General features: G+C 37.1%; 1 pseudogene; it reads right to left on the bottom strand.

Moving 5' to 3' along the window:
- Window positions 1-27,813: 27,813 nt before the first annotated feature.
- Window positions 27,814-48,005, bottom strand: LOC138172962 (snurportin-1-like; annotated as a pseudogene).
- Window positions 48,006-72,089: the final 24,084 nt, after the last annotated feature.

Consider the following 72,089-nt stretch of genomic DNA (forward strand, 5'->3'; position numbering starts at 1 on the left):
GAACTTCTCTCTAACCACTTTCCCCTCTCACTCTAGCACTGAGCATGGAAGATGCATGCACATTTTAAACACTTCATTACTTTTTGAATTGTAAAGAATTGGATGCCACTGGCTGTTTGACATGTCAATCTTCATTACTTTTAAGTAGTGATGACCTTAATTGGCAATGGTCTCTTCCCTTAATCAGATCCTTATTGTAACTTCTGGAAAGCAAAGTCATAGATTCAGGGAAACGTTGGTGCCAGAGCCTATGAATTCACAATTACCATGGACACTTAGATGATAGGTTTTCTTCTCTTTTTTTTGGAGGGTGGACGACAGGGCAATTGGGGTTAAATGATTTTCCCAAGGTCACAAAGCTAGTAAGTATTAAGTGTCTAAGGCTGGATTTGAACTCAGGTCCTCCCAACACCATGGCTGGTTCTATATTCACTGTGCCACCTAGCTGCTCCAATCAGTTATCTTATTTAATAAATTACCATATTGGTTTTTGTAATAAACAACCTTAAAAAAATCCCTGGATTGTGTAGTGAGAAGAGCTCTGGACTTGCAATTAGGAGACATGAATTCACCTTCTGCTAACGCTATTTATTGGGGAGTTTCCTTTTGGACAAGTAATCTTGACTCCCTGAACCTCAGCATTCTCCTCTACCAAATGAGTATAATGTTACTTAAATAACCTACTGTTTAGAATTGTGATGTCCCATAATCCTGTGTCAGAGTGGTGGAAGGAGCGATTCAGCAGCCACCAATGACATTGAACCTAAAGTCAGAAGCTTGAGTTTGAATCATGACTCTGCTACCAATCAGCCATGACCCAAATCTTAGAAAGAAGAAACCTTTCTGCTTTAGGCTTCCAAGATAGTTCAGATTGGATTTGTGCTTACTTACCTAAGACTAGAAAACATCTTTGAAGCCATTTAGTCTTATACCACTTTTCTTTGTTTTTTTACAGTTGAGGAAATTGAGGTAATAGAATTACAGCAACATGAAGAAGCTAAAATAGGAAACGGAGTGCCCAAAATGGAGTACTGGACCCTAGGCTACCTTTCTCCAGCTTCAGTGCTACACACAAACACTTAGTCGCTTTCAACTTGAAGTTCTCTGATTCTGCATCTGTGAGATCTACAGTATCAAGGTTCCCTCCAGCTCTCAATCTTAGAAAACAAGGAAATTGGTTTAAAATGCTATTAAATTGTAGGCTCTTAAGATAAGCTCTCAGGAACTTCAACATTCTCCTTACCCTGCTGACTGACCTCTTTGTAGTCTCCCAAATTCCAAACCATGGAATGCTAAAATTAGGCCACACATTTGCATACGTCTCAGATGAAATGTCAAAATGACTTTAAAAAGGCAACAGGTGAAGAGTCCTGCTAAGTGATGTGAGAGCAATTAAGCCCTTTTCAAATGTTTTGTCTATATATAGTGTGCACATCATTGCTCACAGCATGGCCCCTTTAAATGCACGTCCCCATTTTATGTGTTTGGAGGCACTGTTTAATTACAATGAATAATGAAGCCATTTTAAAGGCACACTGTCACAGTTAATAGTGTGAATAATTAAAAGCACAATAAAGTTGATTTCCTTCTTGCAGATGGCATTCTGTCCTCCAAGAGAATTGTTGAGACTTTATCTCCCTGTCCCTACCCACCAAAATGGTTCTGTTTATAAGAAATGATCATTGCCTGATTTAATTAAGGATATTGCATTCTCCACTGATTACAGAATATGAATATTAGCAAAATAAACCTTTGTGAACTTCCTTAGATAAAAAGTTCCCATGAACCAGTAGTGACAGATGTCCACAAACATTGTTGGAGAAAGTTGTTTTCATTTTTGTTCGGTTTGGTATTTTGCTTTGGAGTTGTAATGGCCCATGTACCACAGCTACGCCATTAACATTATATAGATGGGGAAACTGAGGTTCAGAGAGCTGAAATAATAACTGACTTCACAACCTAGTCCCTTACAATCTCTCCTTCTAGTTTATTCTTCACTCCTTACACTGTCTCTCCTTCAGGACTGCGGTATAGTCGACTTTCAGAATAGCTGGTTTCCTTCAAAGTTCAACTCTGAAGAGAAATTCTTCACAGAGTAAATTCCTCAGTCTGTCCAACTGCTGGTGTTAGTGTTACTCTCCAAAGCTCATGGGATTAATTTTGGGTGTATTCATATGCATATATGTGTGTATAAACCCACTCCCACCCATACACATATATCTAATGCAAAAAACATTTATGAAGCACTTAAAATATTGTACTTCATAGACTCTCTCAGCTGAAAGGTACCTAAATATATGCCCAGTCAATGTGTAGACCACTCTATATGAAACCCAACCTAATCAATAGTTATCCAGCTTTTGCTTAAATTCTTCCAATTGGGGTCTATGTGTATGAGTATGCCTTTGAGGCACCTGGTTCCACTTTAGGACAGCTTGTAATTTTAGAAAATATTTTACAGAAATCAACTGCAAATTGGTCTCTTTACACCTTGCACCCATCCCTCTTAATTTACCCTCATAGTCCAATGTAATCCCTCTTTCCCAAAAAAATAAAAGCCACTCAGATACTTGAAGAAGACAGCTACCATGACTCCTCTGAAAATCCTCTTTTTTGAACCATATGTTCCTAATTTCTTCAGGAGATTTTGGATATTTGCCAGCAGTCTGCTTTGGTGAGGTGTACTCTGGAACATGTATAAAGGGCCTATCATTTCCTTATTTCTGGAATCCACTTACAACTTAAGATCCAACAACTTTCTGAGCATGTTGCTGATTCATATTGAGCTCTGATAAAACTCCCAGATATATTCAGAGGCATTTCTGTCTAGCTATCATTGCCTAATTCATTCCCATGAAAGTCCTATTTGGCCCAAAGAATAAGTTGTATATCCTGAATTTACTTCATAGTGCCTGATTCAGCACAATATTCTTTTCTACCAAGAACTTTGTTCATTCTGATTTGGTCATCAAGTATATTAACCAATACAATCACTATCTAGATAAAACAGATTTGTTCTTTTTACTTTTATTGATTTTTAATGATAACTGGAGATTACTTCAGCACAAAAGCAGGAGATTTTTATTGTGGCCTTGATTTCCCCCTTCTTCCATTCTTTACACCCCATTCTCATACCCTGAGTAACCTTTGGTAAGAACCTTATTTTCCTTGGTACTTTATCTTCTCAAGTTTAAAATGAGAATTGTACCTGCCCCATACACTTCAGGGTTGGGATGAAGACTTTGTGAGAAAAACGAGATCATCAGAACGGAAGTATTTTATAAAGGTGTGAGATATACAAATGGAAAATATTCTTGTGTCTTACTCAGAACCATTGTAAGAATTCTGAGAAAGTAAAAATATAATATTTTAAAAGCTCATACATCATGTTTTATTTTTTTCTACCAAAGTCCACTTGCAATCCTCTTCATGACTCAGAATCTATGCTTGGTGTAGCAAGTAGTGGTCCAATTATCGCTTTGGACCATCTTGTCCTTGGCCCTGCAATTATCCTGCTTTCCTCTATTGAGGTCACCAGAATTTATACAGTAGTTTCCACAGATGCTATTTCCTCTCAACTTTGAATTTCTTATTCTGTGACTGAGATGCCTTGGCTGAGGATTCATGAGTACAACAAATTATTTGTTGTGTTTGTCCTTGGTTTTCTAAAAGGACCATGGCATCAGGGAAATGATGACATGACTTGCAGTTGATTTTGATTTGAGTGAGGGAGGGCTGTGCAAGGTCACCAGGCTCACTTTCTCCTCCAGAGCCATCTGGATCCAGTGACCACATATTCATAAGGATGACTCGAGATTACCCTCAACGTAATGGGAGACCCTGGCTCTTTTAGACTAGGACATTTTCAAGTACTCACTTAGAATGAAGTAACACCCATTCAATGAATAGGCTGAAAAGCCAAGCATGAGCAGCTTTCAAGAATAATGCAACTGTGAACAACTTTCAACATTCTGATTAGACAGTACAGTGAACACTCTATTTATTCAATAACAAACCAGAGGAAAACATTTATAGAAAATCAAAATACAGCACTTGCCATGCTACAATTTATCACAGATAATCAAAATAAAGCATTCACAGCAGCTTAACACTAAAAATGATCACATAGTTTTCACCACAATGGTCACAAAGTTTTGAACAAGATACATTCATTAAGTCATTCCATCACCTAAATCATTCAATCACCCTTAAGGAGGTTTGCCTTAAGGGACACAAAGTACAATAGGCAAAGTTCTCCACTCGTGGGGCACACTAAGTTAACACAATCAGTCACTTATTCAGTCACTTATACACTATTTAATCATCAGAAAATATACCAGCCCTCCACCCCTATGTTACTAGTAAATTACAATTTCTCAGTCAGTACACAGTATCCAAATAAAGTGTTATTTTAGCTTGACTCAGGGTGTTCTCTCAGATTCTCTGGATCCCCTTCCATGGTCTTAGGTCCTACTTGAATTCACCAAACTCTCAACTGAGTCAAAGGCAGACAGAACCCAGGGCCTTGTCCAGGTTTCCATGTACTTCCTGTTCCACACTGAAGCTCACAGTGTCCAGTCCACCTTAAGTCCTTCACAGTCTCTGTTCCCAGGAAGTCAAAGCTTAAAAAAACATGAACAGGTTCATACAAAATATCAACATCACAGTCATGCTTCTTCAGTCTTTGGCAACTCCAGTTGACCCTTGGACATCTTTGCCATCTCCCAAAAGCTCTGGCTGACCCTCAGACTCAGCAGCTCCTCAGCAGAAGCTGCAGCTGGTTCCTAGAATCAAAATCACTTTGCCCAGGTTCTCAAAATCAAAATCATCTCCAGCCTGGGAGGTGTTTCCCCTACATCCTCCCCAGTGTAAGCAATTTCTGCTTCCATGAAGCTTGCTCCAAGAAGATCTCTCTGACCCAACAGGAACTTCTCCTTACACACACAGACAAACACACATACACAGATACACACACAGACACAGAAACATACATGGCTTTATCTCCTTACTGTTTCAGCCAACCCCTTCCTGTTATGGCAGCAACAGAGGTTCATACCTTCTTTTTCTTTAACAGAGGCTTAATTAATTACTAAGTGCCAAGTACCTCTAAGATTAGTAATACAAAAGGAACTTCAAATTTTATCAATATTACATAGACCTCCTTAAGAAGTGAGTTAGGAAAAAGAAGAAAAAAAGGAATCAAACTGGGATGGGAAGACACTCAGGGTTGGAGTTTGGAAGAGAAACCATTGACATTCACTCTAAGCCAGGAGGGCTCAAAATGTAGACATTACAGTTTGGCAAAAGGTGGAAGGAAATGAAGGAAGGATGGAAGGAAAGGAAGGAAGTTTGGAAGGAAAGAAGGAAGGAAAGAAGGAAGGAAGGAGGGAAGGAGGTAAGAAGGTAAAGAAAGAAGGAAGGAAGGAAGGAAAGAAGGAAGGTAGGAAGGAAGGAAGGAAGGAGGGAAGGAAGGAAGGAAAGAAGAAATATAGTCAGTAAAGTCTAAGTTAACTGTACAGCTTCCAGCCATCAAAATTTAACTTCCTTTGGAGAGGATGAGAGGGAGAGCGTGAGGATGAACTGAGTTACTCAACTACCTGGGTCCCCATTCAGAGGGTTTGGTCTAGTCACACTTACTTATATCTCTTTCTAACTCTATATAGCCTCTAGGCAGTGTTTCCATCCTATTCAGTCATTTATCAGGGTCATATTCCCATTTAGTCTATTGTCCTAATATATTGCGTCTTTTGCTTTGCTACTCCTCTTCTCTCTCTCTCTCTCTCTCTCTCTCTCTCTCTCTCTCTCTCTCTCTTTCTCACACACACACACACACACAAACACACATACACTTACACACACAATGCACTTCTTTCTGTGGACTCAGTGATCAAATCAACAATGACATCTCTTTTAAGAGGACAAATATATTCATTATTCTGTGGATTTCTGGCAATCCGTGTAACTCTCTAGGTCAAAAATACCCATAGCCAACACTCTCCTATATGTATTACAGCCCTATAATCAAAGATATTCTATATATATATATATATATAAATATTTATTTATATATATATATATATATATATCCCCTTTCTCTTCACATCTTAGCACAGAACCTGACACATAGAAGTGATTTAATAAATGTCTTTTTATTCACCCATTTTCATTCCATTTCTTCATCTTTTTTTCCCCCAGGGATACCAAGGTTATCAGTTGTTACCAAGTTGGAAGGAATTGGTGTTAGAACCTGGGGCCAGAGGGTGCCTGGAGACTGAGGACAAACTGCATCAAAAACAAAGAGCATCAGTACTGGAAGTCGGGTCACAAGGGAATCAATTATTGCACCATCTAAGCCTTACATTCTAAGGCAGACAGAATTTGGGATCTTTGTTGTCAGGCGGAGGAATTCTGCACACGATCAAACCCAGAGAGAAATGAATGTGTTTCTACATGTTAAAAATCATACCTTTTCTATTATAAGCTTTGTGTTCCTCCCAAGGGATAAAGAGACTGATGTTTTCCATAAGAGAAAACATGAACTTAGATTTGTTCCCAGTTCCAAATGTCTAATATGTACTAGTTTTATATTTCTTACAAAAAATAGAAGCTTTTATGTGAAATAAATCATGTCTGTATCTGCTTCTTTGATCTCATCTGAACCTGACAACAATCTTTTCAAATGGTTACTTTGGTTAATATCACCATACCCATTTTATGTATGAGGAAACTGAGGATTAAATAAGATAAGTAAACTGACAACGGTCATGCAGTCCTTAATATATGAAAAGAATGATGTCAGAATTCAAATTTTCTTGATTCTACTTCTCATATTGTCAAATACTAGAGAACTTCATAATTCTCTACATAAGTCCCCAACCATTCAGCAAAAGGCGACGACCTTGAAAAAAGGATTTGTTGTTATCATTGAGTAATTTCAGTTATATCTGACTCTTGAAGATGCTATTTGGGGTTTTGTTGGAAAATATCCTGGAGTGCTTTCTATTTTCCTTATGAAGCTCATTTTAGAGATGAGGAACTTCAATGAACAGAGTTCAATGACTTGCCCAGGGTTACACAGCTAGAAAGTGTCTGAGGCCAGGTTTGAACTCAGGAAGGTGAGTCTTCTTGGATTCAGACCCAACGTTCTATTTACTGTAATTCTGAATTCTTAGAAAAATGTGGTCTAAGAAAATTCTAGAATTTTAATAATAATAAAAAAATCAATGGTCAATAGTATTAATTAAGCATCTGTTTTTTGGTTTTTGTTTTTATGCCAGTAATAGCACAAGTCACTGGTGATGACAACATGAGTGGAAATAATTCAAGCCTACAAAGAGATTATATTCTATCAGAAAAGACAATATGTATACACAATATGTACAATATTAATACAATTTTGTATTATTTATTTATTTCATTTATGTCTGACTCTCCATTACCCAATTTATGTTCATTTATTTTTCTTTGGCGAAGATACTGGAGTGGCTCACAATTTCCTTATCCAGATCATTTTACAGAAGAGGAAAGTGAGGCAAACATGGATAAATTATTTTCCCAGTGCCACACATCTCATAAAAGTTTCTGAAGATGGATTTGAACTCAGTTCCTCTTGACTCCAGGAAAAACACTCTATTCCCTGTGCCACCAACCTGCCCCATAAATACAATCCAAATTCCTTTTATAGTTCAGAAGAAAAAGAGAGACAATCTACTCATTGAGCTGAACTTAGAACAAATGGAAAAGATGAGCTTACTGGATTGTAATTCCCATCATTCTTTAGAAAAGAAAAAGCAGTAGAGGTTTCTGGGAAGATGGTGAAGCAGTTTAGAAAAGTCCAAGCTCTTAAGATTCTCCTGAACAAAAGAGATAAAACAGCATCTCAGGACAAATATAGGTTATTGAAAATGAATAAAATAAGCATATGGGCAGAACAGTGGCCCTCCTGAGAAAATTAGAGAAGATCTGGAGAAAAAATCCTAAGAAGAATTTTTGTCTCTGTGAAGAATAAGTACCTCCAGACTAGGGACTGCTACAGTTCAGTGGCAAGCTTTGGGATTAGATGGTTTGGGAAGCTGCCTCAGTCCCAGCTATAGAAATTCCCTATATCTCTGAGAGAGTGAAGTGAGTTGGGTGTCTTAACCTGGGAATATCAAGGCAATCTTTACTGACAAGGTTCACCAGACTGAGCTGTCTAGGAGAGACACTGTCAGTGTGAGAAGGAATCAGCACATACCCAGATAGTGCAGGAGCAGTGAGGAGGGGATACCATTGTCTGTGGGGTCTTACAGGAGGCTGAAGGATTGGTTTTGTTTCCAGACTATGGAGAAAAACTGAAGATCTGAGGCAAGAGGCACTATGCTTCATATCTCAGGACTAGAGGGATTTACAAAAAAAAAAAAAAGCTACTAAAATGGCAACAACAACAACAACAACAATGAAAACGAACAAAGGAGAAAGAATCCAATTTGCTATGGGAATAGTGAAAACTGAGATACATCTTCAGTAGAAGGTACAAAAGCAAAGAAACCCTCTTCTACCCTAAACAGTGATGTCAAAAGGTTGTGTGCCCAAAAATAATTCATAGAAGAAGTTTAAAAAGACTTTAAAAATGAAATGACAAAGATTGGAGAAACACAAAAAATAGGAACAATCTACAAAGAACAAGAAGATTATGAAAAGAAAGCCAACCAATTAGAATAGGAAATCCTTAAATCTTAAAGAGGAAAATGACTCCTTGAAAATTAGGATTTGGCAAGGGGAAGCAATTGAAGTTATAAGAGATCAGGAAATAATAAAAAAATATAAAGAATTAAAAATAGAAGAGAATGTGAAACATCCCATCAGGAAAAATAAAAACTTGATCTGGAAATCAGAGCAAGAAAAGAAAATGTAAGAATAATCAGAGTACCAGAAAACTGTGATAAAAAACATTTTGATAAAATAATACAAGAAATACTTAAATAAATTTCAGTGAAACATTAGAACAAGAGTGGAAAATAGAAATAGAAAAAAATCCACCTATCCCCACCTGAAATAAATCATTTGACTAAAACCAACAGGAATATTATAGTGAAAATTCAAAACCTTAAGATCAAGAATAAAATATTATGATCAACAAGAGAAAAAAAAAACACAATTTAAATGTGGTGATGTCACCATTAGAATTACATAAGAATTAGAAGTGGCAACACTAAAAGACTGCTGGTCTTGTGATACTATGTATCCGAGAACAAAAACTCGTACCTCTGGCCAAAACTATGATGCCCAGCAAAGCTAAGCATGATTCTGGTGTCTTTTTAAGGTTCTTTAATGAATTGTTGGGTTTTCAGGACTTTGTTAAAAAAAATAACCCCTGATTTTCATACACATAAGAGCCAAGAGAAACATAAAGTACATACAAAAGCCCATGCAGAAGAGACTCAAAAAGAACAGGCTGTTTACTTTTTATGTGTGAAAAATATGAAAGATATGTCTAAGATTGTTATTAGTAATTGGGTAGTTCATAAGTAAAATTGGGTTATACCTGAGCATTATATGACTTCAAAAAGTAAAATTATTCACAAACAGCTAAAAAGAGTAATTATTTATCCAAATGAGATACAAGAGGAAGAAACAATTCAGAAGTACTAGATAGGAGATTACGGCTGTTAGTTCTAGAAACCTAATCTCATTGGGAATGGGTTCTAAGGAGAACAATAAATATACCTCTAGAAGAATATAAAAGTTTTCTAAATTAAGAAAGAAATTAAATGTTAAGGGTATAGGGAGGGAGGAAAGGATAAGGGAGGGATCTTTGAAGAGAAGGGTGAGGGAATAGGCTAAAGGGGGGCATAGAAGGGTGTTGATTTATGAGAGTGTTAGTATAATGGAAGAATCACTGGGGGCTAGCTTAAGTAATGAAAGGCAATGTAGAGGGTAGAAATAAAGTAAAGGGATGAAGAACTTTAGGAAATGAGTGATACACACAGACAAAACTAAAGATTAGAGTAAACTTTGTTAAGGAGAGTATATGTTTATAGATGTATGTAGGTAGGTATATATATATGTGTGTGTATGTATATGTGTGTGTGTATATATATATATGTGTGTGTTTGTGTATATATAAATATATATATATATGTGTGTGTGTGTATATAAATAGATTACACTTAGTTGTAGCATGGAAGAAGGGGAAAGGATAAACAAGAACAAAGTAAAAAATATACAGCAGAGAACAAAAGAAAAACTACAAGGGAACAAAGAAAATATAGAAAGCTTTCAATACAAGGTGTAAGATTATTATAAAGGTTTTCTTGAAAATGCATTTTTATTGCTATATATTTGAATCCTCTCATTCTTCTAAGCACATGTTTTTCTTACCATATTTTATATTCATTTTAATATTTGAATTCATAATTTTTTTCTTTTTGCATCGTGTATTTAAATTTTAGTATTTACATGTACAATTAAAAGAAAAGATAAAGTAAAATTTTTTTTTCTATTGTCAGCCCACCAACATAAAAAGTGCAGTGGAGTTCTGACTATTGCATTAGAAAAAAAAAATTAAACAAAATCTGAAAATCAAAAGAGAGATTAAGAAATTTGAGAACAAAGCAACAACAATAACAGCATTGAAAATGCAAATAAAATTAGGAGCTGGTTTCATTAAAAAAGAAAAAAAACAACTAGATAAGTCAGTAATTAATTTGATTTAAAAAATTACCGGCATCAAAAATGAAAAGGAAGAGTGCGCCACCAATTAAGATGAAATTAAAATAGCAATTGGGAACCATTTTACCCATTTCTTTGTCAAGAAATCTGACAATTTAAGTGAAATAAATGAATATTTACCAAAAAGAATTCCACAATAGCAGAAGAATATTTAGATGCTATGAAAAAGAAATTAAACAAGCCATTAATAATATACCTAAGAAAAAAATACACAGGACCAGATGGATGTACATGTAAATTGTCCTAAACATTTAGGGAACAATGAATACTAAAGCTATATAAACTATTTTGGAAAAAAAATGGCTAAAGATACTATAAATCAGATGCAAAATATGAAAAAACAGAAGGCAATATGAAATATCACCAGCAGCTGTGACAGTTTCCAGAATTATCAACCCATAGATGCCAAAGACAAAGTGAGAGGTCAGTGTAGACTTTCTGGGATCAGGGAGTTTGAGAGTGTGATCCAGCCTTTGCCCCTGGAGTGAGAAGCAGGTGAGGCTCTGTGGCCCTGCTTCTTCAGAACTCCTATCCTGCATATAGTAGGGGGACAATGCATCAAGCCTGAGGGGTAATCGCTCTTGCTCTAACCTGCTTGTATCTGGATCGTTGCCTAGGATGGAGGTCCTGTGTTACATGACCAGCTTTCCAGAGCATGCTGAGGCTTCAGAGAGGGCACCCAAGTAATAGCTGCAGCAGTTGCTAAAAACCACAGCATTTAGGATAATGCTCCCATTTCTGGTAGCAGAGTTATACTGTGGCAAAAGGCTAAAAAGTCACATGAGCAAGCAAAGGAAGCAAAACAAATAGAGAAATCTGATGTTAGACATTTTGAGGACAAAAGGGATCAAAGCATGGAACAGGAGGAGTGTGAAATAAGAACTCCTGCACCAAAAACTTCCAAGAAAAATACGAGGTGGTTACAGGCCATAGAGGACCTTAAGAAGAATTTTGAAAACCAAGTAAGAGGAGTGGAGGAAAATTTGGGAAGAGAAATCATAATGATTCAAGAAAATCAGGAAAAGAGAATCAACATCCTGACAGAAGAAAATAACACCTTAAAAATAGACTAACTCAAATGGCAAAAGAGGCACAAAAAGCCAATGGGGAGAAGAATGCCTTAAAAAGACAAATTTGACAGGCAGAAACAAGAATCTTAAAAGCTCACTGAAGAGAATCATTCCTTCAGAATTAGATTGGAGCAAATGGAAGCTAGTGACTTCATGAGAACTCAATATAATATTAAATAGATCCAAAGAAATGAAAAAAGAAAGGTAATGTGAAATATCTCATTGGGAAAACCACTAACCTGGAAAATAGATCCAGGAGAGATATGTAAAAAAATACTGGACTACCTGAAAGCCATGATCCAAAAAATAAATGAGAAATCATCCTTCCAGAAATTCTCAAGGAACATTACCCTGATGTTCAGAACCAGAGGGCAAAATATAGATTGACAGAATCCACCAAACACCTCCTCAAAAAGATCCCAAAAAGAAAACTCCTAGTAATATTATAACCATGTTCCAGAATTTCCAGATCAAGGAGAAAATATTAGAAGCACCCAGGAAGAAAAAAACTTTAATATTATGGAAACACAATGAGGATAACACAGCATCTGGCAGCTTCTACACAGCAATTGAAGGGTTTGTAACATGATATTTTGGAGGCCAAAGGACCTGGGATTAAAACCAAGAATCACCCACCCAGCAAAACTGAGTATCATCTTTCAGGGAAAAATATTGTCATTCAGTGGAATAGAAGACGTTCTAGCATTCTTGATGAAAAAACTAGAATTGAATAGAAAATTTGACATTCAGATACAAGAAGCAAGAGAAGCATGAGAAGAATGACAAGGTAAACAGAGGAAAGAAATCATAAGGAACTTATCCAAATTGAACTATTCACATTCCACGGAAAAGTGATAATTGTAAGCTATGAAACTTTTGTCAATATAAGAAGAGCTGAAGGGAATAGAAAAAAAATATATATAGTATATGTATACAAACACACATATGTATACATACATACATATATATGTATACACACATATATACCTACATACATACATACATATAGCTGTCTATATAGGAGAGTATATGGGCTTATGAATACATATATGAGTGTGTCTATATATGTGTACAGGTATACATAGATAGAGTGCATAGGACCAATTTAATAGGAAGGGATGATACTTTAAAGGTGATATTAAGATATTAAGAGGTGAGATGGGAATATAATGAGAAAGGAAGTGGAAAGACAGAATGGGGTAAACTATCTCATATGGAAGAGGCAAGGGAAAATTGTTACAATGGAGGGGAAGAAGAGGAAGGCAAAAGGGAATGAGACAACCTTATTCTCATTGAATTTGGCTTATAGAGGGAATGACATACATGGTAAATAGGGTATTTCACGCTACAGTAGAGTAGCAGTGAAGGAGATGAGAGAGAGGATGATGGAAGAGAGGGCTGTTTGGGAGGAAGGGAATTTGGAAGCACTCACTTTTGATAAGGGACAGGATCAAAGTAGAGAATAGAATAAGTGGAGGTGGGATAGGATGGAGGGAAATATAGTCAGTCTTTCACAATTTATCCACTAGGGAAATGTTTTAAATGGCTATACACATACAAGCTTAATGGAATTTCTTATCTTCCCAGTAAGGGCAGGTGATGAGGGAGTAAGGAAAATAATCTGGAATTCAAAGTTTTAAAATCAAATGTTTAAATATGTATTATTATTGTAATTATCATCATCATCATCATCATTATTTTACAAGTAAATGGAAAATTATATATATATGTATATATATATATATATATATATATATATATATATATATATATATATATATATATACACATATAGGCACAGGAGCATAGAGATCCACTCTGGCCGACTGGAAAGTTGGAGGGGGAATGGGGAAGATATGGGAAACAGCAGATTGGAAGAGGCGATATTCAGTGGGATCACTGTTTTGGGGTGGTGGCTAGGGGAAAAATGGTGAAAAAATTTGGAACTCAAAATCATTTGGAAATGAATGATGTAAACTAAAAAAAAGGTAAAAGGGAGAAATAAAGAAAAAAAAATATTGGACTACCTGCAAGCCATGATCAAAAAAAAAGACTAGACACCATGTTTCAAAAAATTATCAGGCAATATTGACCTGATATTCTAGAACCAGAGGGCAAAATAGAAAAAGATCCCAAAAAGAAAACTACTAGGAATATTATAGACAAATTCCAGACTTTCCAGATCAGGGAGAAAATACCAGAAGCAGTCACGAAGAAACAATTTATGTATTGTGGATAAAGAATCAGGACAACACAAGACCTAGCAGCTTCTACCTTAAGGGTTCATAGGGCATGGAATATGAAATTCCAGAGGTAAAAGAATCTAGGACTATTAAGGGTGACACATTCAGTTGGGTATCTTAACCTACAGGAAAATAGGGGGGTAGGGGATAAGAGGGGGATGAAAGAAGGAAGGGCACATTGGGGAGAGGGTAGTTAGAAGACAACATTTTTGAAAAGGGATAGGGTCAAAGGATAAAATAGAATAAGTGGGGGCGGGATAGGATGGAGGTTAATATAGTTAGTCTTTCACATTATAACTACTATGGAAATGATTAGGGTAACTACACATGTAGATCCTATATTGAATTGGTTATTGTCCCACTTGGGGTGGGTGAGGAGTGAAGAAAGGAAATAAAAATGTGGAACTCCAAGTTTTATATACAAATATTTTAAAAAATGAATATCCAAGGCATAAAAATATGAAGAGAGTTTATAGCTACCAGATTTCAGACTACATTACAAAACAAGAATCTAGTGCTTGCTAAGAAAACAGAGTGGTGCATTAGTGGATAAGATTAGGTACACAATACACTGTAGTAAATGAACCAAGTATTTGATAAACACAGAGATTCAAGGTTTTGGTACAAGAAAACAACACTCAACAAAATTTCCTGGGAAAACTGGAAAAAAAATGTTTGGCAGAATCTTGGTATAATTCAACATGTCACATTTTAACAAGATAAGTGCAAAATGGGTATTTGATTTAGACATGAATAGTGATATCATAAGTAAATTAGGGATGTTGGTAAATTTTCCCTCTCATATATATGGATAAGGGAAGAATTTATGATCAAACAAAAGCTGGAGTCACAGGAAGTAAAATGGAAAATTTTTAGTTAATTACTCAGTCATTTCCAACCCTTTGTGATCCCATTTGGGGATTTGTTACAAAGATAGTAGAGTAGCCTGCAATTTCCTTTTCCCGCTCACTGTATAATTAGGGAACTGATTGAAAGAGGGTTAAGGGACTTGTCCAGAGACACACCATTAGTGTCTGAGGTTTCATTTGAACTCAAGAAGAGGGGAGTTCTTGATTCTAAGCCCACTGTTCTATTACATGTGACATCTAGCTGCGGTGTGTAATTTTTATTATGTTAAGTTAAAAAAGGTTTCACACAAAAAAAATGCACAAGATTAGAAGGAAAGTTGGAGACATGAGGAAAACACTGCATTTTGAAACAAAGGCCTCATTTTTCAAATAGAGGACTGAATAAAATTTATAAGAATATGAGTCATTGCCCAACTGATAAGTGGCCACAGGATGTGAAGGCATTTGTGAGTGAAAAAAAATCTATCTGTATTAATGTAAAAATATCAATTACTGTTGATAAGAAAAATACTAATTTAAATACCTCTGAGTCATCTCTTTTTACCTATAAGATCAGGTAATATGACAAAAAGAAAATTAGAAATCTTGGAAATAAAGATCTAGAAAAAGTGGGACACTGATTCACTGTTGGCAGAGTTGTGAACTGATACAATTATTTTGGAAAGCAATTAGGAACCATGTCTACCAGGAATCCATAACTGTACATACATGGCCTTTGATCCACTAGTACCACTAATATGTCTGCACCCCAAAGAGAGAAAGGAAAAAAAGACCCATATATACCACAATATCTATAGCAGCTTTTTTGTACTAAATAATTGAAAATTGAGAGATTTCCTATCAATTGAAGAATGATTGAACAAATCATTGTATAAGATTGCAGTAGAATACTATGTGCTATAAGAAGTGATGAGTAAGATGATTTCAGAAAACCTAGTAAGATATATATGAACTGATGCAAAGTGAGATGAGAACATCCAGAACATTTTACACAGAAACAGCAATATCATAAAAATGATCAACTCTCAGTGACTTAATTATTCTGAATAATGCAGTGATCCAAGACAATTCGCAAAAAAACTTGGGATGGAAAATTCTATTGAACTCCAGAGAATGAACTGGTTCTTCCTGTGTACAGATGAAAGCATATTTCTTTTGACTTTATTTTTCTTTTCTTTTTTGGCAATATGACTAATATAGAAATGTGCTTTCATGATTTCCTATGTATAATTGATATAACAACTTTTGCATTCAAAGTGGGTTAGGGGATAGTCTGATGGAAGGACAAAATATAAAAGTTAAAAAAATAATTTTAAAATTGAATAGGCTTTTTTTCTTCTTTTTAATTGTGCTGTGGAAATTTGTTTATCATATATAATCTATTTCAGATTTCTTACTGTCTTGGAGAGGAGGGAGGAGAGGGAAGGAGAAAAATTTGGAACCCCAAATTCTACAAAAGTTACTATTGAAAACTCTGTTAACATGTAATTGGAAAAATAACATAGTATCAGGGGAAAAAAAACTTTAACAAATACAGTTAAGAAACTCTTAAAAATGAAAATTTTTTTTTCCTCACACAAAATCTTGGAGGTGAGTTCTGTTATTTTATCTTTTATACCATTGAAGAAATAAAAGCAGGCAGAGGTTATGTTTACCCAAAATCACGCAGGAAGTAAGTGACAGAGGCTGAATTTGAACTCAGGCCTTCCTGACTCTGGGCCTTCTACTCTATCCACTATTTTACCTGTGACCTCTTAATTGCCACAATTATCCCTCCCCATGTGGTGCAATTACTTTTACATTAAAGTTTTCTTGGTACTGCTTCTATGAAACTTCGACAAAAGAATATTAAATTCTGAAATGCCCTGTCCATACCAATACTTCATATATGTGGCCATCTGGGGATCCATATGGATTTGAGGGATCTGTGTATACTTTTAATATCAATAACTACAAATAAATAAAAATATTTTAAATTACTTTTCATGTTACAGCTCCAGAACTCATAATTTTCAAGCAGCTCGTGAAATACTTTTCCAAATATAAAGATTACAGTGAATAAACACACACTCCCATATTCACTTCTTCCAGGGCTTCACCTTTGTCTAGAAATTAAAGTTGCAATCAGTTAGTTACCCTTAGGTCAATTGATGTCTCCTTCTCTGGTTGTGCTCAGAAGATGGTTTACACACACACACACACACACACACACACACACACACACATTGCAATTCTTCAGTGTCAATATAAAAGATATCACACTTCATCAAATAAAGAAATGGACTAAATTTTAATGTACATCCTGAGGTAAAAAAAATTTGCCAATACAGCCCCCAAAATAAAAACAAGGCAGGGGAGGAGAGCTCAACTTTAAACTCTAGAGGTGAGTTAAGTTGGATAAAATCCTCACTCCTTCTATACACATAGAAAAGGGGAGAGATTAGGATTATGGTTAGGTCAAGAATTCATTACATTAATCACTGGAAACATTCAAAGTGTCCAGAATGGCCTTGCTATTCTTCAACAGGGCTTTGAAAGGTAGGATTTATAATGTCAAAATGACACAAAGGAATTGAAATATTTCTCCCTCTTTGTACTTTATTCCACTCTGAGAACTCACTGAAAAAATGGAATGGAATAGCATTGGGTATATGGGAAGAGAACATCACTTGCTGGGGCAGAAGGCTAAATCCCCAGGGATGACACATATCGATGAAGTTAAGCATTATATGTGCAAAATAATAAGCTATTGTGTAAAGGTGAAGAAAAAGGCTATGGCATCTTATAGGGCAAGAACTGATTTAATATGGTCTGGACAGGCCTCAAATGATCTGCAATTCATTCCCGTCAGAGCTGGAAGCTGAAGGAACTTAGATGAGAGAGAAATGAAGAATGCCTGGTCTTTCAGAGGTCTTGGAAGAATCATATTGAAAATTAGAAGTATTTTCACAAAAAAAATCATTATTTGGAAGCCAATAAGGAGTAAAACAAAATCAAGTAACATCAAAATTGACAGACTTCCCTCCAGAGAATAGAAACTGTACCCAGATTTAATATGAGTATAGGTATGATGCACATACACATAAGTACATGTCTGTATATCTCAGAGAGGAATAATTTGAGAGAAACAAAAATACAGAAGCAGATTCAGAGAGTGAGAGAGAAATAGAGACAGAAAAACTGAGAGAGACAGAGAGAGAGATGGAAAGAAAGACAGAGCGAGTGAAGAGAGCTAGAGAGACAGACAGAGACCGAGACAGAGATAGAGTCATACATACATATTTTCCAAGTGATCATTTCACTGGGATATGATCTAGGGAAGTCCTGGTGATGAAAAGCTATCAATTACTGCAGATGAACACCTAATTTACTTTTAATCTCAAGAGAGTTGCTTACAACACTAAAATGTTCAGTGATTTGCCTCAGATTTTAGAGACAATATGTGTCATAAGGAGGCTATCCAAATAGATATTCTTAACTGTGAGACCATTTCCCTAACCTTTAAGAAAAATATGCCTCAAATGCTTAGCAAATATTTATTCATTTGAATTCAGTTTAATTGAAATGTCAGCCCACTGTTTTTCTCTTTCCTGGTGCTGAAGAATCCTTCTTGTTTTTTTATTTTTTTTTTATTTTTAACATTTCATAATTTCCAACATGGTAGAACTTCTGTTGAAGTTTGTGGGTCTTCTTTGTGTCAGGTATGATGAAACAGCTACAATGGAAAGGCAAAGGAGAAATGGGGCATGGGCCTCTTTCCCAGATCTCCTGTTTGCTACTAGTGTGACAGGCAAACCATTTCTTTCTTGGGTCTTCTTTTCCTCATCTGCCCAATGAGGGTAACTATATCACCAGAATGAAGAATCTTGTGCTTATGTCATAATAAAATAAGATGCAGTAACTAAGGATGCAAATTCTGTATAAGAGAAGACTTACAGAGGGTAATGGGGAAAGACATCACAGTTGTCTTCATGTACTTGAGAGGATGTTGTGTAAGAAAGAAGTTCAATTTTTACTACTTATTTCCAGAGATCAGAAAAAGAAGGCCTAGGTAGACCTTGTCAAAAGCCAATTTAGGCTCAGGGATAAGGAGAAACTTACAAATAATCAATCTTTCTGATAATCTGAACTTTTTAAGGAGAAATGACAGGGAAGGAGGAGAGTGTTCTTTTCCTTTGGATGTCTTCAGCAAAAGGAAATTAGGTAAAGATGAAATGGTATCAATTGTTCAATCAGCCAACCTTTACAATACACTCTTTTCGGGACACTATGCCAAGGCTAACTATATAAAACATATCCTGCATCTTAAAATGTCTTATGGCAGCTATTAATACCATGATTGTTTTATAGTTAATTGCTACTTTTGGAATATTTTATCATCAACTAACTTCTTAATACATCTTGTTATTTTGACTGATGCCACCCCCACCCTCTGTTTTGTCCGTTGTCTTCTGTCAGACCTGTCTTTTAGCACAGACCTTGTCCTAGCCATGCCCTACTCCAAATTCTACAATAACTCCCTATTGTATATAGTATAACTTAAAGTACTTAACATAGCATTTAATATCTTTCTCAACACTAGATTCAATCTGCTTTTCTACCATTTCACACTATTCCCCACCTGTGTGTGATCTCTCTTTAAGGCAAATTGCATTACACACATATTTCCTCCCTCTTTACCTTTGCTCATAGTTTTATAAACATCTTTCCCACATTCCCTGAAACAGTCTTTCTATGACCATTTTATCTTTCTTTTCTTGTCAAATGCTTTATTAACTTCTCATTTGCATCATTCATTTTCTCCAGATTTTGAGTTACCAATTTTCTCCCCATTTTTCCCCTACCCACCACCCCGAAATAGCAGTCCCACAGGATATGCCCTCCTCGAAACTGCTCTGTGTGGATATCTATGCCTCAGTGCCTATATATCTTATTTTCCAATTACACCAAAAATAGTATTAATAATAGTATATATATATATATGTGTGTGTGTATGTGTGTATGTGTATATGTATGAATATTTGATATTAAAACTTTGAATTCCAGATTCATTCCCTTCCTCCCTTGTCACCCACCCTTACTGGGAAGATAAGCAGTTCAGTATAGGTTGTACATCTGTGGCTAATGCAAAACAATAACGTAGTAGATATATTGTAAAAGACTGACTATATTACCCTCCCTATTATCCCACCTCCCATTTATTCTATATTTTTTGATCCCATCCTTTTTTAAAAGTGGGTGCTTCCAACTTCTTTTCCCCCCAGCCGTCCCCCACTTCCATCATCCCACCAATCATCCCCTTCCCCCTCTTCTGTCCTCGAGAGTGAGATACCCTATTTAGTGTGTATTTCATTCCCTCCTCTAGCCAAATTCGATGGGAATAAGGTTGACCCATTCCCTTTTGCCTTCCTATTATTGCCCTCCATTGTAATAATTTTCCCTTGCCTCTTCTATATGAGATAGCTTACCCCATTCTGTCTCTCCCCATCTCGTCTCATATTCCTCTCTCACCTCTTAATTTCACCTTTTTAGTATCATCCCTTATTGTTAAATTGGTCCTGTGCCCTCTATCTATTCCCTTCAACTACTGATAAAAGTTTCTTAAGTTACAATTATTGTTTTTCCATGTAGGAATGTTAATAGTTCAACTTTGATAACTTCCTTATGATTTCTTTTCCTTGTTTAACTTCTCATGCTTCTCTTCCTTCTTGTATCTGAATGTCAAACTTTCTATTCAACTCTGGTTTTTTCAGCAAGAATGCTTGAAAGTCCTCTATTCCACTGAATGACCATATTTTCCCCTGAAACATGATACTCAGTTTTGCTGGGTAGGTGACTCTTGGTGTTAATCCCAGCTCCTTTGACCTCCAGAATATCATATTTCAAGCCCTTCAATCCCTCAGTGCAGAAGCTGCCAGATCCTGGGTTATCCTGATTGTGTTTCCACAATATTCAAATTGTTTCTTCCTGGCTGGTTGTAATATTCTCTCCTTAATCTGGGAATTCCAGAACCTGGCTATAATATTCCTAGGATTTTTCTTTTTGGGATCTTTTTTCAGGAGTTGATCGGCACAGTCTTTCAACTTCTCTTTTGCCCTCTGGTTCTAATACATCAGTGCAGTTTTCTTTGAGAAATTACCAGAGGACGATTTCTAGGTTTTTACTTTGATCGTAGCTTTCAGGTAGTCCAATAATTTTTAAATTATCTCTCCTGGATCTATTTTCCAAGTCAGTGGTTTTCCCATAAGATATTTCACATTGCCTTCTAGTCTTTCATTTGTTTGGATCTGTTTAACAGCATCTTGATTTCTCATAAAGTCATTAGCTTCCATTTGCTCCAATCTAATTCTGAAGCAATGATTCTCCTCAGTGAGCTTTTGAGATTCTTTTTCCATCTGGCAAATTCGACTTTTTAAGGCATTCTTCTCCTCATTGCCTTTTTGAGCCTCTTTTGTCATTTGAGTTAGTCTATTTTTTAAGGTATTATTTTCCTCAGTCAGACTATTAACACTCATTTCATAATTTCCTTGCATTGTTCTCATTTCTCTTCCCAATTTTTCCTCCACTTCTCTTATCTGCTTCTTAAGGTCCTCTATGGCCTATAAGCAGCACGTATTTTCCTTTGAAGCTTTTGGTGCAGAAGTTCTGACTTCACTGTCTTCCTCCTGTTCCATGCTCTGCTCCTTTTTGTCCCCAAAATAGGATTCCAATGTTGAAATATTCTGTCTGCTTTGTTTCCTTTGCCTGGTCATGTCACCCCTCAGTCACTTGATCCCTGGGCTTTGTGCCACAGTAGGATTCTGCCACCAGACACGGGAGCTTTCATCCCAAATGCTGGGGTTTTCTCAGATGCAGGAGATATTAAATGGATGTCCTCTCTGAGACCTCCACACACTCTGGCAAGCTGGACACACACCCCAGGACCTCCACCCTAGATTGCAATCTAGAAAAAAAAGAAGGTTAAAGCAAGAGCAATTATCCCTCAGACTGTTGCTTGGTCTGCCTACACTCTGCAGGCCAGGAGCTGAAGCTGCCACGTGGCACTGGCTGCCTGGCTATGCCAGCGTCTTAGTGGCTTCTCACCCCAGGTGCAAAAGCCACACACTTCCATTTACTAGGTCCCAAAATCTAGACTGCACTGACCTCTCACTTTGTTCTTTGCATTTATGTGTTGATAAATCTGGAAATGGCCACAGCTACTGATGACCTGGAGTACCTTGGGCCACGGGCTGGTCAGGCCTGCACTGAGGCCAAAGCCTTGGTGTGGGGCTGGGCTCAGCTCCCAGAGTGCTGTGCTGGGTGATTCCTCCCCACCTGCCAGGCTGTCCTTGGTGGAAAGTGTAGCAGCAAGCACCCCAAGCCTCCTCAGGGTTTGCTGCCACCACAGGTTCTTGGATCTGCTTTGATACAGGAAAGCAACTCAAAATGGGTTAACAAGCTTACTTTAATCAGTCAAACATATATTGTTTACCTCATTCAGGGGAAAAAGGTCAGCACCCCAAACTTCAAAATATACAGACAGAATTATCAAGACAGAAACAGATCAAGTAGACAGATTTCAAACTGTCCAACCATTACATCCATACCCAATCAACATCTGGGTTTCAACATCTGGGTTTCAAAGCTGGGGGGCTCTGGACAATGGCTTCCCATAATCCATATCAAATCACAGAACACTTCTAAAAGTGAGCCCCCAAAACAAAGCTACACATCAGGGCTTATATAGCCTTCTCCTGGCTCAGAGAATGTAACAACCTTATTGACTCACTGGCCAAGCAAGAAGTATCTACTGAAAAACAAGCCTCCCACCCCAGGCTCCAGGTGCACTTTAGCTTAGGGGCAGGGAAGATCTTCAATATTTACATTCCCATTACAGAAGGTTAAGTTCTCTTTGTTATTTTTTGGTTTCTGCAGCTCCAAAATTTGTTTAGAGTTCCCTTTTACACAGATTGGGGAAGGTGGAAGCTGGAGTTGGGGGAGGTCTTGCTTCTACTCAGTCATCACGACTCTTCCCCCGAACATTTTATCTTTCAATGCCTAATTAATACTACCTCTTTCACAAAACATCCCTTAATGGCTTCTATGGGAAATGTGGCTTTCTTCATGAAATATCTATGTTCGTAGATTGGGAATTTGAAAGGAACTTAAAGGCCATCTATCTTGGCCCTTGATTTTATACATAAAAATGTCAAACTCAAGGGTGGCTAAAACATTTGCCCATGGTCCCAAAGGTGATATTTGGAGTTTGTCTTGTCCCCCAATACCAGAAATTTTATCTTTCCATACTGCTTCCTTTTGCCTAACTTTCTTAAACATGCCTATTATCGATAATTTTGCGTTAGACATATTTATATAACTCTCTGTCACTGTCTTAGACTGAGGCATCCCATTAAAGTTATAATCATGTTATACACTTCTTACCTTTCATGATCAGCTCCAACACAGTTTAGATTGTGCGGGAAGGTTCAGCCATAGACCATAATGTCTGTTAGAACAAAGAAAACCATGGCATGAGAAAGATAGCCTTATATTGTTACGGATGTTCTCTGGCTCTCACAAAACATTAAAGCAGCACCTGAGAGCTGCAGGAACATCAGCTTCTCTTTGCCTGACACTAATAAGAGAAAGAAATGGAAGTTCCATTGGGGAGAGTAGATCAGTCTTAAGAGCTAAGAATACATATCAATGTAAATGGCACATTGAGAGCCTATTATTTGTCCAACTCTGGGTTAAGAGCTAGGGTATGTAGATACAAAGACAAAAACAGTATAGTCCTGCCTTCATTGAACTTCCAGTTTGCTAGCAGGATACAACATACACGTGACAGGAAAAAAAAAACAAAGAAGATGCAAAAGCAATACAACAGAACTTCAGGGATGGTATGAGGGCAGGAAGAACAATAACAGCAGCAGAAATGGCACATTTCTTAGGAAAGAAGAGAATAAAGGTGAAAGACAAGGCTGATGACCCTAAAAGGGTGTGCGTGCATGGGTGTGTTTATATGTATATGTTGGGGAGGGTAAGGTAGGAGGATGTGTTTGTGTGTGTGCATGTGTACTTGTGTGTGTGTATGTTCCATTCAAGCACTGGCTTTAGATGGAATAAGGGGGAGAAGATTTTTGACTTCTAGTTGAAAATCACTTATTTTTCCTCACTACTCACAGAAACTAAAATACACCAACATATGCAGAAAAAATGTGACCTGCTTTGGTAAAGAAATTATTCACACATGCAATTTTGAGTCCTTAGAATCTTTAAGTGGAAAAAGGGAGGTGAATTCAAATTTGTCAGTTCAGACATTTAGGATAAATGTATTTGGAGGCAGAGATATGAAGTTGAAATCTCAGGTCTTCTACTTTCTAGTTTTTAGATGTTTGGCTATTCAGATAACCTCTACGGAATTCGATTTTCTCATCTAAAAATGGAGGTACTATACAAGGTATCTAGGGTTCCTTTCAGATCGAAATGCCCAATTCTATGATTATAAGAATTCTCCCTTTACAGTACTGGAAATAAGAAGAGCTTCTTTGATTTCTTGGTTCTTCACTACTTTTGTTACCTTGCTCTCGTCATCCCTTAGACTTCCTGATCCTAATCATTGTCCATCTATCAATAACTAAGAGGGGGTAGGGAAGAAAATATCAAAGTACCCGTTCAGGTGTCCTGTTGGTTTTGGCTTCCAACTTGAGTGGAAGACATAAAGTCCTTCCTTCAACGTTCCATGATTATTTTTTAATGTATAACATGTCTGTGTTTGGGAGAGAGATCTGCAATAAATAATATGGTAAAGAGACAATCAACAGAGAAGGGCGATAGTGGGGGGAGTGTTTGCAGAGGCAAATAACAGCCTCCCACCTTTGTTCTTTCTGCCATGCATCTGTGTGAGGTGTAGGAGGGACTGTGACTGTCTCAGACTGCTAATGAACAGAGAAAGTACTCAGGGGTTTGCCTGGAGCTTAAATCTAATGTGCAAGACTCATGAAGGGGATAGCCAAACTTTTTTTTAATGCATCTCCCCCCCACCCAAAATATCTCAGCATGTGAACAATGCATATGCACAGAAAGGTCAAGACCTTTTCACTAGTCCAGAACTGTGTCCGATTAAATATACAGGTCCTTTATGGATTGTCCAGTAAGATGCAAAAAAAAGGAGTTTGATATACAGAAATTTTCTATGTATAAGGGGAAGTCTCATTCTATCACCATCACTTGGTCAATTGCTTTTATTTATGCTTTCCTCAATGTTTCATAATTTTGCAGAGGGGACTGGACCCTGATCTCTTCAGGGTATGCTAGTGGAGAATAATCTCTGTTAGGTCTTCAGAATTGGTGGCAGCGGCAGACAAAGGGTCTTAACTATATGTAACTAAAGAGGGAAAGCTTATATAAGACGTTTGGCTAGAATGGGATGATTTAACTTAAACATTTGCAATATAGCTCTATATTCTTGCAATTTATTTGCAAATAAATAAATCAATTTTCTAACAAGTTGAGCTACTTCAAGGAGGAATAGGCTTGTGGTAGTCTTCAAGTAGACCCTGGATAACTGCTTGTCGGAGGTGCCATAGGATTCCTGCTCCAGTATAGGTCAGACTGAATGGTCTCAGAGGACCCTTCCAACATGGAGATTCTGGAATACTGCAGTAGTTCTGCTCTACTCTGACACATCTGAAGTATCTTATTTGGTACTGGTTTCAGATTTGAGTTGGGGCATTCATTTTCTGTAGCTTAGTGGTTCTTAAAGCATGTATGCATGTGTGTGCAAACATATGTGTGTTTCTGTGTGATGAATCCCTTTGGTAATCTGGGAAGTGTAGAGAACACTTTCTCAGAGTAATGTGTCTTTAGATGCAAGTAGTAAAAAAATAAATAGGAATAAGAATAAAACAAATTATTTGAATACCAGTTATCTACCTCTATCTGTCACTACATAGATATTGAAATAGCTAGAGATAACATTAATATTTAGTAGCTCTATATTCTTATACACCTAAAGTTCTTTCTCCCTCTCTCTCTAATGTTAATTATATATAGAGAAAATAATTTTAGGTTATTCTTCTTCATTGATTTCATAGTGCTAAAAAGTAACAATAGTTCTTAGAAAGCTGTAGCAAATACAAGTCACCATCAATGACCAGACATATAATTAACCTTCTTGGAGATGTTCACTTATCTGACCACAAAGAACGAGCAGGATCCTGAAAGAAACATTTTCAGCCTGCCCACCATATTAGTTGATATATTTAAGAGCTGGAAGCCTCTTAGGAGATCATCTGAGTCCAGCCTCCTAATTTTACAGATGAGGAAACTGAGGCTTCAGCCGAAATAACTTTCCTAAAATCCTGCTGAAGTAAGTTATTGAAGCCACATCCAAAATAAGCAGACTTCTCTTTTGTGGCTTACAAAATTCTGCCTCGACCTTAGTCTTTTGGAAAGACAGGAGAATACTCAGAGTAATTTTGGCATGGGTGTTGCTTATCCACATGACTTGTATTTTTTTTTTTTAATTTTTAAATTACATCTATGTGGCTTTTCCAGGTCAAATATTAAATGCCACCAAGAAAAAGCATTAATGTCAGTTGAAGTGGTTTTTATGCTCAAAAGGGTCAATAACTCCCTTTTAACTCAAGGGATGTATGGTTTTTGGTAGAATAACATACTGATTTCATTCCAGGGAATCCTATTTTTCAGAGTTTAGACATGAATTTGTAAGTCTTATCTGGGATAGAGCAAGACAAATGGGCGCTGTAAACTCAAACAAACTTTTTTTTTCTATAATCAGTAAAGAGTCTTTTGAGACAGGAAAATGATGCTATGACGAGATCACAGAGGGGAGCAAGAAGCCAAAGCATCTTTTAAAAATATTGTCATCGAGTTATTTTTTTTAATTTTTCAATATTTTTATTATTGAAAAGGCAAACCAAATTAAAACTCCTGAATCTGCGGTCACCAGCATGATTGCAAATTTCTTTCTCAAGTATTACCAAGTCAGCTCCAGTTTCATGTAAGCTCCAACCACTCTTGCTACTGTCAGCAGATATGTTCAATGGGTGTAATTGTGTTTCACTTAACTCTCACTTCTGCCCCACTCCCACTCCCGCAATTAGAGACATTTTGTGGGAGTTCCATGCCCTTAAATAGACAAAATCTGACCTGTGACCCTCCAAGAATTGCCCATTCTGTTCTCAAAAATACTATAGGGAATGGAAGAAAGTTACTGAGTTAGAGTAGCAAAGAGTTGGAGAAGCTTTAGAAGATAGGAACAAAAGGGCAGGGTGTAGAGCTCATCAACCCAAATAAGTGACTATGTTCAGTTTCATAAGCTTTCAGCAATTAAGAAATTTTATCCTATGGCAATTTCCAAACTGAAAAAAAAAACCTTTCTTTCCTCCTCAGAAGGTAGAACCAATACAGAGACCAAGAATCCAAGCCTTATAAATGTTTCAACATCTCCTAATCACAGAAACATGAGTTACCAAAAGCACCATGATGAAACAAGGCAATAAGGCATAGCCCTTCAGGACAAATGACCAACCCAAGGACTTCTGAGCAGATGAGGAAGGTTCACAACTATTCAGAGGCATAAAATCACAAACAACTTAGTTCTTAGAAATTCCATACATTTCTATAGCACATCAAAGTTATACTTTTAGCAGTTGGATTTGCTTAACTCTACCTGAACCATCCAATTGTGGAAGCTACAATGCAGTCTTAGTGGGCAGCCACCTCCATCCTAGGAACAGCTCAGCTGTTTGCTAGGGAATGGGGCTCTCAGTGCTTGGATGTATCTGATTTTATGGAGAGTCTCTTCTTCAGACCTCAACCTTATCCATTCACATGAGCGATAGGCAATGGCAGGGGTCATTTCACAAAAAGCTGTGGGCATGCAGCTCTTCTTGGTTTCTTGCAGAAAGGAGACTATCAGTATTCCATGAGGCTTGCTGCTTTATTCTGATTGCTGGGAGCATCAGCCAACTGAGACTTGGACAGGAAGACAGGAGCAAAAGGGTAGGAAGCAGAGCTTCTAACTTCATGGTGCCCATTCTCAGAAGGCTCATTGAGATTCATTTCATTTGCATCCTTTTTAATTCTCCTGTATTCAGTGGTCTGCTGGAAATAATGTGCAGTAAAGTCTGCGTTGCTGGTCAACGGCCCAACTCGCACCATCATGTCATACATACCATGTATGGGTGCTGTCAATCAACCAATGGAGTCATGCCTGGGCTACGGTGGGTTTGCATATGATAGAAAAGAAGCTCATGTACCTCAAAAGAGAAGACAATGGCTAAAACCTTGCGTTGGCTCTCAGGGGTACGTGGGGAATTCTTTCTACCCTACAAACTAAAAGGATTAAGTCTGGTTTTCCCTCCAAGTCTCTGCTCATCTAATAACTGTAAATATATCCAGTAGAATCTAAAATCTGCCTGGCAGTCATAGAAAGGGTATCTCCTGCAGAAATCTCATCTAGAAAACAGTAGGTCCAGTTGATTTAACTATAGATGCAATCCAGCTTTGTGTAGGCTTTCCTGTGGTTGAGTTGTACTCCAGGAAGAATGAAAGGAAACCTGTTGACAACGCACTCCACCTTGCTGTATATTGTTTTGGAACACTTGGAAGCTACCACAAGGTTCTTTTCCTCAGGGATGACGTGGCCACTATCCCGCTCTTACCTCAGATTTGAAGGCACATTAATCAGCTACTCAGAAAGCATAGTGACTTATGCTTTAGCATAATGACTTGATGGCTTCTTTTGATTGTCAATGTCTATCTCTTCCAATTCCTCCTTTTTCTTATTAGCCATCCCTGGCCAGTCATCCTCCACCAATCTGCTGGCATGATTCCTGTGTTCTATAGGCTTGGACTTCTAAAACTCTAGAAGATTTTATCATTTTTCACCCTATTACAAGGAAATATACTTGGACTTGTACTGCAATAGGGTGAAGTGTCAGGGGCTGTTCAGTTTGTGGAAGACTGAAAACATGATGGCTAGGGTTTGACTAATTGCCTCCAATCTCCCCATAGGGAATGGCATGGCTCCCCCAATATCTTCTGGCAGCACAAATGGTGGGGTTCACTCAGAGGTTCCAAGGTTTGACCCCAGTTCCTGAGGCCTGGGCTAAAGACTGGAAGTGTGCCTGTTGGTAGAGACAGAGAAGGCCAGCTTAACACCATGAGGCCCGGATTTAAGTCCTGACACTGGCCCCTGAGCAAGTCCAGCACTGTCCCCTGTAGGCTGTCCTCCCAGACACCTTTATCTGAAAGAATCAATTTTATTTATTTGTTTCAGTAGTGTCTATCTATTCATGACTACCTTTGTGGTTTTCTTGACAAAGATACTGGAGTATTTTGCCATTTCCTTCTCCAGCTCATTTTACAGATAAGGAAACTGAGGCAAAAATGTCTAAGTGTCTTGCCCAAGATAGCTGGTATGTGTCTGAGCTCAGATTTTAAGTCAGGAAGATGTCTTCTTGATTCTAGGCCTTGCAATCTATTCACTGTGCCACCTAGCCACCCCAGAAAGAAAAAAGATGGTTGGTAAAACACTGCAAGATAATGTTATAGAAGGTTTGGATAAAAGAGATTATATAAATTGGCAGTTCCAGGAGGTGACATAGAAAGTGTGCACGGTTCTGCTGGTTACAACATGTACCACAATGCGTAAGAAAGGTAACCTCTCTGGACCTCTCCTTCTTTATGTATAAAGTTAAGCTCCTGGTATATATCTCATTTTCTCTCCATACTTGAATCTATGACTTTAAGGATTTGAAGGGCTATCATTCGGGAAGATGGACGAATTTTGTTTAGGTGCTGTTGTAATGTTGTTTTTTAATTTTTAAAATTTTATTCTGAACTTAAATAAAACTTGCTTTTCCATAACATAATAGAAAAGAGGAACAAAAAAGATTAAGGCAGCTAGGTGGCACAGTGAATAGAGCACCAGTCCTAGAGTCAGGAAGACACGAGTTCAAATTGGGTGTCAATCACTTAATACTTACTAGCTGTGTGACCTTGGACAAGTCAGTTAACCCCAGTTGCCCTATCTTCCCGCCTCCCTCCCCCCAAAAAAAGATAATTGTACATGAAACTAAAAATCTGTTACTTACAACTTCCCATTCCTTTTCTGTTGTATACATATTTCTGTTTACCAATTCTTTCTCTGAGTGCAGATAGTGTCTTCCTCTACATATGCTTTGTAGTTAATTTGGCAATTTACAACAGTCAAAATGACTTAGACACTTAAAGTTGTATTGCTATTTATTTGTGGTGATTTATTGTTATAATATTGTTGTTACTCTACAAAACATTTTCTTGGTTCTGTTAATTTCACTCTATATTTCATGCAAGTCTATCCCTGTTTATCTAAAATCATTGAGCTGATAGTTTCTTATAGCACAGTAGTTCTCAATCACACTCAGATACCACAACTTTTTCATTCATTCCTCAATTGATGGGCATTCCTGCAATTTCCAAATCTTTGACACCACAAAGAGCTGCTATAAATATTTTAGAACATATTTTTTCCTAGTCAACTTTGGAAATGGACTTAGTAGTGTTATTAACTGGTTCAAATGCTATAGGTAGCATGATAACTGTTTGGGCGTAATCCCAGAGAGCTCTCCAAAAAGGTTGGTATCTTTCACAGTCCCGGGCAGTGGTTGTTTGGTTGAGGTTATTTTGTAGTTACGTTGTTTCTCCTCAGGAAAAGAATCAATAGCAATTAGTGAAAATTTAAAAAAAAGTATGATTAATGTTGGGGAAAAATAACTTACAAAGAATTAGAAGTACACCAAAGTGGAATGGGATTTCTTGGAAAGTAGAAAGGTGTCCTTAAGGCAGATTTTCAAGCAGAGCTAACTAAACATTTCACAACTATTTTCTAGTGGGATTTTTTTTTTCCTTTTGGCAGTTAGGTTCAATGCCCTTTGTTGTCCTTTCTAATTCAGGGATAATAGGATTTTGTGTTGGTAATTATGTCATGAGTCCAATGATGATGATCAAGGCTGCCAAATTATATATGATGGTGCTGATGAGAATGATTGCAATGATGATGGTGGCAAAGAACATGATCCCAACAATAACATTGGTACCAATAGTTACACTAAAAATTGCAATTAAAGTAATCCTGAAAACCATCACAATCATTGTGGCACACCTTTTTTTTTTTTTTTATTGAGTAATCAGGGTTAAGTAACTTGCTCAAGGTTACACTGCCAGTTATTTCTGGGTGTGGTTGCTGAGTGTCTGAGCCCGGGATTCGATCTTCAGGTTGTCCCAACACTGGAGCCGGTGCTCTTACTCGCTGAGCCACCTGGCAAGCCCCTAAGCAATTGGGGTTAAGTAACTTGCTCAAGGTTACATGGCCAGGTGTTTCTGGGTGGTTGCTAAGTGTCTGAGCCGGGGATTCGATCTCCAGGTTTATCTCAACACTGGAGCCGGTGCTCTTACTCGCTGTGCTACCTGGCCGCCCCTGTGGCACACCTTCTTTAATAGGGGTGGGATGAACCATTTTCCCAAATAACTGTGATATAAGGAATCATGGGATAGGGCCAAAAAAGATTCAAGAGAGAGACAGAAGTTGAGAAGAGAGGTTTTGCTTCAATCCATTCTCTGTAGTTCTAATGCTTCATTATGATTAGGTCATAGGAATTTCCTTCTCTTAGATTCTCAGAATCACAAATTTAGAATTAGAATGGATGTGAAACAACAGCTAGTTAACCTTTAATGATTTGACATTGAAGGAACTGTATTTTATTTTCAGATTATCTCTTAATCATAAGGTTTGGCATTCTTTTTTTATCTTTATCCTTTTTTTACCTCTCTATAGCATTTGACAATATCAACAATATTTGACTTTTGGACACTTTCTCTTCTCTCAGTTTTCATTACAGCATTATTTCCTGGTTCTCTTTAAATCTATCTGACCACCTTCATGATCACAAAATAAAATGCTTTTTTGGAATTTAAGTTCCTTAATAACCAAAATTCTCACTCCCTAGTTCTCATTCCAGTAACATTGACATCCCTTCTGTTCTACAAACAAGACTCTCCACCTCTTGAATCCAAGCATTTTTTTCCAGATGTCCTCCATGACTAGAATGTCCTCTCTCTTTGTCTTTTGTCCTGGCTTCCCAGGCTTCCATCAAATCCCACTGAAAATGCCACCTTTTTTTAAACAGAGAATCTTTCTCAATCCTTTAAAATGTTAATGTTTTTCCACCATTGAGTCCTTTTTATCCTGTGCATAGCTGATTTGTATATATTCATTGGCATGTTGACTCTTCCATTAGACTGTGAACTCCTGAAGGGCAGGGACTTTCTTTTTCATTCCCAGTGAATAGTATAGTGCCAGGCACATAGTATTTGCTTAATAATAGCTTTTCATTGTTTGACTGACTTCTTATTTTCCTTATTATGTTATCCCAAGGTTCTGTTCTAGTATTGCTTCATTCCAGGATATTCCCAACCTCTTCTTTTTCCGTACATTTAATTAGCATTTGATGTTTTTCAACTTTGATTACTCACAGATATTATACATATATATGTATGCACATATATTATATATGCATATACATGTAATATATATACACATATATACATGCATAAACATATGCATACATAGCATAGGACATTTGTAAAGAATATTTACTTTCAATTGTATAACCACATATGTACAAATTTACTCCCTCAACATGTGGGAGGCATAAATCCCCTCCCTCTGTATTACTTCAGTCTCTGGGAAGGGAAATGAGATAACTTTCATAGCTTAGCTCAGTTCCCATAGAAAACAGTCCTAATTACAAATCCCACAGACCTCTTTGACTCACGTCTCAGGTGCTGTGGCTCCTCAGAGATTCCATTCCATCCTGGCCAGCTGCACCATTCTGCCTGAAATCTTGACTACAAGGTCATTATGACTCAAACACCTGGGCCAAATGAGAATCACTTCTAACACCTGAAAATAAGGACACACTCCAAAGAACAAATAAACACTTCAAGGTCCATTCCTCCGAGACAAGGCAAAGGAAAGGTAAGCAGGAAAAGGGAAGACATTCTCACACTGGATCATAACTACTTCTAACTCATATGGCAGGGGATGAAGAAGGTTCAATGTTAAGTAGATTAAGTATATTCAAGTGTCAGACAATCATGCACTCTCTCTCTCTCTCTCTCTCTCTCTCTCTCTCTCTCTCATTCTCTCTTAAGCTCTATGACTGTATCACCAACTAGCTGTTGGACTACTGATCATCTTATCACTCAATATATCCCAAACTGAACATATAATACTTTCCCAAAAATCTACTTCTCTTCTGAAATTCCCAGTTTTTGTCTGAAGGACCACTAACTTTCCATTCTCTGAACTTAAAGATGTTACCCTTCAAACCTCTCCTTCCCTCACTTATCTATATGCAACAGTTGCCAAATCTTTCTTTTCTCCCTTTACATCTCTTACATCTTTCTCCTTTCTACTCACACAATAACTAGAAACCCAGTACTTGAAAGGTCTTCACCTTGCCTCCATAACTCAAGTACCTTCTCCACTTCAATCTCTGCTTCGCAAAGATGCCAAAGGCAGTAAAAATCTTGTTGTCATAGCATCATGTTTAGAAAGCAAAGTTATTCTACTAAATGACTTTCAATGTCTTTATATTGCCTCTAGGACAAAATTTACACTCTCTGTAGTTTACAAAAATCTGCCCATCTGGACCCAACCTATCTTTTCTACTTCATCTTACATTTCTTCCCTTTCCACATGGTAGGGTCAAGAATGACTAATATCTCTATTCCTTACAAATATGACTCAATCTTTTGACTCTATGTTATTGTCCTCACCACCCCATTTCCCATACCTGGAATGCACTCTTTCATTTCCTCTGCCTCAAAGAATACCCTACTCTCTATATCTTTCAACTTAAGTTGAAATCCTACATGCTTTTTTTTTATTACCCCCCTCAGTTCTCCATGCTGATCCTTTCTACCTTTATATTTATTTTATATTTACTATTTATGTGATTACCCATATATGTAATCAAATTTTATAATATTTTCAAGTACTTTGTTAACCTTGAAGTGTTATATGAATAGTAGTGGTAATAGGAAGAGCTCTATCCATGTTATTGCCCCAGTGGAATATAAGGTCCTTGAGGGTAGAGACTATGTAACTTTAGTCTCTGCATCCCAGTGCTCAGGCTAGTCATAGGGCTTGACATAGCACCTTATTAGAAAATGCTTCTTGGCTGATTGATACTTTCATTTTATGATTTTCACAATAATATTAACAAGTAACTTTCATTTCAAGGTAAGTACTACGAGTCCTCCAGTCTAGTCAATTTGGACTGCTATCTGTTTTGTGTACTCATCATCCACTTGACATTCCATTTCTCAAAACTTTTCCTTTAATATCAATTAGTCCAGTCTGTATAGAATACACTGCCTTCTTACCATGTATAAAGAATCCTTAAATTCTTTGGAAAAACAGCTCAAGTGACAGCTTCTACATAAGACCTTTCCTTGCTAGGCTCCTTGAGAAGTCTGGAACCTAGGTCTGGTATATTTTTGGTTCTCAACAAAAATATTGCATCACCTTATGCGTAAATACTGCTGACATTGTTTAAATGACCCACCAGTGAAATAATATTCTCTCAAACCCTATAACGCTCAAAAATGACCAATCCAGTAAAAGAATGAGGTGAAAGAAACTCAAGACCAATGGACCCATGATGAAAAATGCTATCCACCTCCAGAGAAAGGAGTGATGAACTCTGAATTCAGACTGAACTATATTTTTTGCTCTATTTTTGTATTTTTCTTTTGCAACATAGCTAATGTGGAAATAGGTTTTGTATGACCTTCTATGTTCAATTGATAATAAATTGCTTTCCTTCCCAAGGAGGGAGAAAGGACTGAAGAGACAAAAATAATTTGAAATTCAAAATTTAAGAAAAATGATGGTTAAATTTTTAACATGTGTTTGGGAAATGTTTAACAAATAAATTGTTTTTTTAAAAGGGAATACACTGTTCCTGGTGAAATGTAAGCACTTAATAAATCCTTTTTTCCTAATATTACTCTTTCCTTCTTTCTTAACTCTTTTCTCATAATTGAATGAGAATCCCATCCCTTACTTTTAGTGGAAGAGAGTGACTTATTGAGTAAATATTAGCAACCACACCATTCCATTTTATTTAATTTTCTATCAGTTTATACGTCCCTGTGTAGAATGTCTGAAGCAAAATGAGGAACAGGTATGCTTTATTTATTTATTTATTTTTTGCTACCTCAGCAACGAGCCTGCTGCTTTATGTGTAGTAGATGAATAGTAAACATTTCTTGATTTCAAATAAATTTCTAAAGAAGTCATGTAACAATAGAACACCTTAAATATCAGAAACTTCTGACAAGTCAAGCACCCTTCATCCTTCATTTACTGGAAGGAATATACATCTTTTGGTTCCTTCTTTAGATCATGCGTAGTAGGGATGCATCCATTTTACTTAAGCAGTTGACAATCATTGCTAAAGGCCAACTTTGTGTTAGATACTGCTAGGTGCTGGAAATACAAAGAAGAGAGTGCAACAAACCCTGCCCTCAGGAAACTTATGTTTTACTGGATAGATATGGTGCTACAGATCTGTAATGCTGTTATTATTTATGTGACTTGCATTATGTCTTCCCTTTAATGGTGAGCTCCCTGCACACAAGTCAATAACTCTACTCATTACACAGAGTACAAGGCATTAATTTCCCATATGGAAAATTTAGTGAATGCATGTGTTTTGGAATATATTGTTATTGGTAAGTTTTCAATACCATGTTTAGTCTTTACACACCACTTTGTTTAATCAACTAAAGGTCTTAAAGAAATAGTGAATAGAACATTACCTTTAATGAAAAAAATGAATATACTTATCCAAAAAAAAATTAAAGGGTTCCATATACAAGAACACTTTACCTTTAGCATAGCTTGTTAGTGGTTGAAGGTGTCTTTCAATTCAATATTATTTTCTGCAAGAGACGAATAACTTTAGAAATGGAGTAACTCATAGAAATCCAAATAATTACCCTAAGAATTAAAAAAAACAACCATTGACTCCTTATGAGTCCCCAGCCAGAAGGATGCACAAGAATTGATCATAAATAGAATATGCATCTTTCATTTTACTTAAGAATGCATACTCTAATAAAATAAATTAAATATTTTCAGGAATACAGGCATTTAGAGATAGTTTGGCCCTAGCATTGACCTCAGATGTGTCTACTGGAGATTAGGTTACCAAAATACTGCCCCACCCTGTATATAAATTATATATATATATATATATATATACACATATACACATATATACATATATATATATGTATATATATAATCTGCTGGTTCTTCTAAAAGCTAATCAGTGGATAGAAATAAATTCTTTGCCCATTCATAATTAAAGGAGATAGAATGGGGAAATATTGAAATAAAAGGAAGAATCCTTTGAATTTATAAAGTAGTAATTTAAAAACTATGCAAGTGAAAATATGAATCTATGGCAACCTACTTGCCAAGGTGAAGAAAACATTTGCAAACTCTGAACCAATGAACATTCCAAATTATATAACTTCACCATTAGTAGATTTGAAATTCAAAATGTCTACCACTAGAATTGAATTTAAAAGGAAAAATTTGGTGGAGAAATGTATTTAAATTTATGAACCATTTCCTTACATATTTAAATGACAGGTTGTTATGCAGATAGTGTGAGTGCCTAGGAAGAGCTGTTAAAATTTAATTTGCCTAGAGTCATTTATGTTCAACTAAAATGTCTTCAAATTCAAAAGTAATAAAAAATAAGAACACTGACTCAGTATATGCATATATGTCGATGAAGAAAAATGCTAAAGGGATTCATTAAAATTAAGGCAGAAGATGGGCAAAGGTAGCAAGACATATGGAGTCAAAATTCAATGAAAGAACCAAGAAGTGTAAAACAAAAAATAACAAAATTTGGAATTCAATATCTATGTACATATGAAGAAAGCATGTGTAAAATCCTTGATTAAGTAGAGATTCAGATGCTAGGATATAAGATCATGTAGATATCCCTGATATGTGGTAGAATGAGATACATGACAAAAATGAACATTTTCAATTACATATTTTTCCAAAAAGACCAGTACACAGAAGAGTAGAAAATATCATTTTACAATATTAGAAAAATTTAGGAACCAGAGAATGTAAGCATGAAGCTTTTGGGAAAACATTGGGGAAAAAAACAGACATGACTTTCTCAGCAGAGTAAAATGAAGGAAAAAAAGAGAAAAATGGAGAAAACAGAGGAGAAAAAAGAGGAGGAGGGATAAGAGAAGAAGTTGGAGGAAGAAAAGGAGAAGGAGGTTGAGAAGTATAAAAACAAGAAGAAAGAAAGAAGAGTGGGGTGGCAAACAAAATGCCTTGGTATATAGACACCATATACTGGTGAATAGGGGCAGCAAGGTGGTGCAATGAATAGATCACTCAACCTGGAATCAAGAAGACTCATCTTGATGAATTCAAATCTGGCTTCAGACTTTTACTAGCTGTGTGACCCTGGAAAGTCACTTAATTCTGTTAGACTCAGTTCCTCATCTGCAAAGTGAGCTGGAGAACATAATGGCAAACCACTCCAAAATATCATTGCAAAGAAAAAAAAACAAAACACCAAACAGTCCCAATGAGTCAGACATGACTGAAAAATGACTGAAAATGATGAGTACTAGGAAAGGAATTTTAAATTCTCAGACATGATAGATTTCTTGCTGCCAAAGGTATAGCAGATAATTATTTCTTACATTGAGTTAATTATGATTTTATCCTCGAAAAGTAAAGGAACCAAGGGGGTAAATCTGTTCTGAATCTTATTCTTTGAAATCAGAAAAGGTAGGGGTGCCTAGGTGGTGCAGTGAATAGAGCACTGGCCCTGGAGTCAAGCAGACCTGAGTTCAAATGTGGTCTAAGACATTTAACACAAACTAGCCATGTGACCTTGGGCACGTCACTTTAACCACAATTGCCTCTCCAAAAAGCAAAAAGAAAAAAAAAAAGAAATCAGAAAAAGTAGGTTGAAATCATGGAAACATGGGGATGGGAGTGGGACACTCCCTGGTTGAGTCTGTGATACAGCGACAAATTCCATGCATTAAAATAAACCCTCAATTTTTTTTGTTTTGTTTTTTACAAACCTGATTTTAAACTGTTAAAGAAATCATAGGTAGAAAAATCTGTCCAAGAAGGATCAGGAATTGCTAAGAATGAAATTTTGAAGACATAAGCATTTTTTTAATAAGAAGGAGGAAAAAAGAATTATTTTTTTTTAAACTGAGCTGGGTACTCAGAGAATTCAAAAAACAACTTAGATTAAACACAAAATCAAAAACTCTAGAAATGTGGTCGAGAGGATTGGGTGAAAATGCCTATCCTAGACCTGGAAAAATAGTTTTAGGAATGATAAACCTCAGAAAGGGTTGAAACTGGAGTGATATAAGCATACCCAAAAGCAGAATGTGTGAGTGCGCATCTGTGTGTGCGCACATATTATGCGTGTGTGCATATATCTGTGAGTGTGCATCATGTGTGCACATGTGTGTCTTTCTATATATTCTATATTAGAAGATTTAGGAAGTCTAAAAGTGGTATATTGCTGTCGTTTCTCGTGAAGTAAGCCAGAAAATGACTGGTTGACGATGGAAGAAAAACAGCTTAATTGTTTATTGTCTCATTTTCTTTGATCATGAGGACATTTACACTGAAAAAGTTAGGAGAAAAATAATTAATGGAATCTTCATATCTCACATAAATAAAGATTGAATAAGAACGCACTTATCTGCCCACAATCAATTCAAGTCACCAAATCCAGATGAACTACATCCTAGGGTATAAAGGCATGATTACTAGGCGATATTAGGGGGGAAATGTGAAAAATAGACATGAGGTTCTCCAAGTTTGAAGAAGGCCAAATATATAAGATTTTGCAAAAGGGAAGAGAAAAGATATATAAACCATAAGACAGACAGTAAAGGGTTAGACTTTAATTTCTGGCAATATACTAGATCAGATTATCAAAGAGATGATTAATGAATAACAAAAAGAGATGTTTATCACAACATCAGATGAGTAGGATTAATTGTAAATGCCAGACTTGAAGATCAGTCCATGTAGTTTAGATTTTACTCAAATTTTGACAAGATATGTTGAACTGGATGACAGCAGTTCATTTTGAGCTCAAAGGTCTTTTGATTCTAAAAGCTTCCTACAAAATATCCACACAGATTTACCTTGGAACACCACCACCTCTGATCCATCCCCTCCAATTGGTCCTGATGATTATACAATTTAGAACTTGAATGAATTTTAGACATGAGCTTGTCTAAATTGTTCATCTTATGGAGGAAGTAAGTGAATCTCAGAGAAGATAATTTACTTGTTCAGAAAATGGAATATGATGTCACAACTCATGGATCAAGTTCAAAACTTTCCATTATTCTACCAAAGCAATATGGCCATTTGAAAATATAATTTGATTGTCCATAATGCATGCTAAAAGTATGCCTAATCCCTTTTTTAATATCACTATTTGATACCATTTTGATAATGAAATTATTCAGACTGTTACTCCTTAAGGATCAGAGTCATTGACTCCTTAAATGTCAGTGAAGTCTGCCCACCATTTTCAAAGCTGGTGATTGTATACTGCATTATGATTACCTCTAAATAGTTCCTGACCTCATCTATTTTTTTCCTTCTACCTCCAGGCCTATAAACTATTCTGAGAAGTAGACTTCCCTATGGGAAATTTTCCCCCTAGTTTTTCTGAGTGTTTTCTCTGGAAATAAAAGAATCCTGAGATACCTATGAAGTTCTCCCACCTTATATTCACAGGTTATTTAACTAAAATATTTTCATTTATTCATGCTATTTTCCTATATCCACATAAAGTTTATTTACAGAAATTGTGTAATATAAATAAGATAACAAATGTCCTTCCTTGATTGTTAAGTGTGTGTTCAGACAATGCAAACAATTTTAAAATTACTATCAGAAAATACTAATTAGCATCCAGGTTTTGTTGTTAGAGACTGAAAAATAAAGCACAAAAGCAAAATAATACATTGATTGCTAAGCTTCCACTGTGTTAAATTATTTTTCAGATATTCTTGAAAGCATTTTTTTCTTATTAATACCTTTATTATATTATTGTTTATATAGGCTGATTTTTTTATCTAATTGAGCAGTTATCATTTGCGATCATCTTTTTTGAAATTTTCTGATATTTGTCAGTCAACATCTTAAATCATTTCGTGTAAATGTGTGTATATATATACATATGTTTTCATTTGAATACATACATATATACAGATATGTATATGTATGCACACATATGTATATGCATACGTATAAAAATTGTCTCAATTATCTGTGTTTTCACTGACTTAAAGGTCATTGAGTTGCCAAATCTCAGAATCACAAGAAACCTGAAAGGTATCCTAAGCTGAATGACACTTTCCTGGAAGACCACACATATCCTTATATAATTCTGGATAATCACTTGTTTGGGTTGACCAATCATTTTATATTTCCTGATGTTTGATATTGTTTATTATTTGGGATTAGGACAAGTGAATGACATATTGGATGGGGAGCTAAGCCTGGAATCAGGAAGACAAACTTTCCTGAATTCAAATCTAGCTTCAGAAACTTACTAGATATGTGGCCCTGGACAAGTTACTTAACTTTGTTTGCCTTGGTTTACTCATTGATAAAATTACCTGGAAAAGAAAATAACAAATTATATGTGTGTGTGTGTGTGTGTGTGTGTGTGTGTGTGTGTGTGTGTAATTTGTCAAGAAAACCTCAAATGGGGTAATGAAAATTAGGGCATGGTAAAAAAAGAAATGAATGTATAGAAACAATTATTTGGTATCATTACATGGCTTCAGTTATATTCCATTTTGTATTATGTACATATTTGAGTTATCTATTACATTACTTTTTCATAAAGGTTATCTTTCTTTTTATTTTATTATTTGGATTATCAGATGCTTTGCATTCTCTGCTCTCTGAAAAATATGTGGTTGTGGGTTATACATTCTACTTAATTTCCATTTGGTTTTTAATAAAAATTTTTTGAATTGATGGGACAGCAAGCAAAGGAGTGAAGTCATTCATTGACCTCCTTAACAAACCTGAGGTTAGGATGCTTATCCATTCCTTGTAAGTTTCCATATTTTTTTCTCTCTTTGAGGCAAAGGAGCCATAACAGCTTGATTATTTATGCCTTTATAGCTATAAGGGTTGTCAGTATACAACTATATACTGCTACCTGATCATTACATTTCACAAAAGATTAGATCTATCACCTCATTACCCAGGGCATCTGCATGCATGTGAAATGTTTATCCCCCAAACTTTTTTCAGACCAAACCCACTTAAATTATCTTCCCATACTTCTCACTGCTTGCCTCATAGTACCAAAATCACCCAACTGTGAAATGTTCTTCTTCCTATAACTCACTTTCTGCCATTTCCAAATATTCCTTGTGAGAGCGATGGAGGGGAAGCCAGGCCTTTTTGTGCAGAATTAATAAGATGGATGATCTTGATTACAGCTTTTTAAAAAAACTAATTAAGATACAATTAGGAAGCTTACAACAGCCGTGACACCATCACAATGTAAGCTGTGAAAAGTTCCTTGCATTATACATTTGCAACTTTTAAACTGAAATTGTTCCTTTATTTATTCAAATACATACAAATAAGCTTGATCCTGTTGCATAAATACAGGAAAAACTAATTTCATTGTTCATGGCAGTCTATGGTCCTGTGCCATAATTATTCTAAGCTGTGGATCTAAGCTATCAAATTTAGGAAATAAATTGCAAATTGTTGCTTAATTTGTCTTCACTTTGACTTATTTTTCATGCGAGGAAAAATAACTTAAGCTCACTACGCTAGTAAGAGATGAATGCAAGAAAAATATTAAGTCAACAGGTAAATATGTCACCTGTGTCTTTATTAATTTGCATGCCTCATTCAGTGGTGCATATCCAAGAACATCTATAGCTTCTCATGGAAGCGATGATCCTCATATTCTACCATTATGAAAACTAATATTGTAGATATAAGTACATACAGCATTTACAAAAGATAAATAGTGCATAGAATAATAGTTACCATTGGTATAGTCTTTGCTTTGTGCTAAGCACTGTGCTAAGTATTTTATAGTCACTATATCATCTGATTATCACAATAAGCCTGGAAAGTAGGTGCTATAATTAGCATCACCATTTTGCCAATGAGAAAATTAAAAGAATAGTTTAAGCGATATTTCAGGGTCACATGTTTTAGCTAAGTGTCTTATATGAGATTTGAATTTGAGTTTTTCTGATTTCAGGACCAGCACTCTACCACACCATGTAGTAGTAGTATGAGGAGGAGGAGGAGGAGGAGTAGTAGTAGTAGTAGTAGTAGCAGCAGTAATAGTAGTAGCAGGAGAAGAGATCAATAATCATAGTAGTCATAAAAATAATACTTATTATATAATACTATATATAATATATATATATATTTATATATAATACTAACAATAATACTTACCATTTATAAGGCATTGTAGAGATTTGCATGCTAACTCATTTGATCCTCACAATATGATGAGAAGGTAAATATTATTATGTCCATTCACAGATTGGGAAACAGGCAGACAGAGATTAAGTGATTCACCCAGGGTTGCACCAGTATAAAATGCTGGACTTCCTTACCCCAGGCCCATTGCATCTTCTAGAAGCTGGGGAATCAGGAAAGGCATTATGTGAGAAGGTACATGTTAGTGACCTTTAAAAGCTACTATGGATTCTATGAAACCAAGCCAATACAGGGGAATCTTTAAATGCCATTACTATCACAGTCAGCAAGTCCAATGGGGCATGGAAGATCTTTAAATCCCCTAACCCTTACATTCGGCCCCAAGATCCTTCATGTCCCTTACTTGGCAAAAATACAGTAGGAATAACTGGTGTCAACAAAATTTCACAACAATATAACGAGAATAGCACACAATAGACACAGAAAACCATATTTTAGGGTGGGGCTTGAGCACAAGTTCCCCATCATTCCCCCCAACCCAAACAAATGGGGCCCCAAAATCTTCTGGTAAAGGGTGAAGGTCTCTTCTTCCATGGCTACTTGCTGCTGAAATCTGATGTAGAGCTGTCCCTGTCCTAAGGGGTCCCATTTGAGAGGTCAGTTCTTAATATGCTTGATGCCAGGTCCAAGGGTGACACATCACAGTTGCAGACAGGGGGTGACATCCAGCTTAAGCTATCAGGGATCTACAGGTGGAGGGTACCAAGCCTGCGGAAACAAATCTAGCAAACAAGGTGAACAGACAAAAAATCAAGAAGAAGCAAAGAGACAATAACCAGACTATTGTAGCCTCACTCACGGTAGAATAAATGAGTTAAGGGTACAATTTTGTAATCATCTTCTCCAGAATAAACAATAGTTACAGTGTTATCCCTCCCATATGCTATAATCTCTGCAGCTTTTGGAAGATCATCTGGCTTCCGTTTTACCCATACTTTAGCTCCTGATTTTATTCTATCAGTAGAACCAAATCCTTCAGTTCCTGTGACAGTTATTTTGGAAGGAGGGTCAGTTTTTACAAGTGGCATTGTTTTACAAGGAACGATAATCTCTTGAACTATCCTATCATTTTTATGAATCTGTATGGGACCTTCACCTAAATTCTGGAATGTTACAAAAATTTCTCCTTGATAATTGGAATCTATTCCTCCAGCCAATACATGTATTCCTTGATCTGCTAATCCTGATTTGGGTAAAATCTGTCCAAAGTGATTTTTAGGGATTCTTATGCATATCCCCGTGGATATTTTTCTTATTTTTTTCTGTCCAACCAAAAGTCCTCTAAACAATGTAAATCATACCCCACCAAACCAGGTGTTCCCGGGTACGATGCTGGGACATCTGGCCTCAAGGACCAATACTCAATATTTGGGATCTTGTGTGTTTGTTGTTTTCTAATTTGCAGATTGGGGGTCATCATTCTGGCTAGAGGTGTACTTCCTCCCAATGGTCTATTATTCAAATTACACAAAGCCATGAACAAATTATCCTTCCAATGTTGATATGAATTATTGGAACTTAACTTCCTCAACTGCTCTTTCAGTAATCCATTCATTCTTTCAATTAACCCAGATGCTTCTGGATAATATGGAATATGATATATCCATTCTATATTGTTTAGTATACAATACTTCTTCATTTCATTGCCTTTGAAATGTGACCCGTTGTCACTTTGAATCTGCATTGGGGTTCCATAATATAGACTTATGAGATCTAGGGTTTTACAAGTGTTTTTCTGGGTTGCATTTTTATAAGGACAAGCTACTAGTACACCTGAATAGGTGCCAACACAAGTACATATAAATCTGCATTCTTTATCCAGTGGTAGTGAACCAATATAATCTATTTGCCAGATTTGGGCTGGGAATTTTCCTCTTGCTATCTCTCCAGTTACTACCTGAAGAACAGTTCGCTTCTTTTCCAATTGACGTATATGACATTCTTCTGCTATCTGTTTTAACAGTGAATGAGAGATACTAATACCTCGATCTTGTGCCCACTGGTGTGTGGCCTGGACCCCCAAATGGCCTGCTGTTTGGTGGACCCATTTTGCTAATACCGGATCATCAGTTGTTGTCAAAGTGGAACAATATGTTCAGTAGCAATCTTTGCCAGTCGATCAGCATGAGCATTGTACTCACGTTCTGGTGTGGTGGGGGCCACGTGAGCAACTACATGAAAAACCGACAAGTCAATGAGTCACCAAAGACATGTTCCAGATATCTTTCCATAATTCTTTGCCCCAGACATGTTTGCCATGAATTTCCCAATTTTCATTTTTCCACATGGTCATCCATGTAGCTACCCTACTAGGTAAAGCCCATGAATCAGTGAATATATGACACTGTGCTCCTTGTTCTATTTTGATAGCCTGATGATATTATGATATCCATACTGCCATAAGTTCAGCATATTGTATACCCAAAAATTTCACATTTTAAGCTGGTCCTTGAAACTTTGCAGGGTTAATTTCCCACCCTTTACTTTTCATATGCTCAATTAGAAGGGTCAAACTCCTTTCCACTTCTTTCGCATCTTTTCCCTGTATCATGATATCATCAATGCAGTGGGTAAGCTGTACACCAGGTAGCTTTAATTCATCCAACTGTTCAGCCACAATCCTGTGACAAATAGTGGGGCTATGTATGTATCCTTGTGGCAAGCGGGTGAAAGTATATTTTCTACCCTGCCAAGTGAAAGCGAAGTGGTCCCATTGTTTAGGGTCTATTCGATGGTGAAGAAGGCATTTGCCAAGTCAATAACTGCGTACCAAGTCCCATCATATTTCTGGATCCTTTCTATTAAGGTGATGGTATCTGGAACAGCAGCATACAAAGAAGGAGTCACCTTATTCAACTGTCTATAATCCACAGTCATTCTCCATGTCCCATCTGATTTTCTTACTGGCCAGACAGGATTATTCCATCTTGTGGTTGTAGGGACTAACACTCCTGCTTCAACATATTCCTTTACAGTAGTGGTAATTTCATCTTGCCCACCTGGCACATGATACTGTTTTAAAGTAATTACTTCAGAAGGTTCAGGTAAAGTGATTGGGTCCATTTTTAGTTTTCACACTAAAACTGTATTAATTCCTATCTTCCACACAGCAAATGGGTATCTTCCTTCAGGTAAATTTAGAGTCATGCCTCTCAATACATCTATTCCAATGATATATTCAGGAATGTGTACAACAACCACTGTATATTCTTTCTTATGTAACTGCCCAATTTTCATTGTTATTTTAACTTGTCTGGCTGATATTTCAGAGCAGCCTAGACCGCTTATGGTAATAGGAGTTCCATGTTTAAACTTATCAGGGTTTGCATAGATAAGTGTGGCCTCAGCCCCAGTATCAAGCAGTGCCCTAGTCACAGTAGTTGATCCATTCTTCCAATATATTGTTAAACCAATATGGGGTCTGCAATCTCTTCTGCATATTTCTTTTATCTGGTCTGGGGCTTGGCCTCTCTCCTATTCCCCCTGAAGGTGGGGCAAACTTGGATACAAAGATTCAGATTCAGAAATACCTGCAGGGGTGGTTCCTGCTTCCCTGTTCATTCTAATGCTAAGTACCTTTTCTTGGTACAACTTATGCAGCTCTTCAGTTGGAATACCATCCATTCTTCTTAAGTCCACCCCTGCTCTTAAAAAGCAGTAAAGGGGTCCCTTCTTGTTGGTCTATTTTGTCTCTGAATCCTCTGGCTGTTTACTCTTCTCTCTCGAGACAATTTGTCTTTTTCCCATTCCCATAAATCACTTAATTGTGAAATCTTAGCCAGCACCTCTGAAAGATGGTGCCCTATTTCTCCAATTAATAGAGACAGAATTAGGTGCTTATATGCAGGAGGAGCCATCTTCACTATGATATTTCTATGAGCAACTCCTAGGGGGGTATCATAATATGCATTTGCATCTCCAATCAGGATAGCAGTTTTCATTACCTCCTCCTTTAGCTTTCTCATACAGTCTCTAAATGAGTACCAGGGTCTGTCTCCCCTAGGCCACATAGATTCAGTAGGATATTGCTTTTTGCATCCTTCTGCAGCTAAAGCTAGAAGATTAGTTTTGTTTGCACCTCCTTGCATATGGTGATCCCTAAAAGCTTGGTGTACAAAAGGATTCTGATTGATACTTATGAATTTTAAACAGTCCTCATTGTCCAGTGTTATTCCTCCAGCACCTTCATCAGTGATTCTTACTATCCAAGACACTAAAGACTCCCCCATTCTTTGGGTACATCTACTCAATATATCAGTGATCTCCTGTTGAGTGAAATCCTCAATTATCTCCCTGGACTCTGTTTTGCCTCAGTAGTTCTCCTGTCTTCTTCTTCTTATGGGGAGAGCCTCTACATTAGAAGACTCCTCATCTAACCTTGCTCCATTCTCCTCACACACATTCTCCTGGAAGGTGTCAGGGCAACTCTGCCCAGCCTGTACAAAAGCTGCATGCACATTCCTTCTGCTAGTTTTTTGCTTCCTTTTAGCTACATGAACAGTAGCTTGCTCCTGGACCACATGAGTCCCTCCAGTTTGGTCTTCTGAAAGCTGTGACACAGAAGAATCCCAAGGCAAACCAGCTGACTCCCTAGCCATCTGATATTTTTCCTCCAGCAGCTTATCCCTACTTTTACACATAAGGCGATATCTTGTTATCAGCACCCAGCCTCTCCTGCACACTCCTGCCAGTTCTTTGCCTGGTTCTATGGGTATTCCTTTCAAACATCTTTCCAAATCTCTAGGTTCTCCCTCTTTCAGCCTTGTTTCCCAGTTTTCACAGGGCCCTGTGCTTTTAGCCCATTCTCTGGCTAGAGAGGAATAAGGCAAATTCTCCCATCCTGGAATAGCCATTTCTCCCTCTAAAGCCCCACTGCTTCCAAACAGAGGCCTGACATTTTGTGATCCCATCCTCATCGCCAAATGTATCAGCAATGCCATATTCACAATGCCTATGGAAATTACAAATATGCTGATATAATTATCCATCACAAAATAAATCAGGCTTGCCATATGGGGGAATAAGCTAGAAAATTTATTAAAATACCAAAAGACTGAGTCCCAAAACCAGAAAGTGAAAGCCATCAGAGTAGTTATGACATTGGCACAGGTAGATAAAGTAGAAAGCAACCACATTCTCAAGCTTTTAAAACAGAAAAGGCTACCTCAGGCAAAGGTCCTCCTCTCCCCACTCACAGCAACCACCCAGCTTCCAGGAAGCATGCTCCCAGCAACTCCGGCCCCTGGTAGTCCTCAGCAGGAGTCCTTAGCAGAAATTCTGGCTGACTCAAAAAGGGCTTCGTGCTGCCACCACCGCTGCCTCTGCTGCTGCTGCTGCCGTGGCCAAAACTGCTAGCCACCACAGGAACTCTAGCTTGGCTTCTGCTTCCTCTTGCTCCTCCCCTTCCTGCTACATCAGCAAGTCCAATGGGGCATGGAAGATCTTTAAATCCCATAACCCTTATAGTGGGCAGCTCAGTTTTTAATGCTATTTTATTATATGCCTCACTCAAGTACAACCCATGCTTACCAACTTTTCAGGACTAGATCTCATTTGTACTCTGCATGGAAAGGATCTAGTATAGGAGCCTTTTCCCCCCAAAGTTTAAAAAACACCCCAGACAAAAGCATTTCACAGTGCATATTATTTAAGACTATTGTCCATTCTGTCCATACCTGATTTTTCTATAAAAGCAAAATTCTTGAATTCCTAGTTTTCTTAACAGTCACCCATCAAGGATACATTTGACCATCAAATTCATGTACTCAGATGTCATAAAATAACAACCAAGAAAAGTGATACTGGAAAAGAAAGCAAGGTTTTTCACATTATGCAACTCGATCGCCCCAGTATTACACAACTAATGGGAGTGCTCTAGGATATTTTTTGCGGGTTGGGGGATTTAGGGAAGGACATGCAAAATGACATGCAATGACATGGAGTGGTTTGGATTTGCATGACAAGAATGTCTTTATTGATGATTTCATAGATCCATTAAAGAAATTGAAGTACTAAGTGAGGTATAACTATGTTTGATATCAAGAGAAATATAAAAAAATAAACAAAGATTCTTGCCTTCAAAGAGTTTACTGGGCAGTAGCAATCTACAATATTTAAATACAGTTAAATATCCATTTAACAACAGGGCATAATAAATGTCTAAAAAAATTTACAAGAAACAGGGCTTCAGGATTACTGGGTTGGTACTTTTTATTCAGGAATATTACAACTGATAGATGTTTCTTGTTTCTGGTGGCAGATATTTCATGATGCTTCTAGAGAAGAATTATTTCTCTCATCAATTCATGTAAAGCCAGGCTAGAAACTTGGTCGGTGTTCTTTGGGGGATTACTGTTCCTAAGGTATTGGGGCTCAATATCCTTGACTATATCATCTGGTCAAGATCATAGCTAGTGATTTACATAAGAATAAATGTGTATCTTATGATTTCTCCGTCATGGTGATTTGTTGTTGCAGGTAGACTAGCTTAGGTACTTATTACATGCTGCAGTTAGTTCAAAGTTTGTTTGATTGATCTGTTCAATTGTTTCATTCATGTCCAATTCTTTGTGAACTCATTTGAGTTTTTTTTTTGGCAGATATACTGGAGTAGTTTTCAATTTCCTTCTCCAGCTTATCTTCCAGATAAGGAGCTGAAGCAAATGGGGATGAATGGAATGCCCAGGTTCACACAAATAATAAGTATCTGAGACTGTATTTGAACTCACAAAGCTTGTCTTTTTGAATCCAGTTTCAGTACTCTATCCTACACCTAGTTGCCCTTTGTAGTAATGTGTTATGGCCTTTCTGCATAGGTGTTCTGGTCCTTATTATAGGGCTACTTGGTAGTGATGCAGGTAGGTGGCATAGAGGGTTGCAGAATTCTCAAATCGTTGGTTTTCTTCCACATCCTTGTTAGTTCATGAACTGTTGATGGTCTTAGTGGTAAAGATAATGATGATTCTGGTGAAGGCAGGTTAATTGTGTTGCAAGGATGGTGGGTACCTTTTCAGAAAGATTGCTCAGTTGGATGATATTGTCTAGAGCCATATAGGAAGTAGAACAAGTGGAAATCACACTAGATTGGTAGGCAGAGCATGTTAATTAAGATTGTGCCTACCAAGACCTTTAGGGATTTTTTTTTTAGTGCCCTCTATAGATTTCAACTTGGCAGACTTAGCAAAGGTAACATTTTATCCTATGGATCGAAATCTTACAAAGCTTCTCTCTCAGCTTGATTAGTTCACATTTTTCTTCTAATAATATACTTTTCCATATTATATATATAATTATTTATATATGACATATTTTATATATAATATATTTATACATATAATATGTATATAATATAATATATATTCTAATAATATACTTTTCATTTATTTTGTCAAAATGGAACAAATGAAAAAAATAATTTGGAGTTAACACCCCTACTTGAATCTTAGCTTTGAAACTTTCACCTTTATGACTTTGGGAAATCACTTCATATCCCTCCAGGCCTTAGTTTACCAATATGCAAGATGAGTAGATTTTATTAGATGACCTCTAAATTTTTAGTAGTATGATGGATCTAACCAAAATGGATCAACCCAAAAAGTAATGGCACAGAACAATTCTACTGAATACAGCAAATTATACCAAAAATGGACCTGTTTTACCCCACAGTCATTCAGGAAAATTTGTCACTTGAGTGAGCTCTACCTCTATCATGAGGGTTTTTGCAGTCACTCTGGATTTAAAATGCCAACTTTAAGGTGTCCATCCCCACCAAGAAAGAAATCCAGGTTAGTATGAAGTCCTCCTCCTCTATGATCCACTTTTTTTTAAAGTAACTATACAATATATATGGTAAACAGTACCAGTGAATGAAACACCCTGCCCTTTTTTTCTAAAGTTCTGTGACTCACCACCCCTCAAATTCATCTGGAAATTCCTTCATTATTCTGGTGATCTTTTCTCTTGTGCATGTTCTTTTGAATCTTAGGAACTTTACTGTTCTGTCAAATATATTTTGTTCCTGTTGCAGTCATTTCTTCCAGAAAAATATTTTTTGCCCATTTTAGAATGAGAACATGATAACCAACAAAGTTCAGAGCTAGTCAACAAATTAATGGTTTAGTACTGCAACTTACATGTTGCCACATGAAAAGGGCTTGTCAGAGGGCCATGAATGTGGCCTTCAGATCAGACATTTTCAACCAGAATTCTTTTTGTTATTTCTGGTTGAGTTGTGTCAACTCAATTCTCTTCATTTCTTTCAGATGTAGGGGTAAACATGCTATATCACACTGTGGTTCCTGTCATGTCTTTTTAAAACTTAAAGAAATATTAATCTTCTCCTATAACTGAGTGTTATAAGAACATGGAAATTGTCTTAAGCATCAAACAAGCCTCATGGAATTTCTAAATACTTTAGAAAGGCGATGTCAAGATTGAGGTCACTACCAGCAACCCTGTTTCTATACAATGATCCATTTACCTGTTGTTGGAAAGGGAAAGACAAGTTGAGCATACTACTTAATAATAAAGTAACTCATGTCAAAGGGGAAAGAGCCTTAAATAGTAAACCTAGATGCCAATGGTAAAATTTTGTAATTCTGTATGTCCCTCAACCTTAAGGCTCAGTTTCCTCAAGTAAAACAAGCTTTCAAAACACGTTTAGTTTAAAACATTCAATTTTATACCCTCTTGAGTTTCAAAATTTGTCTCGATTCCTCTCCCCCCCACATGGAGGCATGCAGTCTGATATATGTTCTACAAATATTTTCACATTAAACATTAGTAAAGTTGTAAAGAAAAGTTATAACCAATGGAGTAAACAATGAGAAAGAAGCAACAAAATGAAACACAAAAGAGAGAGAGGGAGCAGTTTCCTTCAATCTGCATTGAGATTCTGTAGTTCTTTTATCTGGACGTGGATAGCCCTCCCCATCATGAGTCTTTTGGAGTTGTCTTATAACCTTGCACTGCTGAGAGAAGCCCAGTCTGTCAAAGTTAGTCGTCACAGATACAATGTGTCTGTAATTGCATAAAAAGTTCTCCTTATTCTGCTCTCCTCACTCAGCATCAGTAAAACAGGCTTTTAAAAAATACTATTTAACTTATTTAGGTGCGGATAGGGAGCTTGTCAGGAGTTGTTTCCCTCTCATTACACACTATTGATAATCTATTTTTTAGTATGGTCCATTGAAGAATTACTTTAGGGAAGGGGAGCAAATATTTAAATATGGAGATTTTGCATTGCATATTATCTCCCATTTGTCAATCCCACTCCTTTTGGGGTTAGACAAATTCAAAACAAATGAAGGGGAATCTCAAACAGCATTTGAAAATGTGTTTCCTAGCTCCAATTATTCTCTTACTGTATCATCAATCCGATTAAATTCTGCTAAAGTACATCAAAGAAAACATCAAAGAAAAAAACAGTATGGCATAAGATGAAGACTGTTGGATCTCAAGATGGAAGACTTGTGGACAAATTCTTCTAGCTCTAATTTTTCATTCAACTTCTTTCATGGGACCTTTGATTGCAGATTGGAATTAAAATAATAAATGTGAATAAAAGCAAGATTTAAAAACAGCATGCAAAGCAAATTGCCTTTGGTTGGTTTCTGTCTATGTACAGTTATCACAAATGACAGGGATTTGAGAAGGGATGACGTAATATGAAGATGGATTATTTTAAAATACAAACATAAGTGACAACTCATAACATCAACCAATTTCCCCACATTACTTAAAAATGGGAACACATTCATTGAGACATTCAATTAGTTAGAGGTAGGAACTAGGCAGAAACAAGGGCTAGACCTCTCTACTAAAGAGCTTAATCAATCAAAGGAATTAGATTTAGCGTGATAAATCCTTGAAAGACATAGGCTAAAACTGACATACAATAATTCTAAAAAGGCCTCCTACAAACCACAAAGGCCATAATCCCACTGATAACACATTGATGCTCTTCAGAACTGAATCTCTTATATCCATGATTCACAACAGCTTTGGAAATGTTCAGACACTTGTCAACATAAATTTGAGATAATTTGAGTAGTTGCTTTGCAAGACAAAAAGGAAGAGGTTCCTGAGGGCCCCATGTGCGAATAGAATCAGGAACAGGATGATGTTATGGGTTGTCAGCCTTTATGCTCCAGTGAAAAACCACCTTCATAAGAGTTTTCCACAGAGGTACATTTTTCAATCCAATGAGCATGCAATTCTGTCTAACTGAGTTCCAAACAGGATGGAATGAAATAAAACACAGGTCCTCCTTGTTCAGTGGCAGGGACACTCCCAATTTCTAGCTGCTTTTTTTGTTTTGTTTTAATGATGAGTTTCAAAGACATTTTTTTTGGTGTTATTCCTTTCAAATTAACTGCATAAATGAGGCTAGTCTTGTCCATTAAAGGCTGAGCCTATGAGCTCTGAATTTCTATTCTTAAATTTTTAGACAGAGTGATCCTGCTTAGTGATCCTAAATTAGATACCTTAATTCAATTAAACAAGCACCTAATATGGGCAAGACACTGTTTAAGGCAGTAATGACACAAAGACAAAACACAATCAATCCCTACCCTTGAGATGTATACATTCCATTAATAGGAATGCAACTAGGTCATACATTCATAATAGTTGCACTTTACAAAGTTCTCAGTTTTTATAGTAGCAGAGACAGTGGAACACTGTTGCCTCTTTTTCATTATAAAAAATATTATAATAGTATTAATTAGCTTTCAAAACAGGCAGCCACAACCAACCTCAATGTATTTCTTTCCTTTAAATCAGAGTTCGTAAACCTTGTTGACGTGCCCAGAACTGCTTATAATGGTACACTTGAGTGTCATCTAATGAGGGAAGAGGACAGAAGACAGAGATGAGTACTTCCTTAATCCTGGATACTCTGGCTAACCGTATTTAGTAAAAGATAACATCATCTTTCTTTGCTTTTGTGCCCTGCCGGTGACTCATTTGCCCAGGCAATCCACAAATATGCCTATGCTATTTTTAGAAAAAACTATAGTCACTAAATTATTTTCCTCATTTTAAAGAAAACATTGAGAATAATGCAGACAACAAAACTTTTCATAGTTGTGATTCTTTACGGTTTGCAGAGCACTGTCTTCTTGGCAGCCCTGTGAAAAAAGACCGAAAAGCATCGTTATGTCCCTTGAATATGTCCTGGCAATATTGACAATATACACATTTCTATAGCAAGTTCTAGAGGACGATGTGGAACTGTAAGGATGATAATAAAAATATAGGTGGACTTTAAATAGAATACTGCATATTGCAAAATGTCATAGGTTTTTCTTGTTCATCTGCCAACATTACAGAGAGGTAAAGAATGCATATGCCATTGCCATTTTACACATGAAAATCAAGATATTAGTGAATAAGCTCTGTGGCTCAATGGATAAGATAATGGAATCACAATCATCTGATCAAGAATCTTGCTTCGGGGGTGGCCAGGTAGCATAGCGAGTAAGAGCACCGGCCCCAGTGTTGGGATGACATGGGGATCAAATCCAGGCTCAGATACTTAGCACCACCTTGAGCAAAGTACTTAACCTCGATTGCTTTAAAAAAAAAAGACTCTGGCACAGGAAGCCAGTGACCAGATAACTGACCCCGAACCCCCATGCAAAAAGCTGGCCACAGTTTCCCTTGTGCTCCAGGAGTAGAACTCAATTTATTTTTTTTCCTAAATGCTTTATTAACTTCTGCTTTACATCATTCATTTCTGCCAGATTGTGAGTTGAAAAAATTTTTCCCTGTTTTTCCCCTACCCACTGCACCAAAATAGCAGAACCACAGGATATCCCCTCCTTCAAACTGCTCTCTCCCATATCTTCTCCCTTCAAATTTTCCAGTAGGGCATGGTGGATCTCTATGCTCCAATGCCTGCATATCTTATTTCCCAAGTACATGTAAAATAGTATTAGTAATAGTATTTATATATTTTTAAGCATTTGATTTGAAAATTTTGAATTCCAGATTCATTCCCTTCCTCCCTTGTCACCCACACTTACTGGAAAGAGAAGCAATTCAGTATAGGTTTTATATGTGTAGCTATGCAAAACAATAACATAGTTGATATATTCTAAAAGACTGTCTGTATTTCCCTCGCTCCTGTCCCACCTCCCACTTGCTCTATACTATAATTTGATCCTGTCCCTTTTTGAAAGTGGATGCTTCAAAGTTCCCTCCCGCCCAGCCTGCCCTCCCTTCCATCATCCCCCCTCTCATCCCCTTAATCACCTACTCTCTTGTAGGGTGAGATACCCTACTTAGTGTGCATGTCATTCCCTCCCTGAGCCAAATTCAATGAGAATAAGATTTTGCCCTTTTGCCTTCCTGTTCATCCCCTCCACTGTAACCATTTTCCCTTGCCTCTTCTATATGAGATAGTTTAACCCATTCTGTCTCTACCCATCTGCTCTCATTATATTCCTCTCTCACCTCTTAATTTCACCTTTTACGTATCAGCCCTTCCTATTAAATTGGTCCTGTGGCCTCTATGTATACCTGTGAACATATGTACACACATTCACATATGTATTCACATGCTCATATACCCTCTTATAGACATATACATATATATGTCTACATATACACATATATGTATGTATTTTTATTCCTTTCAACTATTTTCATTCTGAGACAAAATTTCATGAGTTATAATTATAGTTTTTCCATGTAGGAATGTAAATAGTTAAACTTTGATAAGTTTCTTATGATTTATTTTCCATGTTTACCTTCTTATGCCTCTATAGCTTCTTGTATGTGAATGTCAAATTTTCTATTCAACTCTGGTTTTTTCATCAAGAATACTTGAAAGTCCTTAATTCCACTGAATGACCATATTTTCCTCTGAAACATGATATTCAGTTTTGCTGGGTAGGTGATTCTTGGTTTTAATCCCAGCTCATTTGCCCTCCGGAATATCATATTCTAAGCTCTTCAACACCTCAGTGTAGAAGCTGCCAAATCCTGTGTTATCCTTATTGTGTTTCCACAAAATTCAAATTTTTTCTTCCTGGCTGCTTGTAATATACACTCCTTGATCTGGGAATTTCAGAACCTGGCTATTATATTCCTAGGAGTTTTATTTTTGCGATCTTTTTCAGGAGGAGATCGGTGGATTATTTCAACCTCCATTTTGCCCTCTGGTTCTAAAACATAAGATTCCTTGGGAATCTCTTGGAGGATGATTTCTAGGTTCTTACTTTGATCATGGCTTTCAGGTAGTCCAATAATTTTTAAATTATCTCTCCTGGATCTATTTTCCAGGTCAATGATTTTCCAATGAGATATTTCACATTGCCTTTAATGTTTTCATTTGTTTGGATCTGTTTAATAGCATCTTGATTTCTCATAAAGTCACTACCTTCCATTTGCTACCAATCTAATTATGAAGGAATGATTCTCCTCAGTGAGCTTTTGTGATTTTTTTTTTCATCTGGCAAATTTGGCTTTTTAAGGCATTCTTTTCCTCATTGCCTTTTTGAGCCTCTTTTGCCAAATTAGTCTATTTTTTAAGGTATTATTTTCCTCAGTCATGCTGTTGAATCTCATTTCACAATTTTCTTGCCTCATTTTCATTTCTTTTCCCAAATTTTCCACCACTTCTCTTATTTGCTTCTTAAGGTCCTCTATGGCCTGTAACCAGCTCATATTTTTCTTGGAAGTTTTTGCTGCAGGAGGTCAGACTTCACTGTCTTCCTCATGTTCAATGCTTTGATCCTTTTTGTTGCTAAAATAGGAGTGTAAAGTTGGGCTACTCTGTTTTTTTTTTTGCTTACTTTTCCTGCTCAATCACTTTGACCCCTGGGTTTGTTTTTTTTTTTTTGCCATAGTAGGACTCTGGTACCAGACAGGGGAACTTCGTCCCAAAAGCTGGGGTTTTCTCAGCTGTTGAAAGTATTAGTTGGGTGCCCTATCTGAAGCCTTCACATGCTCTGGCAAGCTGGTCACATACCCCAGGACCTCCACCCTAGACCACAATCCAAATCCAAGTAGGTTAAAAAAAGAGCAATCACCCCTCAGACTGGTTGCTTGGTCCCACCATACTCTGCAGGCCAGGAGCTGAAGCTGCCACTTGGGGGTGGCTGCATGGCTATGGCACCTCAGAGGCTTCTTGCCCTAGGGTCAAAAGCTGAGGCATTCCCAACTACTGGATCCCAAAGTCCCCATTGCACTGACCTCTCACTTTGGCCTTAGCATCTATGTGTTTATAATTCTTGAAACCACCAGAGGTTCTGGTGATCTGGAGCCCCTCCTGCTGGTGGCTGGTCAGGTAACTCTAGGGCTAAAACCACTGGGTTACACAGGCTGGCCTTGGCTCCCAGAGTGCTGCACTGGCTGATTCCTGCCAGTCTGCGGGGCTGTCTTCAGCAGGAAGTTAACTTCTCTGTGTCTTTTTGCGGGTTCTGTAGCTCCAAAGTTTGTTCAGATTCCTCTTTTACATGAATTGGCAAAGGTGAAAGCTGGAGTCCTGTGGAAGTCCTGTTCCTACCCTCAAATAAAAAAAAATAACAAAAAACAAAAATATAGCCTTAACTATAGAAAACTACTATGATGATAGGGAAGATCCAAACACAAATTTAGTAAAGGACAACAATGGCAAAATATACCTACATGTGAATCTTCAAAGGGGGATATTAATTAGTTTCAAGTCCAAAAAGTCCTCTTGGAAGACCTGAAAAAGGATTTTAATAACAAGCAACAGAGGTAGAAAAACTTTGGGAAAAGAAATGAGATTTATGCAAAAGAATTATAATAAAAGAGTCAACAGTTTGAAAAAGAAGGTAAAACGAATGACTGGAGAAAACAAGTCCTTAAAAAATATAATTAGCCAAATTGGGAAAAAAAAATTTTTTCCTAAAGAAAATAACTCTTGGCGGAGCCAAGATGGCAGAGTAGAAGCACGACCCTCCCGCGGCTGGGGCTTCCACCCTCCCCAATCCATGTAAAAAGGGGACTCTAAACAAACTTTGGAGCTGCAGAACACACAAAATGACACAGAGAAGCTAACCTCCAGCTGAGGACAGTGCGGCAGGCCTGCAGGAATCGGCCAGCGCAGCGCTCTGGGAGCTGAGGCCAGCCCCACGCTGAGGCTTTAGCCCCAGGGCGGGCCTAACCAGCAACCTGCACCAGGGACTCCAGATCAGCAGCAGCTGTGGCCATTTCCAGATTTATCAATACATTGATGCGAAGGACAAGGTGAGAGGCCAGTGCAGTCTGGACTTTGGGACCCAGTAAGTGGGAGTGCGTGGCTTTTACCCCTGGGAGGAGAAACCACTGAGACACCAGCACAGCCTGCCAGCGCTACTTGGCGGCTTCAGCTCCTGGCTTGCAGAGTGTAGGGGGACCAAGCACCAGTCTGAGGGGTCATCGCTCTTGCTTTAACCTGCTTGGATCTGGATTGCAGTCTAGGGTGGAGGTCCTGGGGTGTGTGTCCAGCTTGCCAGAGCGTGTGGAGACCTCAGAGAGGGCACCCATCTAATACCTCTGGCAGCTGAGAAAACCCCAGCGTTTGGGAAGAAAACTCCCCTGTCTGGTGGCAGAGTCCTACTGTGGCAAAAAGCCCAAAAGTCAAATCATTGAGTGGCAAAATGAGCAGGCAAAGGAAACAAAGCAGACAGAAGATTCCAACATTACACTCCTATTTTGGGGATAATAAGGAGCAAGGCATGGAACAGGAGGAAATCAGTGAAGTCAGAACTCCTGCACCAAAAGCTTCAAAGGAAAATTCAAGCTGGTTACAGGCCATAGAGGACCTTAAGAAGCAGATAAGAGAAGTGGAGGAAAAATTGGGAAGAGAAATGAGAACAATGCAAGAAAATTATGAAATGAGAGTCAACAGCCTGACTGAAGAAAATAATACCTTAAAAAACAGACTGACTCAAATGGCAAAGGAGGCTCAAAAAGGCAATGAGGAGAAGAATGGCTTAAAAAGTCGAATTTGCCAGATGGAAAAAAAATCTCAAAAGCTCACTGAGGAGAATCATTGCTTCAGAATTAGATTGGAGCAAATGGAAGCTAATGACTTTATGAGAAATCAAGATGCTGTTAAACAGATCCAAACAAATAAAAGAATAGAAGGCAATGTGAAATATCTCATGGGAAAAAAAAACTGACCAGGAAAATAGATCCAGGAGAGATAATTTAAAAATTATTGGACTGCCTGAGAACCATGACCAAAGTAAGAGCGAAGTTCTCAAAGAAAACTGCCCTGATGTTTTAGAATGAGAGGTCAAAATAGAGGTTGAAAGAATCCGCCGATCACCTCCTGAAAAAGATCCCAAAAAGAAAACTCCAAGGAATATTATAGCCAGGTTCCGGAATTCCCAGATTAAGGAGAGAATATTACAAGCAGCCAGGAAGAAACAATTTGAATATTGTGGAAACACAATCAGGATAACCCAGGATCTGGCAGCTTCTACACTGAGGGATCGAAGGGCCTGGAATGTGATATTCCGGAGATCAAGAGAGCTGGGATTAAAACCAAGAGTCACCTACCCAGCAAAACTGAGTATCATGTTTCAGGGGAAAATATGGTCATTCAGTGGAATACAGGACTTTCAAGCATTCTTGCTGAAAAAACCAGAGTTGAATAGAAAATTTGACATTCAGATACAAGAAGCAAGAGAAGCATGAGAAGGTAAACAGGGGAAAGAAATCATAAGGAACTTATCAAATTTGAACTATTTTTTTTAAAGCAATTGGGGTAGAGTGGCTTGCTTGGTTGCATGGCCAGTTGTTGTTTCTGGGTGTGGTGCTGAGTGTCTGGGCCCGGATTTGATCTGGGTCATCCCGGCACTGGGGCCTGTGCTCTTGCTTGCTGAGCCACCTGGCCAAAGTTGAACTATTAACATTCCTACATGGAAAAACAATAATTGTAACTTATGAAACTTTTCTCAGTAGTTGAAGGGATTAGAAATATATATGTATATATATATATATATATATATATATATATATATATATATAATGTGTGTATGTCTTTATATGAGGGTATGCGGGCATATGAATACATATGTGAATGTGTGTATATACGTTTACAGGTACACATAGATAGAGGGCACGGGACCAATTTAACAGGAAGGGATGATACTTAAAAGGTGAAATTAAGAGGTGAGAGGAACATAATGAGAGGAGATGGGGAGAGACAGAGTGGGGCAACTATCTCATACAGAAGAGGCAAGGGAAAATGGTTACAATGGAGGGGAAGAATAGGAAGGCAAAAGGGAATGGGTCAACCTTATTCCTATTGAATCTGGCTTGAGGGGGTAGGGAAATACACACTAAATAGGGGATCTCACCCTCCAGGAGAATAGGGGCGGGGAAGGGGATGTGAGGGGAGATGATGCAAGGGAGGGCAGGCTGGGGGGGAGGGAAGTTGGAAGCACCCACTTTTGAAAAGAGACAGGATCAAAGTAGAGAATAGAACAAGTGGGAGGTGGGATAGGAGGGAGGGAAATATAGTCAGTCTTTAACAATTCATCTAATATGTTATTGTTTTGCATTAGCCACACATATACAATCTATACTGAACTGCTTGTCTCCCCAGTGGGGGTGGGTGGCAGTGGGGGAAGGGAATGAATCTGGAATTGAAAGTTTTAAAATCAAATATTCAAATATATGTATATATGTGTGTGTGTGTGTGTGTGTGTGTGTGTGTATATATACTATTATTAATACCATCTTACATGTTATTAAGAAAAAAATATATATACAGGCACTGAGGCATAGAGATCCACTGGAAAAGTTGAAACGGGTATGGGAGAAAATATGGGAGAGAGCAGATTGGAGGTGGGGATATCCTGTGGGACTGCTGTTTGGGGGGGATGGGTGGGGGAAAAACGGTGTGAAAATTTGTAACTCAAAATCTGGAGGAAACGAATGATGTAAATCAGAAGTTAATAAAGCATTAAAAAAAAGAAAAAGAAAATAACTCTTTGAAAGTAGAATTGGCCACATGGAAAGGGAGATACAAAAAAAAAACTATCTAAAGAAAATAATTCTTTCCAAATTACATTTGAGGAAGTAGAAGCTAATGACTTTATTAGAATTTAAGAATTAGTGAAAATATCAAAAGAATGAAAAAGTAGAAGGCAATTTAAAATGTCTTGCTGTAAAAACAAGTGACCTTGAAAATGTATCCAGGAGAGATAATTTAAGAATTATTGGACCACCTGAAAGACATGGCAAAAAGAGAGACTGGACAGCATCTGCCATGAAATTATAAGGAGACCATGGCCTGGGCCCTGGGGGGCAGCTGGGAGGCAGCTGGATGGTGCAGTCCCGGCTGCTTTAACCTTGATACTATAGGGACAGAGTGGGAGTCACAGAGGATGGGAAGGGCCCCACCACCATTCCCTCCTTATTCTCTGACTGTTGGAAAGGGAAGGAAGGGTTCCATTCCCCTGTATTATGACTCAGATCTGAGTATGGGTAAAGCAACAGAGTTCTACATCCAGTGCCAGCAAAATGTCTTGTAATCTACCTCTGATAAATTGTTCAGCCCCCTTCCCATCTGTGGATTGAGAGCTATGGAAGCAGCCCCTGCTGATTCAGTAGGCCCTGAGGCCTGCTTTTGATTTTCTGAGGCCATTCTGTACTGGTACAGACTTTGCTGTACTATGCTTCTCTTTCATCCAGGTACACTAGACCTTTTGTGCTGATCTTCTAAATTGTCTTGAGCTAGAATATTGTTTCACTCCACTTTTTTTTTATTTTTTGGTCTTTATTAATTTGTCTGTTTGCTTTTAGATAACAATATTCAGTTCCACAATTCCTTGAGTTTCAAATTTTCCCCCCTCCCTCTCTTTCTTCCCCCCCCCACCATGGTAGCATACAATTAATATAGGATTTACAAATACTTTCACATTAGACATTAGTCATGTTATGAAGAAGGATTGTATCAAATGGAATGAACAATTGGAAAGAGGAAACAAAAGCAAACAAGAAAAAATTTAAAAAAAGAGGAGGTAGTTTGCTTCAATGTGTATTTAAACTACATTCTTTCTAGTTCTTTCTCTGAATGTAGAAATCTCTCTTGATCATGAGTCTTTTGGAGTTGATTTATAACCCTGCATTGCTGAGAAGAGTCCAGTCTATCAAAGTTAGTCATCACACATACGTTGTATCTGTAATTGTGTACAAATTTCTCCTGGTTATACTCTTGTTACTCAGCATCAGTTTGTGTAAGCCCTCTCCAGGTAAATATGAAGTCCATCTGCTCCTCGTTTCTAAAGCACAATAGTATTCCATTACATTCATATACCGCATCCTGTTCAGCCATTCCCCAATTGATGGGCACCCCCTTAATTCCCAATTCTTTGCCACCGCGAAAAGAGCTGTTTAAATATTTTTATACATATATGTCTTCCTCCCCCTTCCATGATCTCTTTGGGACACAACCCTAGAAGTGATATTGCTGGGTCAAAGTTTGTGAAATTATTTATAGCCCTTTGAGCATAGTTCCAGATTGCTCTACAGAATGGTTGAATCAGTTGAACTCCACCAGCAAAGCATTAGTGTTCCAAGTTTTCCACATTCTCTCCAGCATTTGTCATTTTCCTATTTTGTCATCTTAGCCAATCTTACTGGTGAGATGTGGTACCTAAGAGTTGTTTTGATTTGCATTTCTCTAATTAATACTTATTTAGAGCATTTTTTCATATGCTTATAAATATCTTTAATTACTTCCTCTGAAAACTGCCTATTCATATCCTTTGACCATTTATCAGTTGGGGAATGACTTATATTCTTATAGATTTGACTCTTTGTATATTTTAGAAATGAGGCCTCTATCAGAGACATTCATTGTAAAAATTCTATCCCAATTTTCTACTTCCCTCTTAAATCTTGGTTACATTGGCTTGGTTTGTACAAAAGCTTTTCAATTTCATGTAATCAAAATTATCCATTTTGCATTTTATAATGCTCTCTAATTCTTGTTTGGTCATAAAGTCTTCCCCTCTCCATAAATCTGACAGGTAAACTATTCCTTGCTTTCCCAGATTGCTTACAGTATTGGCCTTTATACGTAGATCATGCACCCATTTAGACTTGATTTTGGTATATGGTGTTAGATAATGCTCTATGCCCACTTTCTATCATACTATATTACAATTTTCTCACGAGTTTTTGCCAAATAGTGAGTCCTTATCCCCAAAACTGGGATCTTTAGGATTATCAAAGAGTAGATTGATATATTCATTGACTAAATAATTGAATGGAAATTCAAAGGGGAAACAAAACAAAACTCTTCTATTCAAAGAATATCTCCAACCTCATCTCTCTTACTTCTGATTACCCTGTATTTACCAGACTCACATAAGCCTAGTGAATGAGTACATCCCTACAAGTAGTGGATTGGAGTTTTCTGAGCCAACACACTTTGTACTTTGTCTAGTGCTACAAAGTTCAACCCCTCATCCAGTGTACACAGGTGCCACTTTCTCCCAACTAATTTTATAATACGAAAATAATGATACCTAATTAAAGTTCTGGTTTACAAAGTTATAAAAAGTGTCACTTGATTAATTTGACTAAATTAGTCTTTCCCATACTTGGCCTGTCTACCTCAACGATTCTTATAATGGAGAAGGCAGCCTGACTCCTAACTTTCCTGTGATGTAGCTATGTATAAAACAAATAAAATCTATGTTTTCCCTACAGGTTTCCTGAGATCAGAAGCAGACTCACTAACAGGACACACCAGCTGCACTGGTATTTTATTTCATCTATTGGATTCATCTTGTAAAATATTTGAAGATTATGTTAATTAATTAACTCAGTTTGCATGGCCTGAGGGAGTAGGCAACCATTAAATCTGTAGAAATAAGGATTTAATTGCAGTCTACATAGAGTCCTTGATTTGCCACTGAAAAGATTGTAAACTTGGCATGTTACCTGCTTTTTTGAAGGTCAAGGAAAAACTTATTTTACAGACAGAAAACCTGGGTTATACGCTTGTTGACCTCTGATTCTCTTCATTTTGGTGATCAAAAGGAAATTATGGCAGTGTTCAGAGATACAGTTTCTTTATTTCCCAAAGGAGGGTGATGAATTCCATGTTATCTTTACCTATCTCAGTAGTTCTTATGAGGAGAATGACTTATGGATATCATGGAGCCATAGGAAGGATTTGTATTATTATGCATATGAAAATATTTAGTATTTCAGCAGTAGCAGTAATGAATGGTTAATGAAGCTCTGGACTTGGAGTAAAAATTTGCTCTCATTCATTTGTTCAGTTATGTCCGTCTCCTTATGAATGCATGAATCATAACAGTGCAGCGCCTTTTATCTCCCCAAATCTGTCCAAGATTTGTTGCTTCTATAATACTTTGCATCCATCTCATCTTCTGTCCCTTTTCCTTTGGACTTCTATTTTTCTCAACATCTGGATCTTTTCCAATGAGTACGATTTTCTCATTATGTCGTCAAAGGTATTTTAGCTTCAGCTCCAGTATTTGACATTCCACAATGACTTCAGAGATTTTAAATAGAATTTCTCTTTCTATTACTTCCTTCTGAGTTTTGTTGGTATTACATAGAAATGTTGATGATTTATGTGGGTTTCATCCTACAACTTTGCTGAAATTGTTAATTGTTTTAACTTTTTTAATCGATTCTCTGGAATCCTCTAAGTATACCATTGCATCATTGACCAGGAGTTATTTTGTTCCCTCATTGGTTATTTTTAGTCCTTCAATTTCTTTTTTCTGACCTTATTGCTATAATAATGTTTCTAATACATTATTGAATAATATTGGTGATAACAGATTTCCTTGTTTTACTTCACATGATAGAAATGACTGAAAAAGAAAAAAATATTTTTCTATTAATTAAGAAATTTTATTTTTCATCAATATTTATCCACTTTACCAAGATTTTAAGTTTTACTGGCATAGAATTGTTCAATATATCTCCTAATAATTGCATTAATTTAATCTTCATTTATTCTGCATTAACCCTTTGCATTTTTAATACTAGCAATTTGGTTTTCTTCTTTCTTTTTAAAAATTAAATTAGCCAATCCCTTATCTATTTTTTCCATAAAGTCAGCCCATAGTTTCATTTATTAGTTCATTTGTTTTAAATACTTTCACTAATGTCTTTGATTTTTAGAATCTTCATTTTAGTATTAATTTAGACATTTTTAATTTGTTCTTATTCTAGATTTTTTAGTTGTATTCTCAAATTATTGATCTGCTTTTCCTATTTTTTATTCATGTACATATTTGAAGATACAAATATTCCACTAAATAATGCATTTGCTACATCCCACAACTTTTCTTGAGATGTTGTCTCATTACTAAATTCATTTAATTTTTCCTTTAAGAATTTAGATGTTCTGCCATTTAGTGCATATATGATTTGTACTGATATGACTTCATTGTCTATGGTTGCTTTTAGCAATATATATTTATCCTGTTTATTTCTTTCAGTTAGAGCTATGTTCTTGCATATGTTTTGTCTGACATCATGACTGGTAGCACTGACTTTTTTTTTTTAGTTCAACTGAAGTATAAGCGATTCTGCTCCAATCCCGTATTTTAACTCCATCTGTGTCTCTCTATTTTAGTGTGTTTCTTTGAGCCAAGAAGGTGGGGAAAAAGCACGAAATTTCTTGAGCTTTCCTCAATTCCCTATGAAGCAACTTTAAATTGTGTCTCAAAATGAATTCTGAAGCAATAGAAAATGCAACAGGACAGGGTGGAACAAATTTGTAGCCCAAGATAAATAAATAAAAAACACAGGGAGAAAGGTCTGTCTTTCTTGGGAAGAACGGGAATACAGCCTAGAACATGTAGGTATCTGGGCAAGCCTGCAGAAGGCCCCTATGACCAGTGCAGATCACCAAATATGGTTTAAAAGACCAGATAAGCAGGCAAGGGACACAGCTAGTCTGTGGTAAGATTTTTCACCCTGGCACAGCAGGCTAGTTATCAGGCCAGGAATACCTTGGTCCTCAGTCCAGCCAGCATGTGCCAGTGACAGAGGCTCAGCACCTACAGACCAGGCAATCCTGGTATAGAAGTGAGCTACCAGATGCAGAGGTCCCAGATAGCAAGACAGGGCCACCAGCACAAAAAGCTTGGTACAATGCACGCGGTCTCCAAGGAACAAACTCAACTTTAAACAGTCATGATGTAGGATGGAAGACAAATAAACAAACAACAACAAATAGTCCTGACCATAAGAAGACATTAAGGTACACAAGGAACATAGTTTTCTCATGGATTTTAATAGATTTCATCATTTTGTTAGTTTTCACTTTTATAAGATGCTGAATTAAAAATTTTTCTCCTCCCCGTTTACTAAGGGAGCACATCCAGATTATGTATATAGAAGCACATTAACCACATGTACACATTAGTCATGTTGTGAAAAAAAAAATCAGAGCAAAAGGGGAAAAGCACAAGGGAAAAATCTCAACCCAGTGTCCTTCAATCTTCATTCTGGCTCCCTAGTTCTTTCTCTGGATGTGGATAGCATTTTCCTTGTATGGATCTTTTCAGATTATCTTGGATCATTATATTGCTGAGAAGAGCTAAGTCTATCATAGTTGATCATCAAGCAATGTTGTTGTTACTTTGTACAAGGTTCTCCTGGTTCTCCTCACTTCACTCAGCATCAGTTCATGTAAGTCGAGTTTGTTTTTTCTGAAATCTACCTGCTAATCATTTCTTATAGCACAATAGTATCCATTACCTTCATATACCACAACTTGTTCAGGCATTTCCCAATTGATTAGCATCCCCTCAGTTTCCAATTTTTTACCACCACAAATAGAACTTCCATACATATTTTTGCTCATGTGGGTCCTTTTCCCTTTTTTATGATTGCTTTCAGATGCAAACATAGTAGTGGTACTGTTGGATCAAATGGTATGCACAGTTTTATAGCCCTTTGGGCACAATCAAAAATTGTTCTCCAGAATTTTAGGGTTACTTCACAACTCCTCCAACAATTCATTAGTATTGCAATTTTCCCATATATTCTTCAGCATTTATCATTTTGTATAGTCATATTAGCCAATCTCATAGGTATGACATAGTATTTGAGAGTTGTTTTGATTTGTATTTCTCTAAGCAATAGTGATTAAGAGCTTTGCTTACGTGACTATGGATAGCTTTAATATCTTCATGTGAAAAATAACTGTTCATGTTCTATGACCATTTACCAATTGGGGAATGACTTATATTTTATAAATTTCACAGAGTGTTCTATATATTTTAGAAATGAGATTTTTCTCAGAGATACTTCCTATAAAAAAATGGTTCCCAGCTTCTTTCTTTCCTTCTAATGTTGGTTTCATTGGTATGTTACGTGTAAAATAATTTTAATTGAATGTAATCAAAATTATTCATTTTGCATTTCATGTTTTTTTCTATACCTTAGTTGGACATAAATTATTCCCTTATACATTTTTGTGACAGATAAATTATTCTTGTCTCTCCTAATTTCCTTATGTTACCATCCCTTATGCCTAAATGATATACAAATTGTCATGTTATAATGGTATAGTGTGTCATATATTGGTCTATGTCTATTTTTTGCCATTCTGTTTACCAGTTTTCCCAACATGTTTTGCCAATTCTTTGTTGTAATTCAAGCTCCTTTGATTTATGGAATATCATATTCCAAGCCCCCTTATCCTTTCATTTTGAAGCTACTAAGTCCTCTGTAATCCTGACTATAATTGATGGTATTTAAAATGTTTCTTTCTGTATTCTTGAAGTATTTTCTTCTCTAAATAACAAGTTTGACATTGACCACAGGATTCCTGGGAGATTTCATTTTTGGATGTCTTTCAGCATGTGATTGGTGGATTCTTTCCATGACTACTTTACCCTGTGGTTCAGGGACATCAGGATCGTTTTCCATGATAATTTATTGAAAGATGTGATACAGGTTCTTTTTTTTTTTGGGGGGGGGATCATGGTTTCCAGGTAGTCTAATGAATTTTAAATTATTACTCCTGGATCTATATTAGAGGACAGTTGTTTCTCCACTGAGGTATTTTAGATTTTCTTCTATTTTTTAATTATTTTTATTTTGTTTGACTGATTTTTGATGTTTCATAGAGTCAATAGTTCCACTTCCCCAATTCTAATGGTTAAGGAATTATTTTCTTCAGATAACTTTTGCACACCTTTTTTTTTCCATTTGACCAATTCTACATTTTAAGGAATTATTTTCTTCAGTGGATTCACCCCTCCCCCCCAATCTGGTTGACTGCACTTTTTAAGGAATTGTTTTCTTTTCTTAAAGTCTCTCCCAGTTGTTAACACTCTTGTATACTTATCATTATTTTGCCCCAATTTTTCTTCTACATCTTCTATTAGAGTTTCAAAATCCTTTTCCAAAAGTGTTGCAAGAAGATATTTTGTGGTGTGGAGCCAACATGGCTGAGTAAAAGCAGGAACCTGGTTAGTCTCTTGCTCCAACCACCTCCAATAGCTGCAAAATATGACTCTAACCAAATTTTAAAGCTACAGAACCCACAAAGTGGCAGAGAGAAACAAATTTCCCACTGAAGGCAGCCTGGTAGCCAGATAGGAAGGGCCTATCACATACAGCTGGGACCCGAGCCCAATCCTGCAAGAGCTACGAAGTCACAGACCCAGTGTGCCCTGAAGTAGTGGTCAAGAACAGCCAGAGCAGACTTCTGGAGAGTTAATTGCTGGCAGCTGTGGTGGTTTCCAGACTTCTCAACCATAAAAGCCAAAGAGAAAGGAAAAGGCAGTGGGGAATTCTGTAGCAACTGGGTGACATAAGAACATGGTCTGGCCCCTGCCCCATGGGGTGTGAGGTAGTAGAGGCATGGCAGCTGCAGCTTCTGCCACATGGCTGCCTCCAGAGCTCCTGGCTTGCAGATCATAGTGGGACCAAGCAAACATTGAGAAGGCAATTGGTTTTGTATTGACCTGCTTGGACCTGGGTCACAGTCTTGGGTGGTGGTCCTCAGGTGAGAAACACCAGTGTGCCAGAGATTATGGTGGCTGTAGAGAAGCCACCCTCCTCAGACAGCTGACAACACTTGTGTAAACCCTAGCAATTTGGGAGACAGCTCTCTCCACTCTGGAAGCAGACATGTACCATGGCAAAGAGTTTGAAATTCAAGTAATTTGCTGGCAAGATGAGCAAGCAGAGGAAGCACAGTCAGACCACAGAATCATGTTTTGGGAACAAAAAGGATCAAAACATGGAATAAGATGAAGTCAACAAAGTCAAAACTCCTGCATCAAAAGATTCCAAGAGGGGCAGCCAGGTAGCACAGCGAATAAGAGCACCAGCCCCAGAGTCGGGATGACCTGGGATCGAATCCAGGCTCAGCTACTTAGCACCACACCCAGAAATAACTGGCTGTGTAAACTTGAGCAAGTTACTTAACCTCAATTGCTATAAAAAAAGATTGCAAGAAAAATATGAACTTGTCACAGGCCATGGAGGAGCACAAAAAGGATTTTGAAAATCCAGTAAGAGAAGTGGAGGTCAAGTTGGGAAGAGAAATAAGAATAATGCAAGAAAATAATAAAAAGTGATTCAACAGCCTGACTTAAGAAAATAATACCTTAAAAAATAGACTAACTAAAATGACAAAGAGAGGTTTAAAAAGGCAATTATGAGAAGAATGCTTTAAAAAGGTGGAATGGCCATAGGGGAAAGGAATTTTTAAAAGTCATTGAAGAGAATAATTTTGTAAAAATTAGATTGGAGCAAATGGCAACTAATGACTCTATGAGAAATCAAGATACTATAAAACAGATCTAAATAAATAAAAAATAGAAGGTTATGTGAAATATCTCATTGGAAAAACCACTGATCCAAAAAATACATCCCGAATAGACAATTAAAAAATATTGGACTACCTGAAATCCATGATGAAAAAGATCTTATAAATCATCCTTCTAGAATTTCTCAAAAAAAAATACCCTGATATTCTACAACCAAAGGCCAAAATAGAAATTGAAAGAATTCACCAATCATCTCTTTAAAAAGATCCCAAAAAGAAAACACCGAAGAATATCATAGCCAAATTCCAGAGTTGCTAGGTCAAGGAGAAAATAATACAAGCTGTCAGGATCCCTTATTGTTCCTTGTAAAACAATACCACTTGTAAAAACTGCCCCTCCTTCCAAAATAACTGTCAGAGGAACTGAAGGATTTGGTTCTACTGATAGAATAAAATCAGGAGCTAAAGTATGGGTAAAAGGGAAGCCAGATGATGTTCCAAAGGCTGCAGAGATTATAGCACATGGGAGGGATAACACTGTAACTATTGTTTATTCTGGAGAAGATGATTACAAAATTGTACCCTTAACTCATTTATTCTACCATTAGTGAGGCTACAATAATCTGGTTATTTTCTCTTTGATTCTACCTGACATTTTGTCTTTTCACCTTGTTTGCTAAATTTGTTCCGCAGGCTTGGTACCCTCCACCTGTAGATCCCTGATAGCTTAAGCTGGATGTCACCCCCTGTCTGCAACTGTGATGTGTCACCCTTGGACCTGGCATCAAGCATATTAAGAACTGACCTCTCAAATGGGATCCCTTAGGACAGGGACAGCTCTACATCTGATTTCAGCAGCAAGTAGCCATAGAAGAAGAGATATTCACCCCTTACCACAAGATTTTGGGGCCCCATTTGTTCGGGGTGGGGGGAATGATGGGGAGCTTGTGCTCAAGCCCCACCCTAAAATATGGTTTTCTGTGTTTATTGTGTGCTATTCTTGTTATATTGTTGTGAAATTTTGTTGACACCATTTATTCCTACTGTATTTTTGCCAAGTAAGGGACATGAAAGATCTTGGGGCTGAATGTAAGGGTTATGGGATTTAAAGATCTTCCATGCCCAGTTGGACTTGCTGAAGTAGCAGGAAGGGGCGGAGGAAGAGGAAGCGGAAGCCAAACTAGAGTTCCTGCAGTGGCTGGTGGTGGTGGTGACGGCGGCAGCAGCAGCAGAGGCAGTGGCAGCACGAAGCCCTTTTTTGAGTTAGCCAGAATTTCTGCTAAGGACTCCTGCTGAAGACTGCCAGGAGCCAGAGCTGCTGGGAGCACACTTCCTGGATGCTGGGTGGTTGCTGTGAGTGGGGAGAGGAGGACCTTTGCCTGAGGTAGCCTGTTCTGTTTTAAAGGCTTGAAAATGTGGGTGCTTTCTACTTTATCTACCTGTGCCAATGTCATAACTACTCTGATGACTTTCACTTTCTGGTTTTGGGACTCAGTCTTTTGGTATCTTAATAAATTTTCTAGTTTATTCCCCCATATGACAAGCATGATGTATTTTGTTATGGGTAATTATATCAGCATATCTGTAATCTCCATAGGCATTGTGAATATGGCATTGCTGATACACTTCCCCATATTGGACCCTTGGCAAATTTAATTCTACACCATCTTAAATTCTATCAGCATTCTTCTAAAAGCATATCAATACATCTCCTAGACTACTAAGTTTCAGTTTTCTCATGTGTAAAATGGGGGGATTAAGCTAGATAGCCTCTGAAAATTCATATTCTAGATCTAAGCCTCTAAAACTCTATTTTCCTGAGCCTGGAGACTGGATTATTCGTGTTTTCTTTTTTTTTTTAACATTGCTTCCAAGAATTAAATACAATCTTCAGTTATACATGCTATACTTGAACTGGTCAAAGAATGTAATTTTCCTTAAAGAAGATGATATCATCATAACTGTATCTACTGTAGCCAAGCTAAAAGTCTCATTGACATTAACAGGACTTTGGAATCTTTTTTTTGGGGGGGAGAGTTTTGCAATTCAACTGGGAAACTGATTTCTTAGGCACACTGGTTTTACTACAGAATCCCCTGGGATCCTTTCCCGTTCTGGATTTTGTTATAGCCATAGTTCAGTTAAAGAAAGAACAGAATGCAACTGTAATTTGTTGGGCAAGTGAAAAAGAAATAATGGAAAATGTGAGATATAAAAGTCAGTAAACCTTAACAAACATTGCCTAAATTGAATTCCAAGAGTGTAGTTTTATGTCATATTTATGGAGAATAGCAAAGTTGGTTCTCATATGCTCCAGTAAGGTTTTATTCTTAAATCCATTTTCTCTCCCATTTTGAACAAGTCCTAACTTCCCCTGATATGTCTTTTATTCATTGACGTGCATCAGATAATGCAATTCTCATAAAATCCTCTTGGTCTAACTTCAAATGAGTTCCTGTAAGTTGTTTAAATTTAAAAGAGGGAAATAACCATCATAAAATTGTACTGAATTCATTGTCCTATGAATCATCTGGCTGTCAAAGAATATGAAAAGAATTGTTGATGAAAGCACTTGTATGTTTCTTATCTGGGTACAGAAAAATAACATTTTTGCAAAGGTTTGCATTCTTCATTTAATGAATAGATGAAAATGGATGTTGAAATACAATAAATAGGGAAAATATAATCATATATGTAGATTTTTGACATTTTAGAAAGTAATTTTTTAACCAGAGTGAATTAGTGATAAAAAGGCTGATTTATTTATTTGTTTGTAAGTGTGTT

Source organism: Petaurus breviceps, unplaced genomic scaffold, assembly GCF_028583685.1.
Source record: "Petaurus breviceps papuanus isolate PSGF00001 unplaced genomic scaffold, PetGlider_PUasm1.0 556, whole genome shotgun sequence".
Classification (NCBI taxonomy): domain Eukaryota; kingdom Metazoa; phylum Chordata; class Mammalia; order Diprotodontia; family Petauridae; genus Petaurus; species Petaurus breviceps.